The 72,089-nt window shown below is 40.0% G+C and overlaps 1 long non-coding RNA gene across 1 annotated transcript; it reads right to left on the bottom strand.

Moving 5' to 3' along the window:
* Positions 1-19,332: 19,332 nt before the first annotated feature.
* Positions 19,333-55,967, bottom strand: LOC129146956 (uncharacterized). The gene is made up of 3 exons (XR_008554372.1): positions 55,704-55,967; positions 47,722-47,832; positions 19,333-19,537 (listed from the first exon to the last, which is right to left on the bottom strand). It is a non-coding gene; the product is annotated as an uncharacterized LOC129146956 (long non-coding RNA).
* Positions 55,968-72,089: the final 16,122 nt, after the last annotated feature.

The raw sequence follows: 72,089 nt of genomic DNA, 5'->3' as shown, positions 1-72,089 counted from the left end.
TATATAAAAACAAAACAAAGGAACTGATAGAACTAAGTCAAAACAAAGTCTAGAAATGACCACAGAATTGAGGCCACTAGTGGGAGAAAAAAAGGGGTGGAACAAAGTGGGGAGGGGGTCCAATAGTAAATGATAGAAGGATGGGAGGGTGCTCTGGGGTGTGTGGGGAGTGGTGGTGCACATGTGAGGAGGTGTGAACCTATTCCTCTGAATCATAGTGACTTAAACCAAAGTTATCTCAAAACATAAATAAAATGCAATAATAAACTATTACATATTAATTAACACAAATGGCACAATTTTGTGATAATAACTATTTTTCAAATACAATTTTACAGAGAATGTCAGTGTTTTACAGATCTTTTAATTGTCTGACTTAATGGAAAACAGCTGGATTCTCACAACTGGCTCTGCATTTCTCCTTCTGTGATATATTGAACTATCTGAAGAAGATCCAGCCTCATGTGGATATGAAACTGGAAAAGGAAGTAATATTTTCATAGCTTCTTTCAGATAATTACAATGTGTCCTATAATTGCTGGAAAACTCCAGTGTATCCTCATGAGAAATGGAGAGTAAAGCAACAAATAATGTCTTAGTTTAATTATTAAAATAGTTTTAGCTTCACAAACTTCCTAAAAGAATCTTGGGGTTATTAAGAAGTCCCTTACTAGACCTTGAGAATCTCTCTCTATATATTTTGTCACTCAACAGGATATTTTAAACATTATTAAAATAATAAAATGTTATTAAACTGATTAAACCATCTTCATATTATTTGGGCATTTAGGTCAATTCCTGTCTTATATTAGCAAAAAGAATATTGGAACAAATATCCTTTATCCAAAATTCTGCTTGTGAATGTCACACTATATTCTCTTAAAGCAGATCACCAAAAGATGATTGCATTTTATGATATTGATGTTTTTATGTCAATGAAATTTGACCAATTTTTACTCATCAAATAAGATATAAACCTGATATTAAGTCCTCAGTAGCACTGAATATATTGCAAATAATATTTACTTTGCTGTTTAGAAATGTTTTTAATTCTTTGCACGCCAATGAAGTTGACTATATTTATGCTTATTAGTCACCAGTCAGTATTCTGCATGTGTGAATATTATATTAGTGGATCTTCTGACATTGCTGTTGAATATCCATCCCATCATTGTGAAAGGTGTTTATATATCTGATCAAATATTGCAGCCATTTACCTTAATAATATAATATTAAAATTATTAGTTTGCTAAGTTGGCTGGACAAAATCGTACACATTGAGTGACGTAGAACAGCAGAAATGTATTGTCTTGCAGTTTTCAAGTCCAGGAGTCTGAAACCAATGGGTGGGCAGGACTGACTTAATCATGTGGAGAAAGACAATATAATTTGTCTTTCCATATACTCCCGTATCAAAATTTCTCACCTCTATAATTGTGTGTTACACTTGCAATATTAAGATCAATCAAAATTCAAATTTGATTCTAGTCACAGAACCAGTGAGTAGTCAATCCATCCAGAGACACAGAATAGGAAGTTTATAACAACAACATTCCAATGTCCACAAGAAGCTCAGCTGTCCACTGCTAGAGTGACGCATAAATGCCTTCTGCTATTTGCAATTTATTGGGGTAAAGGGCAATTAAAACAGGTGTATCAAGACGGCTGAATCTGAGCACAAAATGCTGAGGAGAAAAGTATACAATATGAAGTGCAGACTCATGTCACTCAAGAGTATATTGTTCAAGAATACAACTGATGTATCCAATCTGTAAAAAGGAGTAAATAATGAATGAATTTGGGAGTATGGTTTTCTGGATGGCAGGAGAAAGGGGCATAAGTCAGGGCAGAAAGGCCCAGGAATACCAGGTGAGTTCACAATGTCCTATTTCATAAGCAGGCTGGTGAGTACATCTGTTGTTGCAATGTTTCTTTCATGTATTCTTAGTATTTAATAAAGCCTTATCTTAAGTGGCAGATCTGACATTTAGACCCTGTTTCTGTTAGAAAAGGGGAGGAAGATAAAGGGTGACTAGGGGTTTGAGCACCCCAAGTGGCATTGCTCACTGCCCACCTTCCATATGCTTCAGCTCTGAATGCGGACATTCAGAAGTTCCTTGAGAAACTTAAAGTCATTCAAGAGACGATATTTACCTAAAGAAATTGCCAAAGACTTGAGGCAAACTGCTGCTCTTTTATATGTCTCGGGGTTTTGATAACAACACTGTTTTAAAGATAAAGCAGTGTAATCTGCCTGTGATTCATTTCTCACCAGTTTGGAAGTGCGTTTCTAGAGGGTCTTGAGAATTTTAACCTAATGAAAACCTTCCCATCAAACTCCAGCTCTTATATCATATTTGTACCAATATCATATTGTACCAAGTCCTACACGTTAACCCACAGGGCCGGCCATACTCTGGCTCCAAGTCCCCAGCCTTCTCTCCCAGCTCCACCGGAAGCCCATCCTCCCACTCCAGCCCAGGCCATTGCTCCTGCTCGCAGGCCTCCTGATGTGGCAGGCTGGGTCATTCTGCGGGGTCTTTGCATGTGCTCCTCTGTCTGGAAGGAGGACACCACTGGATTAGTTTAACACCACCTAGTTTCTCCACAACCAGTGCAGAAAACCTTTCCTTACCCTTTACCTGGGGAAGATGCCCTGCCCCTGTACCCCCAACAGTTGACTCTTTCAACAACACACTTTTACCCCAATGTTAAGAAATTACTTTTCTGTATCCCTCATAATTCTATGAACTCCCTGAGGTTATGAATCTCATGGGTTTGTATGAGGGATGATATTGGTAACTAATAAAACCAAAGAGGCCAGGAGGCAGTATTTGCAAATTAAAAAACACGAGTGTGGGCCTCCCTGGTGGCGCAGCGGTTGAGCGCTGGGTTGCGAAGCTGCCCGCAGCCTCTGCAGCACCGGTTCGATCCCCGGCTGCTCCCCGGCCACTGGAGGAGGGTCCCACATGGCGCGCAGACCTCTCCTGCCGCCCGCTGCTCCCCTCAGCAGTGTACCTCAGTCCTTCTGCCTGCTCTGCTCCCCACTCTGGCTCTGGAGAATTCTCTCGCCCTCCCGCGCTTCTGACTGTACCCAGTGCTTGTATAAATAAATAAATTAATTAAAAAATGTTTAAATAAAAATAAATAAATAAATACAAAATAAAAAACACGAGCGATTCATCCGCACATTACTGGGATTAGAGAGTGTAATCCGCATCTTGGAGGAAGGAAGAGTTGAACTGGTCTTTGAAAGATGGACTTGCATCAGCAGAAGGGGAATCCACATTCCCAACGAGGAATCTCAGAAAGAAAAGCGTATAGAGGGAAGAATTTGCAAGTTATCTCGGCCACAGTGAAAGTACAAGACCGGTCGAGTAGGGAGTTGCTGGCATCAAGGGATAACTTTGAAAAGTAACATTAGGCTGAAGTAGGACAATTGCAGGGACTTGATCCTGTGTGCAGTGGTCAGGACAATGAAGGGAATGACATCACCAGAGTGAGCTGATGAAGCTTTTGAGCCAATTACTGCATAAATGGGAGTAAAATGATTCAAAATTGAAACTGGAAACTAAGCTTGTCTTTCTGGCCCTGATTACAAATACACAATGAATCCTTAACAGTACCTGCCTTGGTCTCCCTCGAGAAGGATGTCTAACAAATTGGAGGCAATAGGAGAGACTGACTCATTCCAATTACTCTTTTGAAAATAAAAAGGTAAAGGAAGCAAACTCGCTTAAATGCTCTGGGGCGCAGTCAGGTGCCTGTCAGACTGCAATAATTGAATGTCAAGCTTTAGTGAGCCGAGAGGGAGGAACTTCCAGGTAAGAAATAGACCTCAGCAAGGTAAAATGCTTTTTCCTCTTAACAGTGGTAGAAATAGACTGTGTGATGATGGGATTTATGTGCTGCAGGGGAAAAAATCATCTCCAGGAAGGGGCTTTTTCCAGGACCACCTGGAGAACATGGAGCCCCCTCTCCGTAGTTCCCTGCCTTCCTGGGGCCCTGGGCAGATGTATTTCCCAGTTGACTCTCAGCACAGTGCTGAGTTGACCATCTTGGGGCTTGGAACCTCCTTGAATGCAGGACGACTTGTCAATACGCATGTGTTGATGCCTCTTGCGGTCATCTGCCCCCAAGCCTTAAATCCACACTTGTTCTAGAACTTGGGAGTCTCCAGGTGGCCATAAAATGGTGGAAGTAGACATGGTACCAACAACTAAACATTTTCTTTTTTCCCCAATAAACACAAGTTCAAAATATTCATCTATTTATTTTTAATGAAGTACCATTCTTTATACCTCTGTGAATTTTTTGACACTACAGGATTTCTCCCTTCAGGTGTGGTCACCATAGCTCCCCCCCAACCAAAGCACCAATAGCCCATTGTGCTCTCTGCTCCGCTGTTCTCGCCCCTCCTTCTCTGCTCCCTTCTTACCCCCTCCCTATTTTCTTCTCCCCTCCTGGTTGCCTCAGATCTGTGGTCAGCTTTCAAGGGTTGGTTTTAAAGTTTGTCTTTGCTTGACCCTTTGTTTGGTATCTCTGTGTCCCACATATAAGTGAGACCATCCAGTATTTCTCTTTCTCTTTCTGGCTCACTTCTCTCAGCATAGTCCCTTCCAGCTCCATCCGTGTTGTAAATGGCACAAGAAGACTAAAGATGTACCTACTACATGGCCAAGCAATTCCACTCCCAGGTATCTACCCAAAGAATGCAAAAACAATAATTCAAAAGTAAACATTTTCAATAGATCATAAGAGCCAGTGGATTTGGACTTTTGGTGCAAAATAGAACTAAGGTTCTGCTTCCCTTTAGAAGAAGATATGGGGCCTCCCCAGTGGCGCAGCGGTTGAGCGCTGTGTTGTGAAGCTGCCTGCAGCCTCTGCAGCGCCAGTTCGATCCCCAGCCACTGGGTGGGGGTCCCACATGGCGCACAGACCTCTCCTGCCGCCCGCTGCTCCCCTCAGCAGTGTACTTCGTCAATCTGCCTGCTCTGCTCTCCGCTCTGACTGGTGAATTCTCTCACCCTCCCGTGCTTCTGACTGTACCCAGTGCTTGTATAAATAAATAAATGAATCTTTAAAAAAAAAAAGAAGAAGAAGAAGGTCTGAAGCATGGAGCATGGGGAGACTCTCCACTGCCCACACCTGCTGCCCTTCTGTAAGCTCTTTGCTCTACCAGGACCCACTCAGTAGCTGCGCTGACCTGTTATATCTTGCTTATCTTGGAAAAAAATATGACAGCATCCTTTGCTCAGGGAGGAAGTGTAGGGAAGTTGCGTTTATTGAGAAAATGCATGGTCAGACATTATGGCTGGTGCTTTATGTATCTATTATCAGACCCTCCCGACTGGGTTTCAAGGAAATAGGCACCATGAAAGAATTGCAGATAGGATGAGAGAGTTGATACTCCCTACCTCTGAGGTGTTGACATGATTGAATAGCACCTGGAACAACCAGAATCTCTGGGCCAGATACATCAAGCCACAAAGAGCACTGACACAAGTAGACCCAGTTGCACGTTGTTACAGCATTTATTCCTCACGGCGACCATACGGTAAATGCTACTTGCACCATTTCACACATGGCGGACTCAGAAGCATGAAGCAGTAACTAGTAAACTGGCCAACGTCAGATCGCACGGTGAGTGAGCCACTGGGGTGCAGTCTGTTTGATCTGCCTGAAACCAAGGGCTGCACTTTTCCTCCACACCCCCCTCTTTAGTTTACTAGACCCTCAGAGGGAGCCTCAGGCCCATGAGGCTCAGGATCTCCTTCCTTTCTATTCGCAAACTCACAGAGGAGAAGGGCTCTGATTTGGAAGCTGAAGTAATAAAGGAATGGGAAGATTATCCTAGACAGTCTCAAGTTCTGGAACATGCAGGGCTTTCTGGCTGAGCAGACTGTCAGATCAACGTGATAGTGGGAAGAGGTCGCGTTCGTCAATTGGTCCAAAGCCCGTATGCCCTGAACAGCAGGTTAAGGAAACTGAACAGCAAGGCAGAGTGCAGGGAACTGCAGTTTATCTTTCCTTTAATTTCCTTTTCAAATATCTCTCACTGCTGGAATAACTCAAATACAATTATGTCTTCCCTGTCTCTGGGTGCATGTGTCGTCATTTTAAAATGAGGAAAATCAAGCCACATGAGCTCTGTGTGTCCTCCTGATGGACAGCAGGACCCTACTCTCTCCAAAGCATCTTAGGAGTTACGCTCTCTTACAGATTAGCCAGTCTGCTTCCTCAGCAGCAGGACCAGGCCCATGCTGTGGCCACTGCTTGCTCCAGGGCCTCTGCTCACTACTTCCGGAGCTCACTGCCTTTGACGCCTCTCATCCTGGTACCGAGGTCCTGGCCAGACTTGCCTCTGAGCTGCTGATTCTTGCCCTTGAAAGTTTTCAAGTCCCTCTGCCACCTGCCTCTAGGCAACCTCCCTCCCCCATGTCTTCCCACTGCACGCCTCTGCCTATCACTTTCTTGGCTATTCCAACCTCTGGCTGATGATTCTAGGTAACTGCTTTACTGACTTGCTTTGTCCGTGTCATGAATGCAGACACTGTTGACTATTAGGGCAACAGTCTACTCCAGACTCTTACCGCCCAGAGAGGGTCCTCAACAGTATATGTCATTTCAAACAGTCAGGGTGTTTCAGCCACCCCCACTCGCTGTAGTCCTCTTGCCTCCGATCTTCAGGCCATGTTACTAGCCTGGCTCATGATAGCAGATTGCTTCTACCCTCAGGGTGGTTCTCTCCATAAGGAGCTACATTCTCTCTTGCCAGTTCACTCCACTAGATTATTCCTACCCAGTTTCCTAGATGTGCTTGAAGACACATTGGTACCCTCATCATGGCACTAGTAGAGGATTTTCTCAGGAGGCTCTCCTGCATCCTGGTTAACCACGGATGACAGGAAAGCAAGGTCACATATTCACTTAAATTTCTTCCTTATTTCAAAGACATGGCATGTCATGTTTATGGTTGAGATTTTAGAAAATGTAATAAATAAGAAGGAAATGAATATCACAGCTAATTTTACTACCCAGAGGTAAATCCCCATAACAGTTGCTGAATGTTGTTTATTTTTATTATTATTATTATAACTTATTATTATGACTGCTTTGTGCCTGGCGTCATGCTAAGCACTGGCAATCAAAACAAAACCATGATGCATACCCGAAACCTACATAATGTTGCTATTTATATGTTGCAATGCTATTTCAATAAAAAATTTAAATTACAATAAACTATGACTACTTAAACACACAGGCAAGAGCCCTATCTGCCCATATGCTGTTTGATAACCTGATTGCTCCTGCTTGCTCCTAGTTCATAGTCTATTTCTTTTATTCTGTATGAAAGATGACAATTTGCTGACATTTTCTCTTGGATTCAGACATTTGCCTTTCTTAGAATTTTCTGGACGTCTGTCTTTCTCCTGCATTGCAGCATTTTCTCCCATGTTTCCTTTTTCTACACTATTTGTTCTCAGCCAGTGATTCAGCTGTCATCCTCAGTCTCTGTCAACAGCCAGGGGAAACGGACCGCCCTCAGCTCTCATCTGCCCACTTGCACGCCTTTTGGGTCCTTCATAGTGACACTCGGTGGGTGAAACCCCTATCCTGCAATGCTCGGCTTTTATTGGTGTCTGCTTATGATAGTATATTCTGTAGAGCTGACAGCCTACTACCCCCAGTAACAGGTGCACTGCCCTCGTAGCTATTAGATGAGGGGGTGGGACTTGAGGGGCTCTCATTCTCAGCCTCCACTGTTGGCAGTGAGACTTCACTGTAATAGAGGGGTTTTCCTTGAGAAGCTTACATAAGGAAAAAGCTGCAAGGAGTCTCTTTCTAGCTGTGTTCTAAGAGTCATCCCCAAGCAGATTAGGAATGGCACCTGCTCCCTTAGAATGCAGCACCCAGGGCAGACGAGCAAGGGTTCAGCTCTTGGATTGGCTCAAACACTGGGAGGTCTTTGAATCTGGGGATAAATAATGGGGGAAGGGCAAGTGTCTCACTCTTTAGGCTGTCTCTAAAGAGATTGCTCAGTAGGTTTTTTTTTTTTTAAAAGATTTATTTATACAAGAGCTGGGGTACAGGCCAGATGTGCAGGGGTGGGTGAGAGGATTCACCAGAAACAGAGTGGGGAACAGAACAGGCAGACTGGTGAAATACACTGCTGAGGGGAGCGGCGGGCGCAGCAGGAGAGGTCTGTTGCGCCATGTGGGATTCTCGCCAGCTGGCCAGGATCAAATCCACACTGCAGAGGCTGCGGACAACTTCACAGAGCGGCGTTCAACCGCCTGTGCCACCTGGGAGGCCCTCGGGTAGGTTTTTCTTTTCTCAACCCATAAGAGTAAATAAAAATTTCTCTCCTTTCTGACAGTAGGCAGTCAGTTCATCCCAACAGTCTCCAAGGTTATTTTCAATTTTCTTTTTCTTTGTTTTCATCCATATTTTAATTGGAGATTGAGAGAGTTTCCCCTCTGGCTTCCCACAGGCATGAGAGTTGTTTTATTGAACACTTCATGCCTGATCATTTTTTCACTGTTTCTTTTATGTTATCACTGTGATTTTAATCCTATGAGGTAGCTATTATTATCTCTATCTTACAGATAAAGAATCCAAGACTGAGAGGTTAATAATGAATTTGCCCAAAGGACACTGAACTTGTAAGATGCATAACGTAGATTCAAACCCAGGTCTCTCTCCACCAAAGCCCTTGGTATTTCCCCAGTCTCTTAACATCTTTAAGGTTAATTATCATGTTGAGCTATTTTGGAACACCCCAAATGAATTAGGACTGCGCTCCTGCAAACTTTCTGTTGATGCCTGGCATCGTGGAATTACAGGTAAAGGATGAGAATTGTCTGGTGCCTTAACACTATTTTCCTCCCTTCTTCCTCTGTCCTTTCCTTCTTCCTTCTGTCATTTCTTTCCTCTTACTCTCCCACCTCCCTTCATCACTTTTAATTCAGTTTCTCATAGTACAAGTCCATGAGCCCATATTACCCACTTTCTACAGACATAAAGTCCCCAGCACAGTGGAGCTGACAAGAAACAAGTGAGTTCAAAAGCATTGAAGCAAAAGTGGTTTTTCCACCATCCGATAATGGAATGTTGAAGTATTCACAACCAGGAGCAATTATTTGATGTGTTGGCAGCAACAGGGAGCCAGGTACTCTCCAAGAGGCTGCAGAGCAGCTGCAAAGCATTCACAAACCATGGCTGAGCTCTCTGGTGAGGCTCTACAGCACCATTGAGAGGCTGTGTCCCCCCACTCAGGATGGACTATTAGTCAACTGTGTCTCTTGGGCACATGGAGTTGACTCTCCCTAGCATTGGCCCTGTCAGTGGTTTGGGGGTTGTGGGGTTACTCAGACTCCACAGTCCTTCCTTCCAGATTGAACAATTGGGATTGCTGGAGCCCATAGATAAATCACAAACATAAAAGCTATCCATTTCCTTTTCATGAACTCAACAATATCATGCTTTTTATTATTATCATGCTTACAGATTTTAAAATATATAAACATCCATGTCTATTTTGGATTAAAATCTGGCTACAAATTAAATATTTTAGGTCCAATGATAAAACCTCTCCCTAACAAAGTAAGTTGATATGTAAATAATTTCACTTCCCCAAATAAGACTTAAAATGTATTCCTAGTCTCAAAATGTACACAGTTATAGCAAAACCAGCTACTTACAAGTCACCCCAATCCTTCATAGATAGATACATAGCTTGCTCTTATTCACAATGCTGTGTGCACAAATACCTGTGCAGAAACAGTCTAATAAGGAATATTCCAAAAGTTTAGGTCAAGTCCACTATTACAGGATGAGTCCACATTACTGGTTTTGGTTGAGAAGACTGAGGTCTGTCTCCACGTAAATTCACAGTGACAACTCACAAGAGTCCCCTTAGCGAGTCTGTCACTTATCTCTCCTATAAGGAAATCAGATTGTCAGACCTAGTAGCTAACAACAGTATCTGTCAGAAGTCTGAAGCTACTGCCCTCAAATATGCCTTCCAGTAAAACAAACACACTCAGTGCTAGTGGTCACTGAAAAGACAAGAAAAGCTTTGGGTAGTTTCTCAGGAAAAAGGACCACATCTCACGGATAAGCTTCAAACCAGTCTTGAAGCTTTGCACATAAAGGTCACCAACAGCCTAGAGAAATGCTCTTCAAATTAAAAAGCTCAGTGTTTGTTTTTTTTAGTTTATTCAAAGTTATACATCTATCACCACTACCTAATTTTAGAATATTTTCATCATCTCAAAAAGAACTCATTTTCTTTACATAACAATTTCTCATCCTTGCTAACCCTCGGGCAACCAATAATCTACTTTCTGTCTCTATGAATTTCCCATTCAGGACAGCTGCATATAAACAGAATTATCCAAAATGTGCTCTTTCAGATCTGGCTTCTTCACTCAATATAATGTTCTCCAGACTCAGCCATGTGTTATCATGTATCAGGCCTTTATTTTTCGTTGCTATATAGTATTCCATTTTATTTATGTACCACATTTATTAATCCATTTATAATTGGGTGGTTATTTGGGTTGTTCCCTCATTTTGACTATTATAAATGATATTGTTTTGAAAATCTATAACCAGGTTTTTTGTGGGCATCTTTCCCATTCTCTTGGGCATACATTTATGGGTAGAATTACTGGGTCACGTCATCATTCCATGTTTAATGTTTTGAGGAATCACCTAACTTTTTTCCAGAGAATAATTTTCCATTCCCACCAGCAATGAATAGGGGTTATAATTTCTTCACATCCTAATCAACACTTGTTATTGTCCTTTGACTAAAGCTAAACTAGAACAGAACCATTGTGGTTTTGATGTGCAATTACATGATGACAAATTAATAATCAAAATAATAATGTTGGACATGTTTTCATGTGCACTATCCTCTGCGTGCCTTCTTTGGAGAAATTTCTATACACACTCTTTGTTTATTTTTGAATTGGCTTATTTGTATGTTTACTGTTAATTTGTAAGAGTTCTTATTTTCTGCATGCAAGTCTCTTGTCAAATATGTGACTACAATCATCCCCACCTATTCTGTTATCTTTTCATTGCTCTGCATCCTTCAAGGACAATAGCACTTATCACCTCCATTTTTCTTTTGTCTCCTATGCACTTATTGTGCTATCTGCAACACTATTGCCTAATGAAAGGCCACAAGGGCTTACTGCTGTGTTTTTTTCCCCTAGAAAATACATTGTTTTGCCTCTTAAATTTAGGCCTGTGATCCATTTTGATTTAATCTTTGTGTATGGTGGAAGGTAGAAGTAAATTTCATTGTTTTTGATGGATCCAAACCTTTTTGGAAAGCTAGTTGTCATACATAACTTGTGCAATAAGTTACTTGTGCAACAAGTATAAATTCTTTATACTATTGGGGATGATACAGAACTATTAATTTTATATTTTTAAAGCCTATTCATTTATTTTTTTAATTTTTTTTATTGAACTAATATTGAATTCCAAAACTGTGTATGTATGATTTTGAAGCTATAGTTTCACTTCTCTTCAGATGTACATTACTATATACTACTGAATAGTATTCCACTGTGTATATATACCACATCTTCCTTATCCATTCATCTGTAGTTGGACTCTTAGGCTGTTTCGTAACTCCAATATTATAAACAGCACTGCCAGGAACACCGGAATGCATCCACAGCACCCCCACCATTGTCCACGGGGCCCTCTCTACCTGATGGTCCCCACCCCCACCACTAGCTTTAATTCTGCAGCCATTTCTAGGACTTGTTTTCATTTAGTTTTCTGCATTTGTTTTGTTTCTTTATATCCCACATAGGAGTGAAAACATCCACCCTGTGCCTTTCTCCTTCTGACTTATTTCACTTAGCATAATCCCCTCCATTTTCATTCATGTTGTTACAAATGGTAAAATTTCATCTTCTTTTTTTTAAACTGAGTAGTATAGCATTATGTATATATACCACATCTTTTTTTATCTATTCATGTGCAGTCAGACACTTAGGTCGTTTCTATAACTTCATTATCCTAAATAGTAACACAATGAGCAGAGGAATGTATATATTCCTTGGAATTAGTACAACATGGAACTTTGGATTTGGAAATTATATATACATCGATATATTTTCCATACCAAGTAAGTAATGGAAAACACCATTCTAAAAAAGATAATTTCATTTCTCATAGAGAAATAAGGAGAAATGAAACCAAAAGAAGAAAGATAAATAAGAAATAGAAGCTGGGAATTAATAAGGTTGAAAGCAGAGACTTAACAGAGAAAATATGAAAATCACTTACAAAACAAAAAATTCTGGATCTTTAAAAAGACCAGGAAGGAGACAAAGATCTGTCAAAATTGATTTAGGAGAATAAGGGAATAATAAATGACACTACAAATAAAAAGGAAGTGGGTAAAGCTATAAAATTTGAGATTAAAAATTATAGAGGAATAAGTTACAAAATGACTAATATTCTTGAATACTAAGTTTAGTGGTGTCTTAAGAAGAGACAGGCAATACAGAGTTACAAATAAACACTTAACAAATTAAGATAATTAGAAAATATCTCTCACTCAAAAATAATGAGACCCACATTATTTATAAGGAAAAGTTATTGAGTCTTCAAGAAATAATCTCTGCTTATGTACCTTCCCCCAACACTGACACTGAATAAATGTTTTATATGTTTGCTATCAACACCTCACAAGGGACAAGAAAAGGGGAAAATTATTGACACATTTGCTAGGATATAAATGTAAAATCCATATGTGTTCACAGAAATACCAAATGTACTATACATAAATGCAACGATGATCCCATCCTGGAATGTCTTTTAAAAAATACATTTTTCTCAATTTATATGGAAAGTTTATTTAATAATAACTTCTATTTTAAAATGTTGTCTTTTGTACAAAATTGAAGGCTATTCATCACCAGAAAAAGGGCCTGCTGCAAAAATGCATAGAAAAAATATAGAAGTAATAAAACTTTTGAGGCATTTTCACTGCAACTGTCCACCCAGTTTGATAGGTCACAGGCCACTGATTGTGTCAGAGAAAGAAATGAGCATAAAGACAGGGGAAAAGCGATGTAAATGCTGATGCTCAGTGTTTGCCAAGTAGTATTTTCTACAGAGAAATTTCAAGATTCTACAAAGTACTATACTTAATAAGAAACTCCAGCTAGTTTTCTGGCTAAAAGGTTACTACTGGTAAAAATCATTAGCATTTTTTGCATTAGCAGCAACCAATGTTAATACAGACGTAGTATTTTAAAGCTTTCCTGCTTTCCTTCTTCCTTCCTTCTCTTCTTCCTCCCTCCTACACCCACCCTCCTTCCTCATCTTTTATGATTTCTTGTCTTTTTGTGCCATTTTGTTTAGTCTCTCCTCATAAATTCCCTGCAGTGGGCCCTGGCTGCGTGCTGTCTGAGAGATGAGTGTGGCCCTGGGGGTCGGGAGAGGGATGCTGGCAGCTGCCTGGAAGAGAGAGGCAGGAGCCTGGTCCTCTCTGGTCGCAAGGCCACATGCAGCTCCTCCAGGGCCGCGTGGCCTGCTGCCACCATTCTCTGCAGTGCATGCTGTGTGGCCTGGACATGAAGGAAACACGAGTTCAGCAAAGGCCCATGCAATTTTCCTGAGACCATCGGCTGCGTAACTCGGACACTATTCCCGCTGAGGGGGCACAGATAAAGGCTGGGAACACATTTCCTAGGTGTTTAATTTATTCCCAATAACCACACTGCAGAATTCTTGGGCAAAATCAATTTCCTTTCTGTTTACAGCAAAACTCATGTTCTCTATTCAGTGTCTTAAAATCACTGGAGCAGAAATTTCATATCGATCTCATTTTGTTTAGAGAAACCAAACTGCATAAAATCACTTCTGCCCTGGCGACATATATTCTTGGGTATCTTCTGTGAAGTAAGTCTGTAGATGAAAGATATATTCCAGCAGTGCCTAACATAGCTAAGAGCAAAGTTCAGGCCAAGGACAGCTACTCTCCTAAGGTGAACACGCCATTCAATCAAGTATTTACCTGAAAACATGTAGACCTCATAGGTATTCTTTTAGCTTGCAATCTTACTTTAGAAACTGTTTGACTAAAGTAAATACAATTGTGGTTGAAAACATAATCTATTATTGGCTTGATAGCATTGAAGCAATACTGAAATAGATGTACATATAAGTGGAACTCACTTGAACCCTACCCAGTTGGGATATTTGCTCTGAGTTTTACATCTAGGCATCATTAGCCAATTATTGGCAGTGGAGAAATAATAGGGAGGATCTGGGATTCGAACCTAGATGTTCATATTTTGCGTATCGAGGGCAATGCCAGTCTTGTCCATTGTGAGAAATTAAATCACTTAACCTCACCTACTCTCAGGATGTCTCCAGAGCGGTCGATGAAGACTGAGAGAAACCACTTCAGAGATCATGCAGAGAAGTGATAGAAGCCATTTCGGACACAGGCTAAGCCCTAGACAGAGCTGTCTATAGACAATGGGGGATTCCAGAGTCTGAATTTGCTTTTCAACTCCAGCTATCAAATCCCTGCTTTGGGGAAGAGTTGGCAAGGAAAACGAAGACCCTGGTATAAATGAGAGCAGGAGTCAGGTTATCAAGGAAACACTTGAAATTAAGACTGGGGTCACTCACCACATCAAGTCCCAATGGGGCTTGACTAAAGTAGCTTCTCAGTCACCAGCTCTAAGATCAAGGTCAAGGACAGAGTGGGTGTTAGGGACTTCGTGCTTATGTATTCGATTGAGAGTCTGACACTGATAAATTATTCTGGTCAAAAATGGTGTGGGGGATTGGGGAATGCTTGGGGAGCGAAAGCCTATGTATGGAAGCTTAAGTAGAATCTGCTCAATTAGGAGCCTGTTACGGTCGTCAGGGCTGGAGCTGCTTACGAGGACTTGAGGTCATGAACCACCTAGTGTTAAACTCACCAGCCTGTTTTTCACAATTTATAAGAAATTCTCATATGATTTCCTTGCTGACCTTCACAGTGAGAAGCCAACAGGTAGATTCTGCTGTGAGGAAGACAATGCATTTGTGAAGAGATGAGGATGTTGGTTGTTTCAGTTCTGTCTTACCCACCCACTGAGAAGCAGGGGGAGTTTCCTGCCTGAGGGAGAAACATGAGAGAGAGGTGCATGGCTCTTGAGGTGGCGTGACTGGTTGAGGTTCTTTTCCAAATCTTAAAAGGCTAAGCCTACATCCTGCTAGGTGATTTCTTGATAACAAATATTTATCGGAGGAAACAGAAATGAAATGTCAGGAGCTGCAGTCTTCAGTTATTTCTATTTCATGGATGAGTACTTTTCTATTTTATCACCTAGTAGAGAGTGCAATTTGCCTTCTCATTTCATCACTTTTTTTTTTAAAAGAATTTTACCACTAAGCCTTTAAGTCTTCGTAACAGGGTCAAAGAGACACTTCCGTATTTCCCTGCCCTGCGTATGGCCCAAAGCCCAGGTAATCTCACCTGTGGGCCCTGGACAAATGATAATTTAGAAGGGCATGTGAAAGCCATGGACAGCTCATCCTCCTGTAACTGATTCTTCTCTTCTTTACATACAAGTGGGCTCTGAGTTTTGATATTTGGAAAGCTTAAAGGTCCCCCTGGAGAAATTTATGGTGCGGACCTCAGAGGAGGGGGGGAATAACAAGCTGTGATTGAACACTGTGGTGGACATTTCTTTAATGAGGTCATATGTTTGGCTGGATGCATGTCCCCTTAGAAGGGAGCTTCTTGAGGATTCTTTCCCTTCGCCTTCATTTCCTTCAGTGTCTCATCCAAATATGTATTATTCAGTAGGTAATAAGGAATGTAATTCCCTCTCGATATTTTCGTTCAGAAATGGAGCTGTTGAAATTTTACTGAGCCTGGGCTTTTCCAGCCAAAGCCTATGAGTACTGATGGAGCATGGGGCATGTTCCAGGTATTGAACAGAACGGACAAAAATCCTACCCTCAGGAAGCTTACATTCACCCACTGGGAACTCCTTCAGAGCAGGACTATTCCTTATCTCATTTGAAACTTAACTGTCCAAGATACTGGGGACATATTAACCTTTGGCAATGATAACCAGTGAAGATTTTTTTTTTTTTTGGCAATGATAACCAGTGAAGTGTGTTGCATCTGATAACCTGACATGCCTTTTCAGTCAAATAAAACTAGAGCTTGAATACATTTCAAACAACATGGTGGAGGTTATGGGTACTTCGACAGTGGGTATGGTGTGATAACATTCATCTGAAGATGTGTAAACCTGTTCCCCTAAACCATATGCAGTGTGGTAAACCAATGCTACCTCAATATAAACAAACGTATCATAGTGTGCCCCTGAGCTCCCTACAAAGAAAAGGAAATCTCTAAAGGTTAAGAAAGAAATGAACAAGACAAGAGAAAACACTAAGCTGAAGCAGAGCAGGATGCTGAGTGTATGTTACACACTAATAAGGGGTACGGAGATATTGCCATGGGGATAGGTGTCCTACAACTTCAGTCCAAGCCTCCCCCTGCCGGAAGAACCCTCGTGTGAAGTCACATTCCTCCTGAACTAAAGGAGCACAGATCAATGTCTCGCCCTACATGTTGAGGAATCCCCTGTGTGTCTCCTGAGAGAGATTGGACCTAAACTTGCTTCCCTTTTAAATAGAACCAGGTCATTTCTTTAACTTGCCAGTTTCACCCAATTGAATTTATTGCAATTGACATATTTGGACATATTTCAAGATCTTGCTGTCATCACTGGTGTCTTGCTGCTTCTAAATCTCATTTGTCTCCTCTTCTGCATTTTGCATAGTTTTTATGTGGTTATCCTAAAGCCCCCAATTTACAATTTATATAAATTCTATTACAATTTTATTCCCATGATCTAGTTAAAAATTATAAAGTAATGAGATTGCCTAAGAAACAAAATCAGACCCCAAGATTGATGGGAATTTGACAATTCACAAAGATTGCACTGCTGATTATTTTGTCATGGTTCAACTTTTCAACGAATGGTGCTTGCACAATTAATTATTTGAATAAACAAAAGAAAACTGAAATTGTATTCTTATTGCACCAAATGTACAAATCCAATCCAGGTAAGAAAGAGATTCAAATGTGCAAAGAACAACTTGAAATTTCAGAAAGGAATACAGACTATATCATCTGAGGGTTGTTTACAAAATGGAACCCGACTAAAATAACAGTTAAAAAGCAACAGCATAAAATACTAAAATACTCAGAACCCATGATTAGGTCTCTCTTTCCAAATGACAAGCCCCATTTTTACAGCAGCTCTTTTTTCATTTGAGCAAAATCATGGACATTTTCCTTTAGAATTGTGGATTAAAGGCTTTCAACTTTGAAAAAATAAATTTCACTTCTATGAACCCCCTTTATTATTAATATTAAAAGTGAATTAACCCATCTTATAATTTTCTTATAATTTTATTATTAGGACAAAAAAAATCAATACTGAGTTCAGAAAGTCTCAGAAATAAGTAGCTTTCCCCAGCTGAGCAGGGAAGGTTGTTGCAGTAGAGCTGACTTTCAAGTCAGTTCCTATTTAATTGCAAATTAACTAATAGAGATGGTATTTTCTAAACAAAATTATAATGTTTATAGTAGCTTATTAAGCCATAAACCTCCAAGAGTCGATCTTTAACTCCCAGCAAGGAGGGCTTTATATGAAAGATGCTGTTTTCTGACCATGCAGAAAATATCCCAATTGTGCATCTCCTGGATTTGCCCAAAGTGGAAAAAAAGTCACACATCTTGCTCAAAGTTCAATTTCTTCACCATTATTTTTCCCTCAAATACTCTAAGGGTAGTGTTTTTGCAAATCATATCATTAAACATGAGATAAACAAGCTCAATACAATCATCAAATCTTTGATGACTCCAAATTTGTCCACTAGTTTTCGCTTTAGATCCTTAACCAGCTACTTGTTTCTTTTCAACAAACTAAAATTTACTCTTCAGGTTGTTTTAGAAAGACCCTTCCAATCTGCCTACTTCCTTTTCATCTAAAATAGGTGTGGCCACTTCTACAGCACTAGCCATGAGATTTTTCCTTTTATGTCCAGTTTATTACTAAGCTAATTCTGAAACTTATCTTAGAGATAACGTCAAGATACATACTTTTTTAAAAAAATGTGGTCAGTCTGGTTGTGCAGTTAATGTTTTAACATCAGCTTCATATTTTTCCTTTGAACTCTCATCTCAGTTATCACTACAATTTCATCTAATTATTGTTCATTTTTCTTGCACAAATGATAGCAGCTTTCCATATCACCTGAAGTTCCAAAATCATAAGGCCCCCATTTTTAATAGTAGTAAGATTTCTACCATATTGACTAAATGCTTGCTACTGCTGGAGACCCCTATCTCTCTCAAACACTGATGATAGACTATCTTGAGGGGGAAACAAAAGAAGACAGGGAAAGGAAGAAGAGGGAAAAAAGAAGAAAGAATGGGAGGTAGGAAGGAAGGAGGGAAGGCAAGAAAATACTTTCCTTTTTTGAAATATTATTATTTCTAAAATTCACTCATTCAATAGCTAATATTTAGAGAGCCCCCTTCAAGATGAAAGAAACGATCTGAGCAAGTCATGTAAGAGACACTCTAAGGAATTGCTGAGCTAATAGGACCTTTAATTAAGAAGTCATTAGACTCTTGGTACAATTTGCCCCTTTCACATATGACTGATCTGTCCATGTGGTGTTGAGATGTCACACCCAGACATGGGCAGCCCGGCCTAATCTGTTGACATGCGCCCAAAGAATCAAGAGAGACTCCTTATTCAGACACATGCACATGAGAAGCATCTTCTGGGAGCTGAGGAAATAGCCAGCTGTCAACTGTGACCATCTCATACAGAGTCTGAAAATTCACTGTCAACACTTGCAACAAAGTGTGAAGTAGAGAAAAGTCATAAAAATCATCTTGTGAAAAGTTAACTCTGTCTTTGGGCAGAGATGGGGACAGTAACTGTAACACCTCATCCCCACCCAGCTGCCTCTCAACCAGCCAGTTCTCAGTTGGCAGTTTTATGCTCACAAAATCCGTATCCAATTAGTGCTTCCCTCTATTCAGACAGAAGGAATTTGAGTCAGGCAGAAATGAACTATCCCAGTCAAGGTCAAATAGCTACTACACCTTGGAATGGGGATGCAACCCATGACATATTTGCTGCACTTTTCCACGACGATAAGAGCCATCATCCCTTCCTATCCCCTATCAGAGTGATTCTCAGTGATGTTGTTCTTAAATTGAGCCTCAAGGAGGCTTGAAGTACTTGCCTTTCTGAAGGTTCCACTGGAGGTAGGACTGAGGTCAAATGTCTCCAGGAGATACAATGAGACTGGAGGCCCTGGTGGAGGTTGGAAAACCCGAGTAGCTTGAAACCTTGAATGACCACATGTCACTCAGCCTCTTCTGGGGTATCTGTCCTTGGCAGAAAAGCTTCACCTTGGCCACTTGGTTTCCCAGTTTGTGGCTCGGTAGACAAACCTGGGTAGAAGGGAGAGTGTATAGAGATGAAGTTACACTGGGGGTGAAAACCCCAGGCTCTCACCAGTGGTATACATTCAGATTCCTGGAACTGGCACAGTGCTTGTCCTGGCACCTGCTGGCCTGTGTGTTCTGCTCAACCAAACTAATGGCAGGTAACCTGCCAGGGAACTCACACAGGCACTGCAGAAAAGGAGACAGAAAACTGTCAACATGTTTGGTGAAAGAGATCTTCACCATGACACAAAAACTTTGGCACCATGGCCCAGTTTTGACAAACATGAAATAATAGGAATAGCCATAGGGAAGGAGTTGGAAGCCACCCAGAGGCAGTGTGAAGATGGCTGATTAGAAGGTTATCCTAAGTAGAATAGGTAAGGGAGTGGGCAGGTGAGACAGGGGAGGTGTGTTAATGGCCAGAGTAACCTTTGTGGGCAGTGAGGTTAATGTCTTGAAGCCCCTGGGAGGTTGGACAGAGCCTGAGGAACAAAATGTTTTCACTCAGCTACTCCGATTTGGCACTGGCTGCAGGTATCTCTAGGGGTCAATAGCTGGCATTTTCCATTTGTCCCACTAAGAGGCCAACACAATTCAGGGAACAACGCACACCCTATAGCCAGGAATGCAAGGCTGGTCCTTATGGATGAGATACTGACATCTGCTTCAGAAGCTCAACACAAGTTTCTAGACTTGACTCTCTAACTAAAGGGTTGGGAGACCTTGACCATATCACATCCTCACGTCCAGACACAGCTTCCCTACCAACGACAAGGTAACCATATATGCCAGCCTCTCAGATCGGGGCTGCCAGGACCATGGAGTGAGATGAGGGAGGGAAACTCTCTGCACTTTAGAAAAACTCTATGAAAAGACTCTAGATCTTTTCTTCTTCAAAAGACCTAATGAAGTGAAAATTGAGATGAAATGAATAAAAGAACTAAAACAAGACACAAAGTGAAAAGTATACTGCAGATTGGCCAATAGGTGGCATTCAGACGGCTTCTGGACATTGGATATCTCAGAATGAACATATAACCAGGAAGGGATTACTGGTAAGCCAGTAAGAGGTTAAGAGGGAGGAAAAGAGAAACAGATGCAGGGGGGTGGGGTGTGGGGAGGGAGACACTGATGACCAATTCTCAGAAGAGAAGATTTCTTGGTGAAAGACCCTTTTTCCCTCCTGCTCATCTCTGGAAACCATTCTAGCTTCCTGGCTCCACGAATCTATTGTGCAAGCCTGATGCATCACAGAAATCGTTCTCACTTGGGTTCTGTCCCTACAGAGAAATCCCACAGTGACTGCCGTTTTGAAAATAGAGAATTTAAATCATCTTTCCAAAAGTGAGAATGGAAATAGTCCCCCAAACACCCAGAAACCTTCCACCAATGTTGAGACAAGGCTGACTGGAAAGATTACCAGAGAGAGAAAATGTGAGAGACGTGGTTCCCCTTCCAGTAAACGCTTCTCTGGGAAAGGCGCTTGTTAACTCCCACTGAAAAATAGGCCTGCTGTCCAAGTCAGAGTGAATTACAGGCGAAATGGTGCAAAACTTCACAGCCTGGAGAGAAAACCCCAGTTGCACTGAAGTGGAGCTGTGAAATGATTCCTATATTTCAGGGAGAATTATTTTATCTTTTTTGTTAAGTCACCGAAATAAACAATCACAGTTCTAAACTGTGAAAAACAGGAAGACACGCTAGGAAGATTTATAATACACGTTACAACTCCCGGTAGCTTCATTAAAATAGTAAACAGAAATGCATGTCTAGAACACCCCAAGTTAACAAAATGATTTCACACACATCTTCCAATTTGAATATTGTAACAGTGTCTGTGAGAGAAATTATTTTATATGGTGATGACAGCCTAACTGTCAAGTAATTTGAAGTGACTCCTCTATGGTCCCCAAAATGAAAACCAGTGATTCCAAACTCTCCAGTCCTCTTAATTCTAGTCGATGCTTTTAAACCCACCAAAGTAATTAATGTCTCAGAAGCCACCCAGGGTTTAACACAACCCCGAATAAGCTCCTTCTTTACCTGGATCCTGCATTTGGCTCTTGTAGGATATTCCCATTTTTGCAATATGTCAGAGAATATTTCTGACGAATGTAGGGATCTATCGTTTGATGATGTGGTCTCCCATTTAAGGATGTGGTTTAGGGATTCACAGAATGTGTTAGAATCCAGACTTGGACATTCGTTAGCTCTGAGCATCCACGATCTCTTGACCCTTTCTCCCTTGTAGTTCTGAAGAGTAGCAAGTGCCTTTGAGTGACGCTGTGTCTGCAGGCCTGGCAGTAGTGGGTACACCATAAATGGCAGCTCTTCCTCTGTAGAGAGGAAGAGCTAATGCTTGTGCACATACATTGTGTGCACACAGGGAGGTGAAAATAGAAAACGGAAGGGGAAGGAGAGCAGAAGCCTCTCTGGAAGCACAAGCTCACAGCTGAGTCGTGCCCAACCTCCACAAGGTGGTGGAAAGATGAGCTGGGCCTTCTCCCAACTTGGGTGGGCCCCTCTGACACCCTGCCCTCCTTATAAGAATGCTCACTTCATTTTTTTGTTTTTGTTTTTGGTAATCTTTCAGGACTGTCAGCTCTCTGGACCCAACAACTTTCCCTTTTCTCTACTGCCCACAGCTGGAAGAGAGCTGAGGACAGAGGACAGAGGTTTTGGCTGCTCAGTACCCACCTCCTTCTCAGCACCCACCCAATATACTTTCAGGAAATCACCTCTCCCTTAGCTCCTGTGTGGTCTCAGCGGGAGGTAAATCCAGCGCCAGGCTGAGGGGTCACACGCTTCTTCTGGCCCTTCACCGAGGCAGGCCTGGGGCCTGAACTCAACCAGTGAAACTCTCGCTTGGAAGTGTGGGTTTTGAGCTTATGCCAGAAATCCAAAACAAATAGCAGAAGGTATCGATCCCACGGGCAGCATCCTAGTCAGACTGTTGACTGCTCAACATCACTACTGGTGTTCTGTTTTGTCTCCTGCCCTCCAAACAGCCACTGGCTTCCAGCCCTGACAGAACCTTGGCATCCCCACTCTGACCTTCTAGAATATGCTCTTTGCTTACATGAGTCACATTTGGTTTCTAGTGTTTGAAACCAGCAACTCTAAAACAAGAGCATGTAAATATTGCTGGAATGACACTGAATTTATAAATATTACCTATCAGTTTATCAGAAAAGTGTGTGTGTGTATATATATATATATATATATTCCCCTAGCTTAAATTCTACAATAATTTATAGTGAGCTCTACACATAATTAATATAAAAGATAGGGAATGCTACGGCCATTTGGTAGTAGGGAGTGGATATCTTTTATATGATCTTTTATGATATCAAAGTGTCAATAAAACTGGAGGGTGTAATGTTGGGTCATACTCATGAAGGTATGTTTCTTTTAGATGTTAAGTTAGGAAAGCAAAGATACATGGTTTTGGTAACAGCTGGGTTACTACAGAACAGAGCCCAGAAGATATCAGAATTGTGTAGAATTATCATTTCCTCAGATGCATTTTCAAAAACTTTTCAATAATGCTTTTAATGATAATTTCACCATACTCTATTCAAAGTTGGAATTCCATATTTAACTCACATAGCAGAAATAAAATATTATCCATTTATTTATTTATTTTACTGGTATTTTTTTTTCTCTGACTTTTGACTCTGACTCCTAAATTCTAATCCAAACCAATGTGGGATTATGGTTAACGTCTCAAAAAAGAAAAACAGAATCATGGTTTTTGGTTCTCAGTACCTTTTGGGAAAAGCAGGATAAATTTACTGTTTGGAAAATAATCTTTTTAATATTTGTAAGGACTGTAGAATGTCAGAACCATCATACTTTGCCAAACAGTAAATAATTTTAAGAAAACTGCATATATTATTACTTTGGTCAAATATGAGGTCAATAATTCCAGCACAAAGTAATATTGCAATCTGGAAAATTAAAAAATATAGGACAACATTGGATGTAACAAATACAAGTAAATGCAACTTAAGGCAAGCACAAATCAGAGCAAAGGATCATCAAGATGTTAACCATGAAGCTGGAGCAGACTCTGCTGGAAATAATGTCAGGGGGATATTTTTTTGTCTTCAGTCACACCCAGGATGATATGCCTGGGTCTTACCAGGTAAGAACCAGGATGTCCTGGTTCCAAACTTTTCATGCTCCTCCAACTCCTCTTCTTGTACTTCTGTACCTACTTTTCCACTGTCTGGAATGTTACACAAAGAGCATATTTTCTGGGGCCTCCCTGGTGGTGCAAGGTGTTAAGCACAGAAGTGTGAAGCTATCTGTAGCCTCTGCAGCATGAGTTTGATTCCCAGCCAGATAGGGAGTGACCCACATGGTACAGCAGACCTCTTCTGTCTCGCCTATACCCCAGTTCTGGTATGTATAAATAAATCTTTTTTTTTTTTAAAGAGCATCGCTTCTGATAGTGAAGTCTCATAAACATCAGGAAAAACACTGTGAATCAGATTCTGTAATAGACTTGATTTACAAAGCAGCTCCTGGCACGACTGACAGTGACTCCACAAAGACACGGTGTGGCCGCAGGGAAGAGCCCTGACCTGGGTGGGGTTCCAGAAAATGGCTCTGGGAAGAGATCGTGTCTGTGCTGAGTTTGGAAGTGCAAAGGTAGGTAAAAAAGGAGTGACTGCAGCACTCCCGGCAGCAGGAACAGCTTGAGAAACGCACAAAGTGTGAAGACACATGCTGTGTGCAGGAAATGAAGCGGCTGGGCACTTCACAATGTGACATGGAGGGCTGACAGTGGTGAGGCCGCAAGCTGGAGGGGCAGGCTGTTCCCAGGGCACGGAACATAGTCTGATATTAACAAGTTGGGGAGCAATTGAGGCTTTTATGTGGAACAGAAAACTGATAGTTTCGTATTTGCATTTTAGATCACTGAAATGAAAAGATTAGTTAGAAGGTCTGATTACAAAGTGCAGCAGAAAATGAGGGGTAAGGATGATATGGGGGGGTCATTTCTAGATATTGGAGAAATACCCTTGCAGGAAATGCTGTTGGTGATCTGTACAGAAATGGCACATACATGGGAATATATGAACACATATTCACAGATTTTCATGTGGTCAGAATTGTGAGCTAAGGCTGGAACTCCCAAAATTGAGCGATGGCTGGAGGGAGTAATGGCTAACAAGGAGAGTGGGAAAATGGGCTACAAATGCAGGCACACCAACAGAGAGCAAGAATACAGATCCAGAGGGAAGAAAGTTTCAAAAAGAATGAAGTGGCAAATAATGGAAAATCCAACCAGACTAAAAGCTAAAACAAAAAAATTGTTCATGTAGATTTAGTTACAGAAAAACAGTGGATGTCAGAAAAATGGTTGTTGCAGGAATGTGGGGGACTAGAAGACAGATGCCTCTGATGAGTGAACTAAATGGGGAATACAAAAGGGTAAAACATTAACTTGAAAAAAAAAATAAAATGTCAAACTGTGATCTTATGGGAATTTAAAAAGTCAAAAAAGAATAGAGAAACAGATTTGAGAAAAGTGACAATAATAGAAATTAGGCAAATACAATCTAACAAGTGAATATTCAGAGTCCCTAAAAATGAAAAACAAGTCAGTGGAATAAATACTAAACATACTATAATTGAAGAAAAACTTTCCTGAAATAACAGTTGTTTTGACATTGCATTTTTTTTTATTTTTCAAAATTTTTTGATTTATTTATTCATACAAGAGTTGGGGTATAGGCCAGAGGTATGGGGGAGAGTAAGAGGATTCACCAGAGACAGAATGGGGAGCAGAATAGGCAGACTGGTAAGGTAAAAAGGAGGGAAATCCTCTCTTGATACAAACTCTCAGCTGAATAGGAATAGAAAAAATCATTCTCAATTTTTAAAGGCTACCTACAAAAACTTACACCTAAAAATCACCCTTTATAATGATGAACCAAATGAGTTCAATTAAAGAATGTAAATAAAACAAGAATTCTGCTCTCACTTCTACTTAACAATATACTTGAGACCTTATCCAATGTAATAAGACAATTAAAAAATGAATTCAGATTGGAAAGGAATAGCTAACATTCACTTTTGTCCCAATATTTAACATGAGAATTGGAGTATACCATGAACCTAAAAATATCAACTAAGAAGAACAATCACCAAGACCTCATCTGCTAAATTTACCAGATTTTATAGAGATATATCCTTTTGGCATACAGATAATATGGGCAATATCAAATTGTAGTATTTAGAATGTATACTTACATGACATAACTATAAACAAATAAGCTAAAGTAGCTATTGTTAAATTTACAATGGTGATTAATTTTGAAAGGAGAGAGGAGAGATTGGGTTGAAACAATAGAGGGACTTCTATGGAAGTACTACTTCTTATTTTGGATGATAAGAACAATATATTTGATTTATAATAGCTTACTAAAATATACATTTGTTTGTGTGATTTTTTTGTTACTGGGTTTTCTTTTATAATGAAAATGTGAAAAAGAGTGAAGTCAAATAAAAACTGCATTATTGAGGAATGATCTTTTAAAATGTAACAGAAACATTAGTTCAGTTATAGTTGCCAAATAAGGTATAGCTATTATTTAACTAAAAATGATCATATCTATTTTCTCTAAATGAAATTATGTAATATTTTAAGCAAATTTGTTCAAAATTCATTTGACAAATTTTGGTTATCTGATAAGCAGATAGAATGTTGAGTGTAAAGATAAAAAGATTAGTAAATATGGTACTGGTAAATTGAGGCAAGCTTGCAAACAATTCATATGTTTGATATGTTTAAATCCATATTTTTCTAATGTAGACAAAAAATCACCATAAGTAAAATCTGTCAGATGACTGGGGAAAAAAATCCCTGGAAAAACTCTTTGCAAATTGATTTTCTTAACATATGATGAGCTATTTCAAATCAGTAAGAGGCCAATAGAAAAGTGGACGAAGATAACTTACTTAGATAACTTATGACTCTAACAATATAAATGGTGAATGAATATAATAAATATGCTTGTCCTTGCTCATGAAAACATGCAAATTAAAACAATACAGCATGCTAAGTAAAACACGACAGTGCATATTAAAATGGTATGTGAGCACAACTATCAAGATTCTCAAAAATTTTCCACTGATGAAATAACATTTGAAGGATGTATTAAAAAATAAATAGGACCTTATCTGGCAGATTGGTTAGATAAATTCTACATGGACATGGTTTGAAATATCATCGGGAATTTGGAAAAGGCAAAAATGTACAAGTAGTTGGTGAAATAAAGCTAAAGTAATGGTGACACAATATGCAAACTAACGAGTTTGGGAGCTACCTTCATAGGAAGGTATCTGCATAAGGAATTTCCAAAAGATTTGAGAATTACAATTAGATAACCATTATCATAAGACTAACATAAGTAAGAAAAAGGACTGGACAGCCACTTAGAAAATGCTTATACTCAGGTGAGACATAAAGGAGGATACACTGGAGAGTGGCAGGGAAGACACAGAAAAAGATATTTCTGTGGCCCAGGGTTTAGCAATAGATTTGCTATGAATTGAAAAGAATGACCACACTTTTAGTTAGAGTAAGACAGTTGAAAGTTGAGTTTTGAGTTTCCATATTAGTGATGAAAATTGAAAGACATAGTATGTTTGGGTGCAAATATTGTAATACTATACCAGTACTAACATGGGAGACTGCTTAAAATCCTGTGGAGACAATGAATATGCCTTTATAAAAAGAATATATGAAAATATATCATCTCTTAGAAAATAAGAAAAAATGTCTCATTGTGTTTAAATTTTAGTAGCACATGTAGAATAGAAATAATTAAAACACTGTAACTTTCATTTGTTAACAAAAGAATGATCTGGTGAATTCAGCAGGTCACTGATTTCTACAGTAAATATTTCCAAATAATGTCACATGGTTTGAGCACCCTGACTACTGAGGGATAAATGCTGTAAGACAGCATGATATCAGAGACTAGGAGTCCTCATACTTTTAAATTAAAAGAATCAGAACATAGATCCATTCACCATTTATTCAAAACCTCCTTCCATGTAAATTCTTCTCTGATTTCCTTTCATTAAACTACTATAATTCTCATAGTCCTTCATGTACTGAATCTACATTAATATTTGTCATAGTCTATCTTTTATTCCAATTACTTCTTCTTTAAGAAGGCAATTATAGTAACCTAATAGTGATAAACAGTACCTAAAACAGTGCCTGAAAGTTCTTATCATGTGCTTAATACTATTCTGGGTCATTTACAAATATCTTAACTTACTTAATAGTCCTAAGACCCTACAAGAAAGGTACTGATTCTACAAAATTAATTTTATAGATGAGGAAGTTAAGGTATAGCAAAGTTGAGTATCCTGCCCAAAATTACACAGAGAAATACCATTTTAAATAGGATGGATACAGAGTATATGTGTTTTATCACTATTTTATCTAAGATTTACATTATCTAGGATTTCCTACAATGCATGGGAGAATGCCCATGCATAGGATAAAGAAATAGATATTAATAGATAATTAATAACTGAACCATCAACAATGCTAGAAATTGTGGAGTCCATCCTATCCTGTTGGAAAGAATATGAGTCTTCAAGTTCTAGATTTCTAGCTTTGGTTCCCTTCCTGGCTTCCTGTGACTACAGAGAGGAGGCTCAACAGGAGCCAGGGACAGTGCGAGGTCTTCCAATAACATGGGGCCTACTCACTGGATCACCAGAGGTGCCAGCATCAGCATCTGCATTAGGAACTTCATCCAGAAGCAAATTCTTATAGAGAAAAAGAAGGCTATTAAAATTGCAGAAGTAGAAATTTCTGTCACATCTAAAACCTTTTCCAAGTTGGCTAATTAAATTATACCTTCCAACAGAGAATACAAACACAATTTCAGGTTCTAATCTCTCAGTAATCAAGTGTTCTATTATTAATGTCCTCTTCCTTTTTCTGGGCCTAATTGCTCATTGTACTACATGTGGCATTGATTAACAGTGGGAAGAGTGTGTTCTGTTTTGTTGGCTTGTGAGAAAACTGGCTATAAAAGGCACTGAATCAGAAAGCAAGTTCCATCCAGCTGTGATGTGGTGAGTGGGGGATCTGTGTCTGAAGAAGCAAAGCTAGACAGCTCGTTTAGTCAAAATAAAAGCATAAAGTTTCATATTTCCTTGTAAAAAACTAACCATTCTTGATCAAACATAACCAAAAATCATCTAAGAGCTGTTAAGAGCAATGATTAGCACAGAATTTTTGCAGTTAATAACACACTTCTGAGGCAGATCTATAAACATCTGTGAGTTAAGCATTTTTATACAGATTTTACATATGAAATGTCTGGTACTTAACAAGTTTATGTAACTCGAATCAGGTCACATAACTAGAGTGATAGTGATAGTACTGAAACACAGACATCTGTGAGGAAGGAGGGGAAATTAGTCTCTGGCCTTCTGGGTTCTTCTGGCTGGTTGAATATCAAATTAACATCAGAAAGATTCAGTGGAAGAAAACATCACATTTAATTTCATATGTACAGGGTATCTACATAGACACATAGATTCCAAACATAATGAGGTAAAATGGGGTATCTATCCTGAGCTAAGGAACGGGACAGGGCCTGGAGTTTCAAGAAGACAGGATGGGATTCATAAGACGATTCACACGATGAATGAAAAAGATGATTCACATGATGAAAAGCAGAGGCCCTATCATCAGCCGTGTGCCCTGCCACTGGATAAGCTTTTTTTGTCCTAGATTTATTTTATTTATACAAGAACTGGGGTACAGGGCAGAGCGCAGGAGGGTGAGAGAATTTACCAGAGACAGAGCGGGGAACAGAACAGGCAGACTGACGAAGTACACTGCTGAGGGGAGCAGCGGGAGAGACAGGAGAGGTCTGCTGCGCCATGTGGGTGTCTCCTTGGAGGGCCAGGATCAAACTCGTGATGAAGAGGCTGCAGACAGCTTCATAGTGCTACGCTCAAACCACTACACCATGGGGGAGGCCCATGGATAGGTTCTTAGTACAGAAAGGTAATTCTGGGTTAGAGTCCCAATTTGTATTCTTTTAGTTAGTTAAGGGACTGGTAAAATTTCTTGTTAGCCTAAAGGGCCTTAATTGAGTTTTGCTCAAATTAACCAGTATGCTAACGTGGACATCTTGGGGAGACCTGTTCTGACCATCTTGGGGAGACTTGTCCCTCATAGTGCAATTTCAAATCTTGTGCTCCTTCCATTCCATTACATGCGCTCCCATCAATAATGAGTCAATTCAGTGTGATTCATGAAACATTCATTTAGAAAATGCCATGTTCCATAAATCAGGCTATGTACTATGAGAGAATTTAAAAAAAAAAAATCACATTTGCAGTAGCAGACAGCTCTAGCAATTCTGAAGAAAAAAGGAAGAAAATGTACTCAGAAGGAAATATCTCTAAAGAGAAGGTAATATTTCCACTGGCCTTTGAACAACAAAACACATCTTGATTATCAGAAAAGGGGGGAGGGATGGAAAAAACATCCAAAAAACAGAGAAGGTAAGAAAGGTGTTGTGTTGTGGGAAATATAAGATAACACAGTTTATAAAATTGTAAAGTTCACAAGAAAATAATTAAAATGCAATTTAGGCCCACGTGAAGAAATTTGCTTCATTGTATAAACACAGAACTTTAGAAATGTCAACAACACAAGTGTTTTCAAAATGATGCCCCCCCACCCCAGGTAAGAAGCATTCGATGAAGCACAACCGTCAGCTACTATGGCTTGTAAGTGGAGGTGTGATGGTAAGCTTGGATGGAGCCCCTCTAACAGGAAGGTGCATTCCCAGCATAGGAGTCTCACAGCAAACACAAACGCACTTTGCTTCCACTACCTGGGCCATTGCTTCTCATGTTCAGGAGAACTTTCTTTCAAGGTCTGTGCCAAGTTACACTCCATGGTTCCTCAAACTCCAAGGTCCTACTGTTTATTTTCATAATTTGGGTCAGCTTTTAGGGAGGAGAAGATGATGAACCCACTTTCTGATGGCAGAATAATGGCCGAGAGCCTGCTGAGTTGCACTGGAGGAAGAAAGCCATAAGGCAGATCTATGTGTGTGCAAGGAAACAGGCTCTCCTAAGGACCCATGAAGGAGCATTAAGCTTGCATATGGACTGCTGAACAATAGGCTTCTAGTCACCTGTGCTCCTCTCTCCAGTGATATACCTGGTCCACTGAAGAGTACTTTCCAACTTATTGATTTGGGGTAAGCTAAACACCATCAGATGCTCAGCAGGAAAAGACAATTAGTATATTGAAACTCTGGCTTGTGATAAATCCCATTTGAGCGAAACTCGTATGAGATGAGGGACTGAAATAACTTTATCAAAGCCAAGTATTTCCTTGTCTGAAGGTAAAGACAGAACATACCATCTCTGAGGGAGCCTACTTGGGGGGGTGGTGATGGAGAATGCTGAGAGGGCCTAAGCTTTCGCTGTGAAGACCCCTGCAGAAACACCAGAGGGTTGACTTGAGTTGACTGTCTATATCTTAATTGGTCGCTTCAACAGAAATGGCCAAATTGCAGCAAGAACACTCAGACCTGCCCAACAATAATAGTAAATAAGGAGAATTTACTCATAAAGCAGAATGGCAGTGGTGGTTAGGGGAGCAGGTTGCCAGTTAAGATGCAGAACACTTGATTAAATCTTAAATTCATATAAACAGTATTATTTTTTAGGATAAGCAGACCCCACATTTGCAAAGGACTTACTTATCCTAAAAATTATTCATTGTTTACCTGAAATTCAAATTTAACAGGGAATCAGTATTTCCTTTGGGAAAACTGGCCACCGTAGTTGAGGAAAAACTCCTATTCAAGAAAGCTGGAGACTCTCATAACAGCTGGAGATGGGTTTACATGTTGTCTTCTTAACCAGAAGCTTATATAGCTTAGGAGTCAGATGTCCTGGCTTTGGACCTCTGTATTCCCCAATATACACTTCTAACCTTGGGCAAGTTAGCTTCTCTGGACTTCAGCTTCTCGTCTATAACATGGAGACTTACTAACTGTGCTGTGTCATGGTGCTGCTGTGAAGATGAAATGGACAAATATGCTATTCTCTGGCTAGTGCTTGGAACCTAGGAGGTACTCAGTAAATATTTATTAAAAAATTAGTCACTTATTATAATTTTAGTAGTTCAGCACTCCTAGGACTATGAATTGTCGTGCTGGTTGGTAATGAAGAGCAATACATAAGAGGACTCCAGTACTGGAATGCTTTAGTGCTCTTGTACAAGGTACTGACCCATGCCCAGTTACTTCAACCTACCAGTACAACTACTTATGATAACATATGAGGCCATGACACCATGAACAGATGTTGCACATACATTGAAAAGAAGTGGGGGCTCTATGAAGGCAGCATCCACTTATAGTGCAGGAACACTCTCCTCTATATAAGATCATGGAAATTGTCAACAAGTCAACAAGGCTGAGAGGAAATGGTATGAAGCTAAGAAAAGGGTAGATCAAGAACATGTTTTAATGATGCCATTCATCCACCAACTTTTCAGGGAATCTTAAGTATTGAGATTCTTCTTTTTCTGTCTTTTAGTGAAATGTGTGCAGATGAATCAGTGACTATCTCAGCTCATGAGACAACTGAATTTTCCTTTCTCAGCCCCAGTGAGGTGAGGACCTCAGTCTTTCCTGTGTCTTCAGACCTGCTCCCACTGCAGTCATTCCTAAAGCCTGGCTCTGTAACAGGGCACAGCCCCCCAGTCTCCTTAACATTATGTCTAAAGGCAAACACACATGGCTTTGGTTTAAGAATTTTAAATTTATGCTCTGGGTGGTACTGAACAACAGAACCCTGGCAAGGCACCTCTGTGTAAAGAGCTGAGAACTGAGCTGGCAGTTGCACCTCTGGGTCTGCCCCCAACCCATGACATGCTTTGGAACTGCCTAGGTAACCAATTGGGTCTCAATTCTGTACCTGTGAAAGGAGCACTGCCTACCACGTAGAACTGTGCTGAACATTTAATGGAATGATGCTAATGAGAAAGAATAGCGCAAACCATTCAAACACCAAAAAGTTATTTTAATTGTTATTAATTCTCTCATCCTGTGAGAGACTGGAAGCTTTGTGACAGACATTACCATATGCTTTCACACACTAGATGTGGGGTACTTATTCACTGCAAGAACATTCAAATTATTCTCTGAAAATCAAGAGTGAACTGTGTTATACCTGAATCAAATACTTTTATTTCTATGTCCTAACTGCATCAAAACATCCCCTTTAAGAATGCTTCTTTCTCTAAATGAATCTTTCTTGATCTTATACTGAGGCCTAAGCACCAAAAAGTGGTTGTGTAGTATAAGATCATAAGAACAAGATCTCCTGGTACAATTTCCATTAAATCTATTAAGATTATGTTTTAATTTCCTGTGGCCAAGGTGGCATCCCCAAATATTCTTTTTATCAGAACTCTACAGAACATTAGAAATACAAACATTGCTTTATCAAATTTTTTTAACTAAAGGCAAAGTTTAACTCTACCTCAAAGATTGGTTCACAAAGGTTGGCAAAACTTTTTCTTTCTTCCCCCTACAATGCTAGCTTATTTAACACCCACCTCCTCTCTGTTCTCACTACAACCCAGGACCTGCATACTACCTCTGCTCCTCTCTTGGAGTCTCCTCAACTGACAGTAGTCATCAGCTGTATTCAAGTTTTCCTGTTTCTGCAAAAATACAGTTTGCATAGCTCTTCCCCTGCTTATGAAATGGGAAGAGACTATAGTATTTTTTTCCTTTGTCAATTTTCCTTCTCTTCAATAGTCTTATTTGTCTCTTTCTCTTCTATGTCCTGAAATGTTCTCTCTGATACTTTTCTATACTGTAGCCATATTAAGTAATGAAGAGAAAGAATAAAGGAAGGAAGGGAGGGAGAGAAGGTGGGTATGAGGGAAGGAGAGAAAGATGGAAGGAGGGACGTAGAGGAGGGAAGGAAGGAGGGAGGAGGAGGGAGGGAGAAAGGGGGCAGGGATGACATGGGAACATTGGATCATGAAGCAGAAATCAAACCAGTATTGGAGCAGTGGAGGACTGAGTCAAAGAAGGTCCAACTGAAGTTCATAGGCAAATTCCCGACACAAAGTCACAAATTTAAAAGTTCCCAGAAACCAACTCCTTATAAGTCATTGTGAGGGAAAAGGAGATTAAAGAGTCCAGGGTTTTTAGAAGAGACCTTGTTCTCCATTTTCTATAATAATTGTTTTTGCACACTGAATATTTTTAAATGTCTTTCCCTTAAGAGACTCAAACATGCAAAGGGAAAATAAGCAGGCATGCACACACACACACACTATCAGGAAATAAGCATACCTATTTCACTGTTATAGGAAAAGAGTTCCTCAGATTGAGGTGTGCTCCAAAAAAATCAAAACATCAACCATCAATAACAAAAATGTCACCAACAATAACAAAAATGTCTCCCCTATTTTCAAAGTGTACATCTCTAGCATAGTCCTGGTCTCTACCCACATCCATCTTTTTCCTAGTTTATTTTCTGAGGTTTGAGAACTAAGTTCTCATTGAAGTATATTGACTGTTGAGTTGTTTGTGGGGTGGCAGGGATGAGGAGGGGGTGGGATTCTTGACAAAAAGACTCAGAGATTTCTCTTCAATGATAAAGTCTCATTTTGATTTTTAATGAAATGATTCTTCTAGCTAATGGCAGTGAGCACATTCCTGCTTCTCATGGAGTTACTGAAGATGGGATTTTGGAGAATCTTAAAATTTTCTTCTCTCCTTTCCTGGGACAAGAGCCCACTGGTCACCATTGGTAAATTTTATACATTACAACTCATGACTTCAGTTAATGTTTTATAAGATTCAGTATTTAATAAAGCCCAAGAAAAGCTCCATTCTTCTAATCAAACTAATTTCTATCTTCATTACTAAGTCATGATCTCTTTGTAAACATCACAGTGCTATCTGATGTTCCCAGCCTTTGGAGCATAGTTGGAGAAGTAGAGGGCTAATTGTATCAAATGCATAATAATGATATATTTTTCTACTTGAACTGCAACATTTCTTCATGCTCAGTTTTTAATTGTTTTTCAGGAAGAAACACATTTGGCACATTCTTAATGAACCTTGACTTACTGACATTGCAGAGGGAGGAGGGAGGAGCACCAAGTGACAAGATGTCATGCGGAATGTCACCAGGTACTGACAGATCTCCAAGATTGAATAGTATTGCTCACTAGAAATACTCTCAGAGAATAAGACCACGGTGGCAGGCTAATTTCACTTCTGATGTCCTCAGTTGACTTGATGGTAGCAAATGGGCTGAAATTGGAATAGAAGTGTCACGGGGTGCAGTGGGATAGAGTTTCTAGCTTAGCTTTATAGGCTTTGATTAAGATACTCTTTAGGGCCTCCCCTGGTGGCGCAGCAGTTGAGTGCTGGGTTGTGAGGCTGCCCGCAGCCTCTGCAGCACCAGTTCGATCCCTGGCCACTGGCGAGGGTCCCACAAAAAAAAAAAGATATTCTTTAGTGTCATAGATATGCATAGCCATTATTCTGTGTGCTACAATTAGTTTTGTGCCATCCTATATTGATACAGGGGGAACTGCAATGTGTAAATGGCTACCCGTGCAGTTAACAATGAAATTGTGCCTTTCTATTTATAACATTCACTATTCTTGAAATTATTCTTCATGGAAGCACTTCCCAGAGATTGACTAGCAAAAGAAGTTGCCTCTAAAGGGTGCAAACTGGCTGTCAGAATTCATTGTCTGCTTGTGGAACAGCATGAAAGAGCTTCAGTGGGCTGGAGCACACCTGTGCTGCTTTCTAAAGTAGGAACAACTATTCCTGCTTTGTTCAGAGACAAACAAACCTCCTTAAAATAGGATATCAAAAATCAGACAGCAAATTGGATGAACAGTACTAGGCATTTTTGTTTATTTTTATTGAGTTTCTTACTTCCCGGAAGAAGCTAAATTCTAGATGGAGGCCTTTTTATGGATGTGAGCATTGTTTGTTTGCTTGTTTTTATGAACGTTCAGCCAGGATATCAGGGGAGATGCTTTCAAAAACCTGAGCTGACTACCTCACAAGAAGAGTTCAGACCAGTCACTACAACTCACACAAATGATCACCTCCTCGCCAGGAAGGACCCTCTTCCTTGGGTGCCACCACACTCCTGCAACAGTGTTCTGGAGTTCTGGAGTTGCTTTATCAACGTCCCCTACCTTTCTTACTCATCTGTGGTGAGGCAAAGGTAAAAATCTATCTATCGGTTGTATTTAAAATCTGCTATTTTGGAGCCCACATAGGGAGCAGATAAGAGGGTTCCTTGCTTTTCTGGGTCATTCCACACAATGTTACGCTTCTCAAAAACCTAATGTGACTCATTTCGATGTGCAATGAGACCCAAAAATTCTCAGGAGGTTTACACCATTACTGACAAATGAAGTTAAATCCAGAAGTATGGGCAAAAGAGAATTGAATTTAGATAAAAAAGAATGAAATGGAGAAAGGACTTTCTGAGGCATGGTTCCAATTCTGAGATTAATACATGGTGTGATCAAAAGCACAGTCTCACCATTGATTCGGAATAGTTTGTTTACAAGAGTTATTCAGTTTTTGAGATTTACTGTTGTGAGTTTCTTGGGTCAAGTCAATAACATTAGTTTGTCTTCAATGACAAGATCTGATAAACAGGATGCTCTCAATCAGTATTTATCAAAGGAATGGAGGAATTATTGGAATTTCATTAAGTACTGATTTTTATTAACACTATTGACTTCTTTGTTAGCAGCCTAGGAGTCTAATGGCTTAAAATATAGATCCAGCTTAGAGAATTGTTAAAAGTGCTTGCTCTTCATTAGTTTTTTCAGGGCCTATGGATACCAGTGATAGTTAATCTTATATATCAACTAGACAAAACAATGGTCCTAGTTGTTGTTAGGAAAGTATTTTTTAGATGATATTAACCTTTAAATAAGTGAGACTTTTGATTTCTTTAATATGGGTAGACATCATCCCATCAGCTGAAGGTCTTTAAAGAAAAACATTGAGCAAAAAGGAAAAACATTGGGAGATTCTGTCTCTAGATTGTCTTCAGACTAGAGCTGTTAAATCAACTCTTGCCTTTGTCTTCAGCCTGCTGACCTGACCTGCAAGTCACATAGGCCGATTTCTTAAAATCTCTCTCTCCAGGTCACAGATGCCAATGACATGTGTCTATCTGTTTACGTGTTTATTATCTGGGTACTTCCATTAAATTGCAAATCTCCTAAGAGGAGAGAATGTGGTTTATTTCTACCATTGCCCCATTCCATATGTTTAGAAGGATGCCTAGTACTTAGGGATGTAATAAATATTTTCAAAAGATTGAAGTAATGAAAGATAGTCAACTACAGTAACCCTTAAGGCAAGAATTTAATGTTTCCTCTCTCTCTCTCTCTCTCTCTGTGTGTGTGACACACACACACACACACACACACACACACACATACATACAATCTTTGTCATTATTAATCTCCAGATAGCATATAATACCTGTCTCTTTAGCCTTAGACTGGTCATATAAAAAGTCCTAAATGACATATTTTAGGAAAAAAATGATAAGTGAGATATATTATTTTCATTTTTGTTGAACAATACATATATTTTTAAATTCCTTAGGACCCTCCCAATTCTCTTTAGCAAGGTCTAAGCAATGTTGCATTGGCAGCAACACATACTATAATCTCCCTGCCGCTAAACGTCCAACTGAATTTCCCATCCCTGCCTTGCTGGATAATTATTGCAAGAAAATAATTATCTCATGTTTAGACTTACCAGCAGTTAGGGGGTCAGGGCCTATTTCAGATGGCAGCCTGGCCAGAGCTGGAGAAATTGCAGGGTTTGTATACTCCAGTTGGAGGTCTGGGGCCAGGAGCTGCAGGTGTGAACCCCTCTCACCCACAGTTGCCATCTCGCGACTCACTTTCCCCCCATTCCCTGGAAGCTGAGGCTGTGCTCCCAACATCTGCATGGTGGATGCAGACATGGAGACCATCAGGGAGGCCCCTTTTAAGTTTGACTCCCTTGCAACTGAGTCTTTAATGACCCATATTGATCAAGGATTCCTGTTGTAACCTTTTCTTCTTTAGGTTTTTAAAAATCAGGAGGTTGACATTTGCATTTTAGCCTTTGGAAAGCTTGCAAACAGGGCGGTGAACTCACACGGTCTGGAAATGGGTGTACAGATTTGATTAAATACAAGATGGAGCCATTCAACCTGAGGTCCAAGGATGACCTTTGGGAGGAGACCTGGGATTTTCAGGCTTTGAAGACAACGTGGTGTCACAAAGAGATGGGCTCCGTCCTAAACCAGCACAGACACAATGATCTATTCTGGCTATTAATATATGTTTGTTTCCATAGATACCACATGAAAGTGACTAATTATACAAATATCTTTTCCAAATGTATTCAATTTCCATCTCTGGTTTGGTAAACCACCTAACATTGTATTCAATTTCCTTGTCATTTCTCTTTTAACAATATGCAAATGCTTTATTAAGCCTTTAATAGAGATGACATAAATAGAAATAGCACTTTACCGTATAATGGAGCGATGCATACTTTTCTATCTTGTTATGAGTGATTTTGAACATATGGACTCAAGATCTCCTTATTCTAACAATTATATGTCTCAAATGCTAGTTTTGTTCTAGTAACAAGCATATATCCATATTTATATAAGTTTAGATATTAACTTGCAGAAGTATCCATTGTCCATCATGTTTAAATAAGAACCATTTCTTAAAAAAAAAAAAAAAGAATTATATCCCCACTCTTGTACCAGTGATGCTTTATGAAACCAGAAATACGTGCACTTCTAGTAATTTACACTTGTGCTTTTATCTTTCTTTACTTAATATGCTGGAGTGTGAAACAACTTCACAAATAAACCCCAACCTTTCCCCAGCTGCAGAGACCCCTAAAATCAACTCATTTCTCCTAATTTCCTAGAGCTGAAATAGCTGGGGGTGTAACGCTGATTCTTTCTAGATTCTGCTTTGAAGAATGAGTTGCAACAGCCACAGCCATTGCAAATGTTTCAAAATTTCCAAGTGGAGAAGGCTCCAGGGTAAGGAGCAAGCCAGACTATATTTGAGTTCACTTGGGGGTGAGTGTGGATGCTCTGTTATTTCAATGCGTTGTTACAATGCATAACAATAGTCCCCTGCATGCCAGGAAGACATTTTCCAGTACAAAATGCCCCTCACATAAGGGAGGGAGTAAGGAGGGGCGGAAGAGAAAGGGAAATAAGGAGTCAGGTCCTTGGTGACAAAAAGTAGGTTGTGAGGCCCCACAAAGAAAGATTTTTCTGGAACAAAGTGTCCTGTTTTTCTGCAATTAAGGCTAAGATTATTTTGACTCTGGAAGTACAAAACACATTTGATTAAGGAAGTCTCCACAGCGGGCTGGGCCCAGGAAGCCGGGCAGTCAATGGGCTCTTAGAAATTGAGCTGCTCTTTTCTCCTTTTTGTTTTTCTTTTTTACATTTGCTTCACTGGAAGTTATTTAATATATATATGTGTGTATATATATCATTGTTCATTTCTGTACCTCTCCTTGCAGAAGGAAGCAGGGCCTCCCACGGGCTGTAGAGGGCCAGGCATGCCTAAGGGTGTCCCACTGCCCTGAGATCTCACCTGTCTGAGGCTGTCCAGGTGGCCTCCTGCCAGACTCTCATTGCATGGGTCCATTTTGGGGGCTTGAGGAAACCCCCGGCTTAGACAGAAAGCAGGGCTAGTCACAACCGTCCTGTGCCTCACTGGCTTTCGCCCTGGGTCTGCGTCTGCACACAGACTACTGGGGACTCCTGGCACTCTCCAACCTGCTGCTGCTGTAGCCAAGACGCAGCCCTGGGTCCTTGGTCCTCTGGTCAGCAGATTGACATGCGGGTCCCATCGCTGGTGTTTGTGCCACAGGCCACGATGGGGTCAGCAGAGGTCGGGCATGTGCTTGGTCTTTGTAAGTCTCAAAGACAACATAAGAAGGAAATACAAGATGGAGATGGATGGGGAGAACGTTAGGGTGTGCGCGTGTGAGAGGCAACAGCGCTATTTACGCCCAGAGGCTCTGACTGGTTCAGTGTTTGATCCTCAGCACTTAGCAGTATCTGCATTGAGTCCAGTGCCCAGTAAATATTTGTTGATTGACTTAATGACTGATATCATTCACTATATTATTTCAGCTGATTTTGGACATTTTAGTAAAAAATAAAGATCCATGAAACATAGACGTACTCTATTTGATACTCACTGGAATTTGATACTTTTATATTTGATGCTTGATGGGAATTACAGATATTATCAGATTGTTAAATGTTAAGAAATTTCTCAAGAACACTCCAGAAAACCTAAATGGTTTATAAAGTCTGGTCCTCCCTTTGGTAGGATTCTTGGAAATGAAATCATGCATCCCAGTGAACTGCTCTATAAATGACAACCCTACTGTCTAGATAAATTCCAGGTTAGACTGTAGGAAGATGTTAATAGGCTTGTTATGTTGGGCTTCTCCGGAACAGATGGAAGGGTTGCTTCAGTGCTATATTTTCCAATTTCTCATCAAACATCCTCTTATTTTTATACTGGGTTCTAAATTATTATTGTATGCTTGATTTCCATTTTCATAGAAGACTAACAAAAGACCTAAACAAAGGTTAAGTGAACTGTAATTTTATTTTTTGTATTTCTTTTTATGTTTCTTCTCCCTTCAAATTCTAAGGGTCAAAATAACTGAACTTTAATGGGGTTTGCTGCTAAGTAGCTATTTGATATAAAACAGGTCTCAACTTTCTAATTTCCTTACCTGGTAACAAAAGCATCTAATCCAAAACTGAGTCAAAGTGTGTGTGTGTGTGTGTGTGTGTGTGTGTGTGTGTGTGTGTGTGTGTTAGGGGGAAGGATGTCCTGAGCAAACCCCATATAGGATTTGTGGACTCCACCCCCACTCCATCAAGACACTGGTACATATAAATACCATGATCACCAAAGGGAGGGTTGCGAGGAGCTGAGGGTGGAGTTAAGCAGCCATGTTTTTCTGTTTGGGTATATAACCTGCTATGTGAGCTGGGTCACCCTCTTTGCCCTATGGTGTTTGGCTTTTCACCACCTCTCAGTGGGTCATTGGGATTCCAGGTCAGCGGAACGGGTAGGACACATTTATGAATTTATCTCCTTCTTTTCTCCCTGAGTTATTCATTTCCTCATTTCCCCTTCCTTTGTAAAGAAACCTTTTATTAACCTTTTGTGTGTGCCTGCAGTTTAGCATTAGTAAGTCTCCTTTAAGCATGTGGGTGAGGACCCACCCACAGTCAGGCAACCCGTTTCATATCGGTGTTGCTCTGTAACACGTGGAGTGAGTAATTTATATACTAACCCTGTGCGTTTTGTTTTGCTAATGGACCCTTGGACGTTTCCCCACAGATATAACCTGATCAGACCTACAATCTACAGGCAGCTACTCATCTTTAGTCAAGTTAACTGGGGTAAGGGTATCAGGCTCATGAAATGAGGAAGCTACTTCTTTGCTCACTTCTGCCACAAGAGAGAAAGTTTATGAGCAAGGCCTCCACGTCACTTGAAGAATTTTTGAGGCCTGCCTACAGCATGGTTGCAAATCAGTTTCACAGAGAAACATTAAGTCAAGGAATAGAAGCTACGAATCTCATGGTCAAGGACCATTTCAGTATCAAGTCTGCACTCCAATTTCACATGGATCTAATCAACAGAAGGTCTTTAGTAAGTGATTCACAAATGTATGGAAAGGCTGGATGAAGAAATGTATCATGGAATCAGTGGCTTTTATAAGAGGAAGTAAGCAGTGTATTCGTAGGAGGAAACTGTCTTTAAGAGAAAATAGATCTACTGAGAATGGAGTCTTAATGTAGAATCCTGTAAATATTTTTCAGTTCACGTATTCATTCAACAAACAGTTATTGAGTGCCCTTTATGTTCTCAGGTCACTTTCTCAAAATTACTGCAAAGAAAACGTTTTTACTTTCTCTTCATCTAGAAAGATGTTTCCAAGATGGGATTATGGATCTGAGCACAGCTTTTTGAACACAGTCACGAATCCGGGCATTTGGTCCAGGCAGAGCCAGGAGAATGGGGAATGATTTTTACAGAGCTTGCTGCAAACACCCACTCGTTCTTCCACAAGCAACTAATCTTAGGTCTCAGGAATGCAATATCCCAGTGAGTAGAGGATGAAACTGACTAGAAGGTGAAATGCTGCCAACAAAGGAAACTCACTTTTCAAGGATGGCTCACTGGGTCAGCTCAGGTCAGACTGGTGTTACTGTTGTTGGGTATGGATGGCCTTTGTAGCAAAGGAGGCAGACGAGAGAGCAAGCTGTTAGCTCTTAATATAAAGCTTGGGCTGTTTCCTTTTTTTTTTTTTTTTTCAATTTTTAATTAATTAATTAATAAATTTATTTGTTTGTTTGTTTGTTTATACAAGCACTGGGAACAGTCAGAAGCGCAGGAGGATGAGAGAATTCACCAGAGCCAGAGCAGGGAACAGAACAGGCAGAAGAACCGAAGTACACTGCTTAGGGGAGCAGCGGGGGAGTCAGGAGAGATCTGTGCGCCATGTGGGACACTTGCCTGTGACTGGGGATCGAACCCCAGCGCTCAGTCGCTGTGCCACCAGGGGAGGCCCTTGGGCTGTTTACTTTTAAGTAAAAAGGGAAATTAGTATGATCACTCTCACATTTGCCTTTTGTAATAATGTGCAAAAAAAATTTAACTAGATTGTGTTTCGATAATTCATCAAGCATTTCCAATTTCATGACTATATTCTTGGCCCTAGGCAATGGCCCAAAGGAAATCAGCACAGGTCCCTGACTTTAAAGGGTTTATATTTCTACTGAGGAAACAGTTTGTAAGAAGTGATCAATGGATTAAAAGAATCCAAAACAGAAAAAAACAAAAATAACATCAGTATTAAAATGCAGTGAATGTACAGGTCAGGTAGCCAAGTAGCCTGAGTTCAAGTCCTAGTTCCACTACTTAATAACTGAGTAGCTCTAGACAGTTCATTTAGCCCTTGTACAATTTGCTCAATTGAGATATGTGGCTAAGAAAAATAAGACAATTTAAAAGTGGACATGTGCAGTAGTCAGAAACAGTGACAAGAAAGTGGTAAGGTATACATGTTGACTATTATTAAGGGCAATTGAGATGTAGAGTGACAGTCTTTAGTTGATTACTTTTTCTAATCAAATATTCTTGTGTCCTCTGCAGAACTTCTAGTGGGCTGCTCCTTGAAGGCACACAGAATTCCCTATTCTTTTTAGATCTCTCTGACTTCTTTGAACAACCCACCTGACAAAGTTGGGCTCAGTAAGAACACTCCTTTTTTTTTTTTTTAAAGATTTATTTTTATTTATTTACTTATTTATGCAAGCACTGGGTACAGTCAGAAGCGCGGGAGGGTGAGAGAATTCACCAGAGCCAGAGCAGGGAGCAGGCCAGGCAGAAGGACCGAAGTACACTGCTGAGGGAAGCAGCAGGTGGCAGGAGAGGTCTGCGCGCCATGTGGGACCCTCCTCCGGTGGTTGGGGAGCAGCCCGGGATCGAACCGGCACTGCAGAGGCTGTGGGCAGCTTCATAAGCCAGCACTCAACCGCTGCGCCACCGGGGAGGCCCAGAACACTCCTTTTTGATGGACTCAAAGTTGATTGACTTGTAATATTTATTTGTGATTAGCAACTAAGAGACCTTCACTGTATCTGCAAAATTCCTCATGAGACTGGTGTTCCATCATAGTCACGGGTCCCTGTCCATACTCAAAGGAACAGGATTTGTTGGGATAGAAAACTTGAAGTCCACCTGAAAAATTCTGCCTACATCAGTTTGGGAAGATCTATAAATAAGTTGAAGATCTAATCCAGGTCTCATCTTCATTTTCATGAATACCTTTGACAGTTTTGTTTTTTCACTTAACCATGCAAATTATCATAGTCCTGCTGTATGGGCTAAATTAAGCCTAGTTCTCACTCCTGTTAACTACAGTCTTAACACAAAGTCCTGCTCTGAGACTCAGAGACTTGCTTTTTAGTTTCATCTCTGCCACAGATTGGGATGTTATGGTTTACAGAGAAAACACTACATCTTGTTCGGTTTTTATTTCCTGTCTATACTGAACATATTATCACCAGTTTTCTTTCCAACTCTTGAGTTCTTTGGTACAATGATTCCTATGCCCTGAGGTCTAACTACTGGATGATATGTCTATACTGAAAATTATAATTAATGGGTGAGTGTAATGGGAGACAATGGTCGCCAAAGAAAAGAAAGGGTAAAGGTTGAGTATGTTGGTATTAACTCTCTTCATTGCCCACAGGAGAGAGGTGTTGCCAGGGAGTTCAGAGCCTGGTTCTTCCCCATAGCGAGCTGCAGTGAGCCTCTCAGGAAATCATGGGGAATGTGTACAGCCAGGCCACATACCTGCCTCTCCAAGCCTGAGGCTGAAGCAACCCTTTTCCTGCCGGCATCTGAACTGAGAGTGTCAACGTTAGCACTGCCATTTTCATGGTTAAGTAGCTTTATGGTATAATCTAAAAAATTGCAGCACTTATACTGCAGGGTTCGATAAATCAAATTTAGAGATAAATTAGATATCACTAGATCCTATATGTATTAACCTCAATCTTCAGTTTTCAAATATCAGTAAAAATTTAATCGGCCCACACATCTCTATTACTGGAACATTTCCCATAGAAAGAGCAGCAAAATATAAGGCCAGAATCTCCTATCAAAGCTTAATCTTTCTGGTAGATGTGCAATTCATAGACCTTCCTTTGAGTGTGGCCAAGATTCAGCGGAGACAAAAAGCAGGAGCTAGTCCCAGGAAGGGTGGATGTTCACTGGCGACAGTGGTAACCAGGAACATGGCAGACCAGGTCTGTGATGGTCTTCATAGACCAAGAGCTCTGGAGGGGCCAACTTGACTCAGAAGCTACCTTAAACTTTATGAGCATTGGAACTGACAACCAACCAGTTTTCACTCCTAAGGACACATTTGCATATGCAAACAATGGCTAAAGGAAAATCATTAAGTCAAGTGCTGATCTAGACAAATGAGAGAGAGAAAACTTTCCTGAAAATAGTCTAAACAGGGTTAATGACTTATAACTACAAACCATTTGGTTTTGCTATCCTGGGGTACCTATCGCCCATGGCCTGCTCATCAGCCTTGCCTATGCTAATTGCTCACTAGGGATGCCAAGATTTTTTAATTTAAAAAATATATACATTGAGGATCAGTCTAATTCATCAAGCACCGCTTTAGGTACTTGGCAAGTATTTTATAGTCCTCATAACCACTCATTATAGACTGGACTGTGCACCCTAAAAATTCATATGTTGAAGCCCTTATCTCCAATGTGACGATATCTAGGGAACAGGGCCTTTAAGGAGGGAATTGATGTTAAATGATGTTTAAGGGTGGGGCCCTAATCCAATAGGACTGATGTTACAATAAGAAGAGGAGGAGGCACCCAGGAGCCCTGACACACAGAGGAAACACCATGTGGGAACAGTGAGAAGGTAACTCTGTAAGCCAGAAAGAGAGGTCTCCACCAAACCAATGCTCTGGAAACCTTAATCTGGGCTTCAAGAATCCAGAACCAGGGGAAAGTTCATTTCTGTTGTTTAAATCACCCAATCTGTGGAACTCTGTCATGGTAGCCCCAGCAGATTAATAAGAAATCTCTGCAGCAGGTGACATTTATTCTTTACAGAATAAACAGGGGCTTAGAAAAGGTGAAGTTAGTAGTTTGTCATATGACAACTTGTGGCCCATTGCTACTTATGGAAATAGGGCAAGCGTACATGCCTTTATTTTTCCTTTTGATATAGGGAAATTGTTGAGCTACATATTTCCCTTACCTTAAGATTTAGAGTCTGGAACATAGAACTCCTGCTTCGACAAGAAATAGAACACTCCTAGTTGAGCTTTGTGATCAAATGCAGCTATACTTAATTTAAAATCATAACTTTTGGTTGTATAAGTAAAATATCAACACCATGCCTAAGTAATATGTATATTGACTGCTTTTTCTTTGAAATTAACAAATTGATACATGCCTAATCAAAGATTCTTCTAAAGGAGTCATTGTATGTCATTCATAATCAAGATATGATACAAGAAAATAAATGAGTAGTCTGCTAATCTTATACCTTTGAATACATGCATAAGGCCCTAAAAGGATGCAACTAACATACTCAAGGCCACACAGCCTTTTGGAGTACAGCAGTGCCACAGGACAGCTTTCCTCATTCCTCAGCCTCAGAGCTTTGGAGGGCCATAAATTCTCATTCCCTGTGGGACAGAATTGTGCTCAAATGTGTAACTAACTGACCTTTGAACATATCTTTTCCAAGCAATTCTTTTCAATATGCTGTATTTGACAAAAATAAACAGTATAAAGACATACACATTTTTTTCCTAAGCAGTACCTAATATACTGAAAAATCTGTAGATAGTAATTATGTAGAATATATATATATATATATATATATATATATATTACCATGGACTGTGTGTCACACTCTAAGATGACTCCAATTTAGCAAAAGCTGAAATAAAAATGTGTAACTATGAAACTATTATTAATAACACTGAAATTCTGGGTCTATAAATAATTACTACAATTCTAATGGGACTAAAATGTAGTGACCCAAAGATGTTTAACAATCAGTTCTTTCCAATGGAAAAATCTCTAATAGAAGACATAAAATAAGAGAATGAAAAATCAACAAAAAGTGCTAATGGCCATAAACTATGTGAAATTCCAAGGTGTTGGAAACATAACAGGAGGATAACATCCACATTGATTTGCTTATTCACAGCCAGACTGTCTCATCTTCCACACAGCTTTTCATCTGACTGATTTAAACATTTTTAATTCTTCAAGTAATATCTCCTCAGTTGGAGCAACACAACAAAAATAATTGAGAACAACTTTTCATTATTGCATTAATGATCTTAATTGCCACAACTCTGTGAGGTATGTCCTATTAATGTCTCCCATTTTAAAAAGGTATTAAGCAGGTTGTGAAATTTCATAAATCAGAAAACAATTTATTTCATCCACCCATTTGCAAATATTGAGTTCCTACTACAGAAGGCACAGAGCTATACCCAGGGAGGGAAAGGTGGAGACCAGGACAGACAAATGAATGGAGGTTAACTTCCAGAAGGTAGAATAAAAGTAAACATGGTCATTCCAGATAGTCAAAGGTACAGTGAGGAAATCAAATCAAGACAAAATCTATGATGATAAAAAATAAAACAATGATATATAAGAAGACTGAGAAGTCTCCTTTAAATTGCATCAGTGAAACCTGTTGAAGAAGCAATATTTGAACTGAGCTGAATGATCTGAGAGAGCTAGACTATACAGGAAATCAGACAGAGAAAACAAGAAGTACAAAGCCAGAAGGTAAAATTGGACTTGCCATATTGTGGGCAAAAAGAAGGCAGGATGCCTGAGGTTTAGTGAGTAGAAAGGGAAGAAAGACAGTAAATGAGTTCAGAAAGCATCAGGGTCTTTTTGCCGTGGAGTAGCATTTGGATTATTTTCTTGGTGTCAGTAAGTAATTGAAACCATACTGAATTGAACAGAATGCACCATAAAGGATCAATTTAGCGAGCAAATACCAAAATCAGGGAGATTAGTGAGGAGTGTATTTCCTGTAGTCCATAAGAGAGATGTTGTTAGGTTCGGAAGGATAAAAATAAGTGTTTGATTCATAGCAAATTGGTGAATGGTGGAACCATTTTCTGGGGCTGGTCAACATTACTTATGATTCTGGGTCAGTGGTAATTTGCAGGTTGTCCTAGTCAATTAGTTAGAGATATATTCTTTAGAGAAGACCAGTATACTCACTGTGACACCTTTTTCACCCCCCAGCACTGCAGTATTAGGTAATTATGCTTTCTGAGAGAGCCATCTTCTCTGTGACCTCTTTCTGCCTTAGGAAAGAGAAACTAACTCTTGGAATTATACAGAAGCAATTTCACTCACATTGGTTCTAGTTTTGCATTTCTATAGGACATGGTTTGTTTGTTTGTGTGGCACAGGGCATTCCTTACCTCAGGTCCTGGTGAAGAGCTTGGCATACAAATTAGCAGGAGCAATTAACATTGACTCAGCATGTCTTTTAGCCTTTTAGTCAAGCCCTTGCCTTCTGAATCCCTGCTGACCTGGGGTTGGAAAAGCATAACGGTGAGCCCCCGCTGTCCAACTCAGACAAAACTTTGCTGAACAGTCTTATAATGTTTGTCACACCATATCACCCTGACCCTCTCCCGTCCTGACCCAGAGGAGACAGTAAATGAGGACAGCAAAGTGGTTTGAGCCCTTCCTGGCCAAGTCTTCACTCACAGTGCTCGCAGCATATGAGGCTCCAATCACCATTCCTGTCCCTGGAAATCCCCAAATGCTCACCCATTTCTTAGAATAATCTAAAACATTGATAAGTCAATTTTCAAAACTTTCATTGTAAGAACATGCATACACATAAAACAATTAAATGTATTGCTTAACGACTTATGATAGGTGTAAATGTCCAATATCCACATCCCAGGTCATAAAGTTACCATAATTCATTTTTTATAATAATCACTTCTTCACAGCTTTATCATCCAAAAGTATGGTCTTGTATTTTGTCTTTGTAATCTATTTTAATCTGAAGGCTTCCCTCATGCCTTTCATTTCCTTATAGTATATGTGGGGGGAAAAAAAAACAAAACAACTAGGTCATTTGGCTGGTAGAGTTTCACACAGTCTAGAATTTGCTGATTGCATACTCATGGTGCTGCTCAAAATCTTCCTCTGTCTTCTACAAATCTTGCAAATTAACAGCTGGATCCAGAAATTTGATAAGCCTCATGTTCAATTCCTTTGGCAAGACCAGAGGTAGTGTGCTGCTTTTTTTATCACCAGGAATATCATGTCTGCTTGTCGCTTTCTTCCTGATGTCAGCAAAAGATGATGTTGATGCTTATACCCATTTATTAGGGGCTGCACGATGTTGGTATTCTGATTCTTGTATTTCCTTTTCATTGTCAGCAGGTAGAATACATATTTGATTCTTCACTCAACTTTTAGAAAGAGATGGGGTGCAGGATATTGTTATATAGTCCACCATCTCTCTTCTTTTCAGGATAGAAAGAAACAGCAGTCTTCTTTCTGAGACATACCTCCCTTTTCCCTCTCTTATTTCTAGACTGCTCAACTCCAAATCCCCCCATAGCAATTTCCCCTTGGCCAGGTAACAGGTGCCTGGGTGACTCTATTTTAAATTTTCATGGCAGCCAAACCTGAACAGCTTCTTCAGACAGTACTATGAATTCTGCCACTGAAGCAGACACAACACTTCTCAGCATCAACTGCTGTCCTCAGCATTTAAACAAGGAGTTGTGGGCTCCTTAGAGGTAATAGTCCTAGGTCCTTCAAAGCCCCATTGTTTCTCTCTGCTTCTGTCAACAAAAATGCTAATGTGATTCAGTTCTGTAGCTATGAGTTGCTTGTCCTCATATACTTGTATTTTGGGATTTATAGGGATACTGGTCATTTAGTTTTGTTGTACATGTTGTCCACAAGTATTGTTTTGCTATGCAATTTTTCTGTTGGTTTTCCCATGGGTATTCAGAGAAAGTTAAAAAATGTCTTTGTTGCATGTCATTTTCTAAGAACTCCCTAACACTAGTCTAATTTTTAAATCCTAAACATACATTGTTCCTGAAGTTCTGGAAGTGTTGAATCAACACAAACCAGATCAGTAATCCTGATCATCCATATGTCTCAAAAATTAGGACTACAGTCTCTAAAAAATTCTCCAAAGCTAACAACCAATTATAACTAATAATAACCCACTGTATTTATGATGCAGTACCATCAAAGGTGGAAAAAATTAACTTATTAATGCATGTATTTATTTATTCATCCATCAAGTGTACTTGACTATTAAGTACAGATATTAAGCTGTCAATTAGGGTAATAAGAAGACATGGCCCAGCATTTCCACTGTAACATAATCAGGGCAGCCAGCACAGATGTCTTAAGTACACACCAGGTATCATTTTTTATTCCTTTAAGTGCTATTCTAGATTAATACTGAATGAGGAAAACCTATGACCACTTCCTTCACACCAAGACTTGGGAACATCACCAGGCTTCTTTAATCTTTATCTTCAAATTATGCACAGCAGTTTTGCCTACCTACAATGTCTTTATAATATTTAAATGAAGCAACAGTTCAGAAGGTTTTTGGAAAAAAATGCTAAATGCCCTCCATATGCAAGATTAAATAATTTATTAATTTAGTAAGAGTTTAGTATCCACTGTGTGATAGGAACTTATTCTCGTCTAACTAAGCTTGCATTTTTTGTTGGAAAAAGAGGGTATTAAACAATCACAATGTATTTTCTAAGAGGTCTAGGTTATTGAGAGAAACCAAAGTGAGTGCTTCTTGGACTGCGTTGGTATGAATGGTTATTCCAGGGACATTGTTTTTATTCCAAGACCTTAGTGAAAAAGAGGAACCAGTCATGCAAAGAAAAGGATGTAGTGTTGCAGGTAGAGGGATAGCTGGTTTGATGGTCATAGTCAAGAATGGAATTGATGTGGCCATGGAAAAGAAAGCAAGTGAGTATGGTTGGAGTTGTGAGAGAGAGTGGGATACAGGCAGATGAGTTTGGAGAGAAGAAGCTGTGAATGCTTCATATTACAGATAAAGAAGCTAGATTTCTTGTTCAGAGAGATTGATTCAAACCATAGAAATTATTTCAATCATCCAGGTGAGAAGTGGTAAAGTGGTGATGGCTTAGATTAGGGTCATGGCAGTGGAAATGAAAAAAGGCAAATGTGTTTTATGTAAAGTCAAGAGGACTTGATGTTCCATTGCTTCTGAGGGATTATGCAAAGTGAGTAATCAAGAATAATGCCAAGGTTTGGGCTTAAGAAATTGGAAGGATGGTATAAGCATTTACTGAGATAGGAAAGAACAGAATGGATGGGAGAGCTGTTTTAGAATAGGTAGGAGTAGCATTTGGGAAAGACTCAAAAGTTCTATTTAGATAATGTTAATTTTTAGATGCATATTTGACATTTAAATGGATATGTCAAGGAGGCCTCATATATATGATGATTCTGGGCCTATGCTTCAAGGGAGAGATCAGAGCTGGGGAAATGAGTACTAGATGACAGATATATAGACACTATTTAATGTTATGTGAATTGAAGAGGTCACTCAGGGAGAGAGTGTTAGAGAAGAAGCCTCTAAATTACAATGGAGAAAAGAGAGGAAATAATGGAATACTGAGAAAGAGGGGTCAGGAAGGTAAGGGAGAATCCAAAAAATATCGTGTCCTACAAGTCAAGGGAATCATGGATTTCAATAAGAGTGGAATGATCAATGCTGAATGTTGCTGAGAGTGGAGAAGGTAAGAGTAGGGAAGTGATGATAGAATTTGACAACATCAAGTTCTTATCTTTAGAGATAAGAGCAAATCTTTAGAGATAAGAGCAAAATGCTCTAATGATAGAGCAGAATTAGCATGTATCTTCAGAACTTCTTGGGAATAAGGCACCAATGAACTTCTTCCAACATCCAAAAGAAAGGTAAATTTTGCTTGGGTATAATATTATCTTCTAGGTAACTATAGAGGACAGAGTATATCAACAGTATGGACACTTTATAGCAGCAGAATCCAACAGGCAAACGTAACAACTTAAATTTGAATTTAATTAAAATTGAATATTATTAAAATTCTCTCAACAAATTTTGAGTACTCAATAGCCAGCTATGGTTAGTGGCTACCATATTAGACAGCACAGAGATAGGATATTTCCATCATCAGAGTGTTCCATTGCAGAGTGCCTCCCTGGAAACATCTCACTTCAATAATCTCAACTTCTAAAGGAAAAATTGTGGCTTCAGTTTAATCAAGGATTGAGGGAAAAGGGAATCTGACCTCTCCATCTTCTCTGTCTACCCACAGTATTGAGACTGACCATAGGTCCTGGATGACTTCCATGACTGAGGAAGATGAGAAAGAAATGTCACAGTGAGACAGAACAGCAGTCATGACGTGCTTTTAGCCACAATTCTAATGAAAATGACATCAAGAAACACATTTGACCAGGAGAATGTGCCAAGAGACTGAGATAGCTGCTGTAGACCACACTACTAGCCCCAAGTCCCAACAAGAGTCTCAAGAGGGATGGAGAGGTCAGATTCCCTTTTCCCTCAATCCTCGATTAAACTGAAGCCACTATTTTTCTTTTAGAAGTTAATTACATTATGTTGAAAAGTCACTCATCATCTAACCACACTACCCACTCCACTCCCGAAGAGTTCCCTCCTTTCCTGTTGTCATACAAATCAAATATTTTGTCAGACGTGAAGCCCCCACAATGCCTCCTGCCACTGTGTTCCCACAGCACTTACACAAGGCATGCAAAGTGCTATATCAACCCTGATTTTACCTACCAACTAGAAGTGTAATTCAGATAAGGGATTTAACTTCCCAAATTTCAGTGTCCTTCTCTGAAACTGGAACACTGATACTTCCTCTGAAGAACTTCTGAGTTTTAGATGAGATAATCTGCGCATGTCTTCATCACCATGCCTGTAAGTTCTGCAGACTCCAGAGCTCAATCCTTCTGATGTATTCCCCCCTAATGGGAGGAACTGCTGTCAGCCAAGACTAAATCTCCAGAACTCTTGTTTTACAAGATCCCTTTGAAGCTTTTAATCTGCCATGCAGTGAACATAGCATTAGAGGAAAGCATTAATTATAATTCAGAGAATCACAAACATACATGAGTTAGAGGTTAGACTCTCCTCTAAAGCACGAATGTGTAAAAAAAAAAAAAAATGTGATCCATCGGGTTATTCAACTCAACTGGTACTGAGGTATATATTTGCTGTTTTTCTAACTTATCTTTGACCCAACAACTTGGAGTTCATTTCTAAAGAATGATCCCCTAATGTAATGTCTCAAAATTTTACCTAATGATGCCCAATAGAAATTTTCCACTGATGAAGTGTTCCATATTCTCTCTGTCCCATAAATTGCTGAGTTACCTGCAACTTGAACACTTAACACTTATAAAATGTTGTTAGTGCAACTGAGAAAGTAAATTTTTAATTTTAATTACTTGAAATTGAATAGCATGTGGCTAGTGGTAACAGTATTGCTATTCAGAGTCTTAGCATCTTAAGATAGAAAGGACTTCAGGCATCTTTGAGTCCCACTTCTTCATTTAACAAACGTAGAACAAGAAAAGAACCAGTATTTTCAGAAAAGTTTTTACATGCCAGAACCAATGCCAAAGACTTTCATGTGGTTTGCTTTTAAGATTCCTAATGGCCTTTAGGAAGTAGGCAATCACCAACATTTCACATTTAAGAAAACTCTCAGAGACATGTATGATTATTCTTATTTTCATTAGCCTTTGCCAGTGAAGATAGGCAGATGTGGGTGTAGCCAATATGTGTAATTCTCTGGATTTCAACAGCCTGCAGGAGTCAGTTCCTGCCACATAGCATTTACAAAGAATTGGGGAAAGGAAAATCTAATGTCAACATCACAGCAGACAGTGAAGATTCCTTTCAATCACCTTCATCTCCTGTCTTTTCTAACTTTCAGCACCAGGAAGTTTGTTTTTCCATCTCACCCAATTTTCTGGCAGTCATGCCTTCCCTAATTATGTAACACAAATTTTAGTGCTAGCCTAAGCAGATACAGCCAGGTGGTAGGATTGCTTCAGAAATATGCCCATGATGCCTCAATTCCCATTAGTCAATCCCATGAGTTGCACCATAACTCCCAAAGCAAGGAAAAATGAATGCTGACAATTCTACTCGACAAGTTAGAAAGCTCCTCTCCACTTATTCTTGTGTTGACTCAACAGTTCAAACATAAATGACTGCTTTGTGCAATTTACTATTGTCTATCTCTTCACTCTTCTTTCTACTATCTATCCCATATCCATTTTCCCATTAAATTCATTTTCTCATGAGTTTAATTATTAAAAGCAATTTTAATGATATCACTTTCTCCATCCTCATTATCCTAGCATTTCAGACATTTTAAGTCTATTTTGGCACATTTTCTTCCACTTGTGATCATGCTCTGTCCCATGGAGAGGGCCCTTCCTAGTTGAGTCTCGCTGTGCATGTGAATAACTGGATCTATAGAGGAATGCAACTACGAACTCACAGTGAGTTGAAGGGACAAATTCCTTATTATACTCAGTCTATTTGGGTTGTGATGTAACGATCAAGCTATTTTTAAGTAACTAACTTCCAAACAAGTTGGCATTAAACTAACCCAGAGATTGAGATGACTATCTCATCAGCTTTCACCCTTTCTTCCACCAAATGAGGTTAACGCATGTCAAAGAGAATAGCAAGAAGTCTTCTGAAGGTGTTCATGTCTCCCAACTGAGTCAACTATCCTCATTTTGATCACAATAAGGTTTACTCATGTTTATGCCTCAGAAGCCGACTAGATTCTCAATCCACCTCCATTCTTCATGTGGGGGAAAGTAGATTAAAAATTTTCATAAGAATGGGATGTATGTGTGTAAAGCTATTAGTAGAAATCACGTATTTAGAAATTAACATTTTGTTAAATTCAGAATCCTCCGTATCCATTCTACATATATTAGTAAATTACTTATTCTAAGCCAGGCAGAAGGTTAGGCAATAGGAAAGAATGCTAAGCCAAACCATATTGAGTTGCTGCCTTCTTGAAATGTGAGGTCACAGAAGGGATCTTAGGTTCTAAATATTTGCCTTCTGCTCCAGGTTACCTCTTCTATATTGTGGTCTGGAAGTTTTCATCCTAAATTTCTTATATACTTTTCCAGCAATATCTTCTCAGGGGATGCCAATAGTACAAAATAGAGGGATACTGGAGGCAGGAGGGACAAAAGCACCTATTTCCCTTTTGTGCTGCTACTTGCTTGCTTTATAGTTTATGTGTATCTATTCTGTCTATCACCTATCCAACTGGTTACCTCAATATACGTACAGACATGTATGCCCACACATACATACATACATACATACATACATACATACATACATAATTACTATATATGGTTAGATTTTCACTAGATGGTGGATACTGTGATTGTTAACATTGTTGACATTTAATTTCAGAAATTGGTTAAGTCATCATTTGAATATCATCATTACAATGAGGATGTCTACATTTCCACAGAGGAAATATAAAATTGTTATATATGGAAATATAGATAATTTTGGAACTATATAGGTGAATTGCTATCTCATGTCATTTTTCAAAAGTATTTTTTATTGAATTTACTTGTTGACTTCTAGGAAATACTTCTAATTCAGAAAGTCAAATTAGCCTCTTCATTAAGTTGCAGATTTCTTCTGTCTTTTAAGAATTTAAGTTTTAATGTAATGGCCATATAAAGCTATCAATATCATGATTTATAATAGTGAAAAAGAAGAACATGTCCACAATATGTGATTACTTATGGCAGAAGTTCAATGTACTTCTATGAAGTCAATAAACTTCATTTCTTCAAGAATATAATTAAGACCACATAACAATTCTTGCCATATCATTCCAAGTGAAAGAACACATTATAAATATATAAGTGTAGGTGGAGAGGCAAATACAATTTATTTGATTTAAGATGCCAAAACTATAAGATATAACATCAAATTATTAAGAGCTATCAGCCAAGTTGTGGAGAAAGTACACATTTATAGCAAAAAGCATCATACTTTTTGTATCTGTATATGAACACATTTTCAATATATACTAGATATTACCTAATATATCTAGTAGAAATATCTTTATAAAAGTTGAAAAGAAAAAAAAAAGATAATGAGCCTCTATATGTTAGGACTTTCATCTGTGTACCATATCAAGCTGATCCAAAATTTGTTGAGAATATGTTTCTTCATCATTATCTCTATCTCTCACAGCATGTGTCTGACACCTAATAGATATATTAGTCACGACTTTCCTGGTTGAAAGTGACAGAATTCCAATGCATACAAGATTTTGAAAGTGACACTTACCCTCCTGTAATTAGTTTAAATGGAAAGGAAGGAAGGATACCAGAGCAGCTCGCAGAATCTAAATGTGTGCAAGAGACTCAAGGCCAGAAGATCTGCCTGCCCCCACTCTCTATCACTCACTCACACACACACACACATACACACACACACATACACACCTATAGCCTGTATGCTCACACATACATGCACACATACCCCTGTACACACACTTCCCTGTCTAATCTTTTCTGCTTCTCTTGAGGTTGTATTTGACCACTCAGATGACCTAGGATGGTGTTCTCCTATCAAGATTCTTAATCACATGTGCAAAGTTCTTTTTCCTGTATGAGATTCCATATTCATTGTTTCCAGGGAGTTAGATATGAGAATCCTTTGGGGAGAGGTATTATTTTATCTACCACACTTTGCAAATTCTGGACTGAAAAGTCAGAGAGCAGTTAGTTTTCTGACTTTCTCTGCTTTGAGCACAGGCCCAACCTGAGGATCATGCAGGACACCTGGAACAAAGGTGAGTCACACACCATGTTTATTGCGTGGGGGACAGGATCAGTTTCAAAGGGAAGGCACCTATCATGTTTGTTGGTAGAGACAACTGTAGTTAATACAACTGCTATGGAAGTGTCCAGAAAACATTTGTAAAATTGAATTGAGTGTAAGTCTAATACCCAATAATTCAAATCTTGGGATTTAATGAAAAAGAAGAAACTTATCCTGCTTCTTCCTTCCAACTTTGGAGCAGAGAGTGAGTGATATTGTAACATGGCCTCTTGTCAAGAAGATGAAGCCAAGGAATGGGAAGAGTCTCTTAAAGTCAGGAAAGGGCACAATCTCCCCTAGATTGCCTAAAAAGACACAATCTTGGTGAATCACGACTTTAGCAAAGCAAGATTCATTTTGAACTTCTGTTCTCTTGAATGATACGATAATAAACTTGTGTTGTTTCTAATCATTAAATTTGTTGTAATTGTTACAGGTGCAATAGGAAACTAATAAACCTTCTCAGTGTAGACATCCACTTTCAATTTTCTCACAACATATCCAAAACCAAAGTCACTTACCCTTGAGCTAGGGTCATCTGACCTCCTTGACCCTGAAGGTTGCTGGGTAGTCCTGCAATATTTTGGTGGTAGAATTAAGTGAGACAGCCTTGACTCCACAGCAGGGGAGAAACTGGTGACTGGAAAAGAAAAAAAAAAAAAAACATTGAGAACTTGGGCAACTTGTTTAGATTAATACATAATTTTTTAGTTAAAAATGTATACATGATTCAGAATTTCATGATTTCATGAATTTCAGAATTTCATGTATACATGATTCTGAATCACATGATTCAGAATTTCAAAAAATACAAAAGTGGAAATAGCCACCCTTATCCACCATCCATCTGCATCTCTTTCTTGGGTCACCCACTATTATCAAAGGGAGAGATGATAGTTGGGGTTTAGGGGAGTTTTATACAGCAGGGTCGGGGAAGCCTGTCTAATAACATAGGGTCTGAGCAGAGGGCAGAGTGAAGGGCGTGTTGGTGTATATAGATATTTGGGGGCGACAGCATTATTTCTAACAGAAGCATCACATAGTGACCTTTTGGAATAACATAGTGAAAAACAGCAAGCCAGGTCAGTATTACATTCTAAGCAATTTAAAAAATGTAATGTATTGTAGAAAAATTACATTTTCTTGGATGGGATATTATTCATCCAGAATATTCTACATAGTCTTTGGAAAACAAAAAACAGAACACAACTGATTCTTTATTAAGTTTTTACTAGTGGTGAGGCTATTGAACTTCCAGAATTCTGGAATCATTTGCAACACTGTTGAAGACATACAGAAGAGGCTGGAACATCCCACCCGACCCCTGATGTTCTACAGAACAGAGCCCACCTCTTCTCTCTGTTTAGGCTGCGGGGATTTTCAGATACTCAGTGATAGAGTTTGCAAGATGCAAGGATAGATGAGACACTGTTTTCTTGTGGCCACAATGAAAGCACCACTGCCAATCTACCACCTCTCTACACCTTCAAGACTCTTTAACACACAAGAGAACCCACCCATCTTCCAAAATAGCTAGTAAGTCTGCGCAATTTCCACCCAAGACCAGCATTTTTCCAGTCTAGCAAAGATGATGAGCATAATGGTTAGTTTTATGCATCAACTTGACTAGACTAAGAGATGTCCACATAATTGGTAAAACATGTCTGTGAGTGTCTGTGAGGTCATTTCTGGAAGAAATTGTAGTTTGAATCAGTAGACTGAGTGAAAAGCCCACCCTCACCAATGCATGTGAGAATCTTCCAATCTGCTCAGGGCAGGAGAAGAAAATAACAAGGAAGGAAAAGTTTGTTAGCTGGGACATCCATCTTCTCCTGCCTTGAACATCAGTGCTTTTGGAATTGGCCTGGGGCTTATATCATGAGTCCCCCTAGTCTCAGGCCCTCAGATTTGGACTGAGTTACACCATCAGCTTTCCAGATTCTCCCAGCTCACAGGAGGCAGAGAGCTGGACTTTTGGGTCTCTGTAATTATGTGAGTCAATTCCTATAATAAACCTCCTCCCATACAGCCAGTGGGCACTGTCTCTCTGGAGAAGCTTGACGACTGCAATGAAGTTGTATTATACAATGAGCTAGCCTTAATTCTACTGTTCAGGAGTTACCTCCAGTCTATCTTGCATGAACTGTTGGACAAAGGGACCTCCAGATGGAAGACCAAGACAGCTTCAGGATCCCCATGAAGGAAAGAAAAGGAGGACTTTGCCCAACATGTTAGAATGAAAGTTTTAATACCGCAACACATACTCAGAGTCAAAGGAAGTATTTCAGGAGTGAAAAGACAGTTCATTCACAGTAAACAGACACAGCAGCTCTGGGGATGGGAAAGCACTCAGTGCTGAGACACCAAGTATAAACACCTCCTGGAGAGAACACTCAAGACTACCATGGACATGACAGGAAAGGTGTGACCGTGTTGGGGAGACAGAGACATTGCAGCTGCTTTGAGAAGCAAGTGACAGTCTTTGCAACTGGAAATAGGGGAAGACAGGAACAGAGAGTTAGGAAGGAGGTCGGAAGTTGGAGCTGCAGGAAACTAATGTTTTCTTTTCACAACCACTGCTGACAGGATGAAAAGTGGTCCCATGACTGTCGTTACATCTGAGGTCAGGACAGCAGAGAATTTGCAACACCATATGGGCAAAATGTCCAGGGTATTTGACCTTTTTGGATCCCAAAGGATCTGTACAGGGACCAGAACCAACACAGCTTCTCTCTGCTGTTGGTGAAAGGATAACAGATCTAATAGTGTCTCACAATTGTTGTCCCGATTTTTTCAGATGCTTCTCCATGAGGAAGCTGGACATGCATTAACAATGTTCTTTTACATGCGGCCCCTTTCCACAGTACATTTGGGTGGCCCTGCTATCTTGTTAGGGCTTAAGAGCACCTAGCTCTCACTGAAAAAAGATTCCTGTAAGATCTAAGAGAATTCTCACCAAGGCAAGGCAGAATCTGTCTGCCTCTGTGCCTGGAAGACATTTCTCACTGGGCTCTAATACAGAGCAGTGAGAAGGGCCAAATGAAGGAAGACTCATCCACTCACTTATGAGATTAGAACTTGTTATTCACACCAATTCCCTGCCATAAATTGCTTTCCAGAGTCTGAGATTTTAAAATCAAATCAGGTCTCTGAAATCCATTTTAAGTTCATAGTCTTAACAGCTGACTTGAATTGCTTTCTGATCTGGAAATGGAAATCTTGAAGACTTAGAGTTGCTCTATATTTCCTGCCTGGAAATATCACATGAATTAAAATTTCCACACCTCTCCATTTGACAAAGTACCTGAGAAGGCCTCTCTACACAGGGTCGGCATCTGTCTTCCCTTGCATTTTCAAGATTTGTCTTTGCATTTCAAGAAGGTTAATTCATGGACACAAAGAACAGAGGAATCTTCTGAAAAAAAAAAAAATTCCTCATTCCATTGGGTCTCAACCAGTATGAAGACTAAACCAGGTGGAAGGAACAAGAGAAGCTCTAAAATGGCCAAATGGCTACTGTCACCTTAAACATGGCCTTGAGGGGCTGGGGGGACTAGATATCCATAGGCGCCCCACACTCTCACAAAAAGGTCCACATGGGGTGTGCATCGAAATGCCATGAGTTGACCGTGGTCACATCTCTCTAGACCTCTCTCGTCACCTGTACTTAGATGAAGGTGGCTCTGAGCATTCTCAAGGGGATAAAGCATAAAATATTTAGGCAAGACTTGCTAATATGAAAGAAATACTAAGTAATTGATTATCATTTTATTTGTTGTTATATGGACTCCCAAGAAATGCCTGCTAAGTTTGGAGTCATACCAAGGTCTTGACTTCAGTGAATATTTGTCTTCCATGCCTGCCATCCTGATCCTGTTCTGCATGTTTTCCCATTTTGCCTGTAATATTTCTAGCAAATGTTGGCAATGTTGACATTGTTTCCACTTTTTTGTTACAAGAAATAATGTTGAGATAATTGCATATAGGATTAAATGCTGTCTTACTCCTTGAACACCTGTCTCTCTTTCTCTTTATCTTTCTCTCTCTTTTTCTCACTCTCTCATTTGGGGATCCTTATGAGCTACATTTCTTCCTTATGAGCTACAACCTCTGCTGTATGTGCCTGTCCAGTGATCCCCTCCAAGATTCTTCCACACTGAGTGAATCGAGCCCTTCGGAGCACTCAGTTCTGATTTCTGGTACTGGGTTTTTCTCACCATATTATAACGACTTGTGTATGTGTTGACTCCCAATGAGACTCTGGGGTCCTTGAGAACAGAGCTGTCTTCTGATTTATATTTTGCCTTGAGCCCTTAAAGACTATGCACTCTCTGTGCTCTGTCACTCTTTTATTCAAAGACCACTTCTCAGAATTCCAACTTTGTCTTTTAAGAATTTATTTACTGGATGGTTTCCCTCACTCACAGAATATAAATAACCAAAGAGAACAAACTAGCAAAACACTACAAAATAACCTTTAGACTCTGTGAAAAAATATACTGTTTACCAGAGGGGATGGGGGCATGGAGGTGATGGGAGCGAAAACAATTGGCACTGGCGTTTAGGTGGCAGGCAGGAGAAGCATGGAACACATGGAAGAATTAAACTGTATTAAAGGGCAGGGTGAGGTGCACCCCAGAGCCCCCAAAACTTCCTGCTCTAAACAGGTTCTGCCATATACCACTTCAAGACAAAACATACTCTAGGGCATTAGGCATTTAACGGAAAGGAACTTTAATACAATTAGTGTGCAACAAAGAATATAGTTTCCAAATCAAGCACCCGAAGTTACCCATCCCCACATGGGTCAATGCCCAGCCAAATAGGGTTGGCCTAAAACAGGGCCACTGAGGCCCCAACTCCTGCCACAAGTCTAAAGCACCTTCTGGTGGGAACCCACAGAAAGAAAGGGTCAAAGATAGCCAGACAGGTTTGGAAGGAAAAGAGCAAAACAAAATCAAGATAAAAGCTGCCATTGCTAACCTCCCCACGGGTCTCTCACCCACGTCTGTTTCAAGCAGCCCAGGACCAAGAAGCAAGTACAGCCTCTTCATGTACCTCTGCTCCAGGTGCCTCCTCGGGGTGTCCTTCTTGCTCTCCATCCTTCTTGCTTCCTCCTCCCTGCTCAGCTCCACCATCCCTTGGGTGGGGCAGGGAACCTGGAACCTCCCCTTTCCCTGGGCCACCTCGTACAGTTCTACCCCCAAAGTTATGTAAAAGACTGACAAATCAATACAATTTGAGAAAAAATAATTCAGTTAATGACTGATTAAGGCCCAGCTATCACCCAAGTGTGATACCAAGCAATCAATAAGCTGGGTTCCCCAGGACTATTCTCTAGGTCCCCAGCACTCCCTAGTTTTCGCACAGCCATACCAGTTTGACTTTGGCTTTATCTCAGTTCTGATCCAAGGATTTGACTCCCTCTCACACTCCACTTCATCAGGGTACATGAGATGTTCACTTTCCTGGACCATGACCTGCTCTCTATATTCAGTGCCAAGCTTATGCTTATGCTCCCTGTCATCCTGCCTCCCACATTCTGCCCTGGCTTCCCATAGATTAGAACATTCTAGAGTACAGCATCAATTCAGTGGCATGCCGGGAGGAGAAGGAGCTTAAGAGGATGTTGGAAAGTCATGGGCACAGGATTGCAGCCCCTAGGGAAGGGCATCAGATGTAACCGTCTGATATGTCAGATCTTTTCCTGCTCTGCCACAGGTGTGGATAATCAAAAGCTCTCCAGGTAATAGACCAGTGACAATTTTAGAAGTGCAGAGTTGGGGGGGGGGTACCAGAGAGTGCAAGCCAGGATGTCCTAAAAGTTTTATCTAAAATAGGACATGGAAAAATCATCAGAGAACTCAGTCCCGGAGTGAAGTGTGGTGGCATCAACTGTATGGGCAAGATCGTGAGAGGTTCTCACTCAGGTCCTCTGCAATGACCTCTACCCCCCGAACTACGTAGCAGACTTCAGTGTCCTGGAGGATAAGAAATTCCAGGCACAAGAGACATGGGGGTGCTTCCAGGTGTATCCAGGGGTTATTACCACCCGGCAACAATGAAGAATCACTAGGACCTTCGCCAATAGAAAACCACCACTGCGAATTTCAAAACTTCCTAGGTTTGGGCATTAAGGCCTACTCATACCCGCACTATTTGACTTCTCCCTGGTTCCCACATACCTGGCAGGTAACTGTGCTTTTTCAGTGTGACATTCCTTTACTTGTTTATCTGTCCTTTATGTAAAAAAATACTGCTTGTCAGACAAAGTGAAGGAGAGGAGGATACAGTCTGTTGATTTCCTGAGAGAAAAATAGGGGGAAAAGATTTCAAGTGTTCTCTGTGCTGTCACTGGCAGTTTTGGATTCCTCATTGCATCTATTCACACAGAAAAAACAGAAATAACCAACAGGAAGATGCCTGACTTCACTGTTCTGTGATGATCTAGTCGATTTCCTGGTGTGGCATTTGCTTAAAAATTAAAATTTAAGCAAGTGAATAACCTCATGTGATTAACATTGCTCATGAAAAATGGTTGCATTGGTTAGAGTTTTCTAGAAAAACAGAACCGAGAGGAGATTCTTCCTCTGAGAAAACTTGTCATGAGCTCAAAGAACATAGCTTCATCCTGAAGAACTCGTACGATGTCCCTTCTACAGGATTAGCACAAACCATCATCGTAGATCAAAGCAATAGATCAATAGATCAAAGGAAAAATAGTGCTATCATTTCTATTCCACTGAACAGAAAATTATTTCCTGGACTCCATACATGACCCCCCCCCCCACCACCACCACCACACACACACCCCTAGAATCACTTTGATCTTGCAAAGAACAAATCGGGTCTGTTTGCTGCTGCTTAAAACCCCACAATAGGCACTCACCACTTGGAGTATAATCCAAACTCTGTTCCTGAACGTGGTTTCTGGGTCTCTCTGTCCCCCACCCACCTTTCAGGCACCCCAGTCCTTGCTCCCCTTTTGCTTATACACTTTTGTTACAACACTCTTCTGTTTCCACCAGTTTTTACCTCAATGATTGGTTTACTTGTTTATTGTCTGTAAATCCCCACTCGAATGAAAATTCCACAAGCATATTTCCTTCTAATTCCCTACTGCGCCCCATGTACTTAGACTAATTACGGACACTTTGGAAGGCTAATTGAATGTGTGTTTGCTGCCTTTCTGCCATTTCCTGGCTTGTGGTGGAAGGGTAGATAAAAGACCTATTTACTTTCCTCTCAACTCTACCATAAGAAGACAGCAGCTCATCACGACAACAAATTGAAATTGACATCAACCTTGCTGTGGGGACACAGGGTCGGGACAGAAGGGTCAGTGTTGCTGCTGACTCAGGCCAAAGGCGCCCTGAGGAAGGTGCGCCCAGAGCCGCAATAGGTTCAATTTTATTTTCTTTTAGGAAGCCACCAGTTGTGATTTTTACCTGACATCTCTAGACTTGTAAATATTCCTAATTAACTCCATGTTTTCAAACTAGGCATGAGGACCAAGCATAGCTCATTCTCAGTTGGATTCTCGTCATTTTGCAGTCTTGACAGCAGTAGGATCTTGTAGACCAGGGGGACAAAACCTTCAAGAAACTTAACTGAGTTTGGAGTCATGACTGATGGGGATGAGAACAATGGAATCCAGGACTCCAAGAGGCCTCTCCAGTTCAGAGTTTTGCCTCAGAGCAGGGCCTGATGGAGTGTGTTGGGGTTTGGAGTCCACTGTCTGAAGCCATAACCTTTACAGGCAAACTTCCAAAGGACAGAGACATTTTGTCTCCCTGCAGGACGGTGGTTTCTGTGGTTCATGAAAGCAAAAATCAGAGAAATCAGAGGGTAAAAATAGCCAGAGGCATTCGAGGGTGGAGGCAGTGCAGCCTGCACAGAAAGTAAAGTTCTTCCCCAAAGAACCTGAATCCCAGGGGCCCTGGAAACTCCTCTAATTTGGTCTCAGACAGGCCTTCGGCTCCCACAGTCTGTGACCAGAACAGTGATGAGAAATGTGCCTGAAGAAAAGTTAGAATCATATTCATAAAAATCCCTCAGTATGTCTCTCCCCCTCCATTCACATCACCTAGAAAGGTATAATTGCTTCAATTCAGTTTCATTCAATTTAAAGAAGCAACATCCACTGGTCCCTTCCTACAGGCTACACAAAGCATTTGCTGCTATAAAAACCACCAAGTCCAGTGCTATAGGGCTTTTGCCCTGTTCTTCCACATCACTGTGGTCCACTCCCTCTTCTTCAGAGCCACTTTGGAAGAAAGTCTGAGGTAACCAGAATGTCTCCGTATCTGCCAACTCCTTTATCACGTCCTCTCCATCTTCTGTCACCCTGACTGCAAACTTCTGGAGGGGAAGCGCTGAGTTTCAAACTTCCTTTTTTATTTCAAGGACCTAAAACAGATTAGCCCCACAGGATTTCCTCAACTAACCCATGTTGAACCCTAAAACCCTAAAACTGTGGTGTCAGTCAAGGCCACCGACTTTGCCCAGGAAAGCGAACAGATGGACAAGTGGTTGAGCTTCATTTTCTGTCATTGTTACATCTGAGGGAGGAGAAGAAACTCCTCCAAGAGAAGATATATTTTTCAGTGTGGCTGGCTGCTGTTGTTGTGATTTCTCTTTTATTCCTTTTAGCGAAGAGTCCGACAAAAGTTGCACCTCCCCAGGTGTAACCCCACAGAAAATGGCAGTAGATTCCACAGTTTGGGACTTTTGAGGAGTTGTGGCTTTTCTTCAGGCTCTGAGATTCAAGGGTGTTCCACCCTCTTCCAGCCTTGAACACTAATGATGAATTCCACCACGACAGGCAACCAGTCTGCTTTCTAATGTATAGAGATCAAGTTTCTCATGAAGTGAAAAATGGCACAAGGTAATTTAGAACTGGTAAGAATCACCGCTCTGTTCAGAACACACAGAGAGAGGAAACAGCAATGAAAAGGTGCCCTTGAACTCAGTGTGGGTCCCTCTCATGCCGGGTGTGAGCCAGCAAAAAATCTGTGAACTATCAACGCTCTTAATTAATGCACTTAACACTCTATTAGGTGAATTAATCTGTTCAATCCCATTGGCACCACAGGGCAAGAGAAATTAATGATTCAGCATCATAGAAACTGACACATCTGGAAGTCAGTCTTATCTGGACCCTTTGGCAGAGAAAACAATGGGTCTTCCCAGGGAATCAGCCTCTAACAAGTCCTATGTTGGCTCAATGTCCCTTTTCTTGGTACCTTTGTGGAATAAGTGGGACCTTGTAGAATAGACCTAGAATCAAAGTGAAGGAAGTTTTGTAACTTTTCAAGTTTCAACAGAAAAGAAGGGGCCAGAAATCCTGGATAACTTCAGTAAAAGTGAGTTTTATTTTTGTCACTGCAAGTAAAGAAGATGGTCTGTGCTGCCTCACTGGGCAACTTCATACAATATCCCAACTGATTCTTCCCTACAACCCTTTGACATAGCTCTACTATCTACCTTTTGGATAAGATAGAGCTCTGAGAAGTTAAATAAATAGCTGACACTCACTACTAAGTAACAATCTTGTGAACTGAAATATTCAGGGGACATTAGTTGGAAGTTCAACTGGTAAGAGACTGGACACCCAGGATAAGCCATCATCTGTGGAAACAAGTGTTCTCAAAATGGAATGTGGGTAGGCACAGTGATTAGGGTTTCTGATAAAGGTTGGCACAAAGGAAGGACCTCTAAAAATGTTTGCTCATCATTGAAGTTCTACTTCCATGTTTATTATGAAATTATTTATATCCCTAGGTCTTCTCCCAAATGTAGTTTTAGATATCTAACTTCTTATACAGAGTGGCCCGGAAGTATGTTTCTCTTAGTCCTTTGCTTACAGGTCACAGAATCCACCAAACATCCAGTTTTCAACCTCATTCTTTCTGGGAAGATAACTTTCTGGGTTGGCCTGGTCTTAATGGTAGGAATGGGGCTATGAAGGAATGTGGGGAGTTAAATTACAAAAGTAATTATCTCAGAGAAGGGTTTCTTCCTTTTGACCTGAACTTGACCTCAAGTCTAGCCAATGAGGAGATTTCAGGTTCCTGACACTTATTCAGTACACGGGAGGACAACAACTCAAGAAACTGTACAACTTCTACTTTACCCTCCTCTCCAAGATCCCTGTTACTCTTCCCATATGGTTGCCTACCTCTAGGATGACCCGTTTATCCCAGTTTTCCCAGTCACCCCTTCATTCCTGAACAAACTCGTTTATTTCATGTCTCTTTTTCTCCCAGGGGCCATTACCCACCTTATTACACACCCATTCCTCTTGTCCCGTTTCCAGGGAGATAGCATCTAGCATCTAAGTGCCATGGTGTAACACTTGCATTCAACTTTACTCCATAGCCTGGACTCTAACCATTGGCAGCTCTCATCTTGGCTACCTGGTAATTTGATATCTAGTCAATGTGACATCATTGAAGTAGCACCCCAAACTGTGGTCACTGTTGATACCTCAGCTAACCTATGTAGCATACCAAACCGTCCCCCATGAATGCCCTTTCTCTATAACCCTCAACAACTAGGCTTTATCATTTTATGTGGACTCCAACCCTTATGGTCAAATGGAATGCTTTAATAGCTTTTAACCACTTGAATATTGTACTCAATGTTAGTCCTGGACCTTTAAGAAACTTGAATAGAGAAGAAAATGTTAATACAAACAATGGTTCTCTGTTTATGCTTCCAGTTGGTACGACATGTGCTGGTAGGGTCATGCTCATTTCCTCTCAATTCGTGGTGCTGAGACTAAAATTCTCTACCCCAGGCATGTCTGATTCATGCTATCTCTTGCCTGCGAGGGCAACCTCCTGGGTCTCTGCAATCATGGCATATTTTGGCCCAAACCATTTATACTGAGAAATATTGAGGACATTTGACTTACAGTTATTACTGGGTTAGTCATCTGGGAGAAAGTAACTGCCTTTTTTAAAGGGGAATAAGAATGTCCCACCGCACATCTATCTCCATCCTCATCAGCACGACTGGTCTAACAACTTTCATTTGATACATACACACACTGTGTGTGCTCGAAAAGGCGCCATGGGGACTAGAGAGTAGAACATAAGAGAGTCTCTACCTTTGTGGAACAGGAATTTGTGGAAAGAGGCAAAGAGAACGCTACTGTGTACAATATCTGCTACCCTTGTTCAGCTTCTTAGGAAGGATAAAGGAAGAGCAAATGAGTTAATAGTTCACTGGAGGATGTGATAAGATCATGATGATTCTTAAGCAATATTTTGCCACATTATTATGTTTTGCCACCTGGGTATCTTGTTACAGTGCAGGTTAATCATGATACTGATGCAGGTGAGGCTGATGGCTGGAATCTAAGTAGCAGACTTTGATAATATTTATGCTTTTAGAGTTTCACCATAAGAAGATAGATGACAAAGAAGCAGGAAATCACTAAAGCATGATACAGTCTTCAGAAGAAAGAGGAATGTTTGGTCTCCAGAGATAGATTGAGGTTGGAAGGAAATCAGAATCCAATCAGGATGCTCTGTGGCCAAATCACCCTGGACTGAATCCAGAACATGATTCAGAGCACTTGTGTGGGCCACACCCAATCACATTTGAAGGTAAAAGAGCGCTCTGCTAAACCGGTGGAAGGAAAATTGAGTAAAGAAACACCAAAAACAAAGTATCAGAACCAGTCCTGGAGTAAATTCAAGTACAGTTTTGGGAGCTCTGCCTTTAAATGACCACTTTCATTTAATACACGTGTGCGCACACACACGCACATGAGTGTGCTATAGAAAACATATTGGGCACTGTAGAATAGAATGCAAGATGGTCTAGAGAGTAGATTAACAAAATGTCTAGGTGATTCCCATGAAGTGGTAAAAAGATAACATTCATGATTATAGAGGAGGTTACTGTAACAGTCCAGGTTTGTACTCACCACAGCTATGTTAGGCACCTGCAGAGCAGAGGACACTCAAGAGACAGTTTGAACAAAATCAAGAAACAATTAAAACATCACATGCTCACTGAACTATTTCTGGTGTTCTACCAGCAAGATTTCCTTTAAAATCCCACAGCATCTTAATTGAGAGTCTCCATGCCTGGATGAATATATGTGAAGAGAAAATGGAAATAAATACATTCTTATCTGTATCAGTTTCCCACTTTTCCTGATTAACCCATATTCCTATCTTCCCCAGATATACTGGCAGTGGGATCAACACTGTAGATTACTTGTCTGGTGTCTGAATAGACCTTCTCCTCCTCTTTTCATTTTATTAACAGCTATTTGAATGCCTGCCTTAAACTCTACCTCTGGAAGCTCTGCCATCCTGTAGTCCCTCTGACAATGATTTCAGTCCCCATTCAAAGGTCTTCACTCATTTGAAGATATTATTAAAATATCTCCCAGCATTCACTGTTCCAAGATTGATGTGCCACTTGGGAGCCAGCGGCTTCATTTCTAGCTCCCCTGAGACTACTCAAAAGTGAATCATAGAGCTAATGTAGGAGTCTAGGTTACCCACGTAGACCATGCTGTAGAGCTCAGGGTAGTTTCAACAGAGCTTGTATGACCATGAGGACATAGGCACATGGCAGCAAATTCCACCTGCTATACCTGCTGACCCTGGAGGTGGCTTGGTAAGTTGACCATTGATGCAATTATTTCAGGGCCCCTTGACTCTCTTACATTAGGAGGGATCCATGAGTCTTCATGTGAGGTTTGAGAAGACTCTAGATTCTATACAAAGCTGCCAGTATTTTTAGGAAAGCAGATAATTCATGCCATTTTGGGAATGGGAATGGTAGACCATGCCTGTTGTGAGTGGCAATATCTCAGCCCTGGATCAAATAAAGGGAATAAAGAAAAACTTATAAATAGGGTTTTGGCTAGAAACAAAGGTAAGTTACAGTAGGCCCACACTGAAACAAGTCTCTAAGATGGTGTACTCGGACTTAGTTTGAGACACCTGAGCAAGGTAAGGATGGTATTTTGAACAGAGGATGTGTGCAAAGAAGAGATTGGTTGGGTTCTATCAAGTGGGGAAACTTACTGTGAGCAATTCTGTTTGTCGTGGGTGGCATGGGGCTCAGCCAGGCTCTGCTCCTTCCAGATGTAAGATGATCATTTTTGAGATCAGATTCTGGCTTATGTGCTTTTAGGGTTGAGGACAAATGTCTTAGGTGACTCAGCCCAGATCTGTGAATGATAGCCAGTCTGCTCCACCGCATCTATCAAAAACTACCTTACAAATTGTGAGATCAGCCTAACAACCTTTGGGACCCACATTTTTCTAAGGGGAAATCTAATTCACAGCCTCCTATGGAGATTTTGGACTTTATGGATCATTCCTGTCCAATTTGATGCAACTTCCTTCAAACAGGCTTCCTCAACCATCCATTCATTTATCAGTCTTCCGGTCATTCTCTCTCAGTCTCCCAAATCACACAAACATGTGTCTTATCAGTGATTTCCCTCCCTGGATCATGATAAATTTGGAATACAGAATGAGCTCCAAAGATGAAGGGAGGTTTCTGGAGGAGACATTAAGAATTCCTTAAAGTCTTTCACCCCATTCTCTATTAATGAAGCTTGGGCGCCAATCAATCCAAGATTTTCATCCTATTCCCCCAATACAACATGCCCTTAAATCCCATCCTTCTCCTATAAATCCCTGTCTTCTCCTGTGTGTCTGAAAAGTGCTCACATTTATTATTCTGAGAATACTTGGTCACCAGCCTCCTGTCCAACTGGTGGCTTCCTGCTCTGCACTTAGGCTATCTGAGAAAAATGCTTTAATAGCCTTGCTACGATGCTACAAGGCATTTTAATGACATTCACAAAGCAACATCTCTCATTAGATTGTCTTGCACACTTAAAATAATAATATTATTATTATTTTGCTTATCCGCCCATCAGTTGATGGTCTTTTGAGTTGTTTTCACTTTGGACTATTATGAATAACTCTGCTATACACACATATGCCCAGGTTTTTGTTTGCTTTCAATTTCCTTGGCTATATACCTAGGAATAAAATTGCTGAGTCACAGGGTAATGCAATGTTTACATTTCTGAGGAACTGCCAGTTTTCCACTGAAGCTGTAAAATTTTATATCTCCACCAGAAATATATGAGAATTCTAATTCCTACAAATCTGCACCAATACATTATTATTGTTATTTCTACTGTTCACATTCTAGTGCGTAAATCTCTTCAGTTTCTTAACATTTCCCTCATGACTGATGATTCATGCATCTTCTCATAGGTTTATTTGTCATTTGTTTATCTTTTCTGTGAACATTTCTATTTAGCCCCTCACTCCAATTTTTAATTGGGTTATTTACTTTCTTCATGTCGAACTCTAATCCTTTGTATGTGTTAGCTATAAACCCCTTTGCAAATACCATCTTGCATTCTGTGAGTTTTCTTTTCAGTTGTTTATAGTGTGTCCTTTCCTTTGGGGGAAACACTCAAATGCTGTGAGTTTTTTAGTTGCCTTTTATGAGGTTGAGAAAGTTCTATTGTGCTGTTAGTACATTAAGTGTGTTTATCATTGAAAGGTGATCATTTTTATAAAATGCTTTTTTGGTATCTATTGAGCTACTTGGATCATTTTTTTTCTTTTATTATATTAATAAAGTGAATTATATTTAATTCTAATACTTTTTAAAGTAGTATAAGTTTTTAAAACTCTCTTTTGCTTACAACAACTCTTCCATTAAATTTTCAGAAGAAGAATATCCTATTCACTTGTGTCTTCCTAGTAATGGCTATAAGGCTTAAAACAAATGAAATTATCAGTGTATTTGGGGAGAAGGAAGAAAGTGCATTGCATTTTCTCCCAACTGATGGGAGTGTGCATTTTCTATATTAACATAGAAAAATAAAGGCATTCAAAACAGGACAATAATTTTTGAGTGTTGGAGATCAATTAAGATGCATTTTGCTGAGATGGACGTGCCTTCCAAGGGGGACTGTAGAAATCCTCAGTCATAGAAACAGAAAATGAAATTCCAGAAATGAGTTTCTCCTTCATCCTATATTTCACATCCAAAACTGGTTGGACAATGTGAGGACCACTTCTTTGATAAAAAACTTATAATTAAATATAAACAGGCATAGTTTTATTTTCCTTCATTTTCTGTGTTTAATTTATTTACTTAGGATATAATCCAAGAAGCAAGTTTACTAAGTAAACCTGGATATAGATTTCTATATGTCTTTTGAAATAAATCACTAATGTCCCCTACCATGGGCAGTGTAGAAATACGGTTCAGGTTTAGCACATCTTTAGTTATGTTAGACATTATAATTTTTAGTTCTTTTCCTCTGCCTTTTTCACCATAGCACATCTTTAAATACTAAAACATTTTATTATGGCTTGTTAATGGAATATGTGTACAAATAATAAGGCAGAATGCAAAAGGTGCTGAAAAGTAAACTCCAAATGATTGCTCTGGAGAATAGTTTGAGTCACCAGTTAGAAATTAAAAAAGAGGGCCTCCCTGGTGGCGCAGGCTGATAAGTGCCACACTGTGAAGCTGTCTGCAGCCTCTTCAGGACACGTTCGATCCCGGCCGGCCAGCCAGAATCCCACTTGGCGCAGCAGACCTCTCCTGTAGGGCCCACTGCTCCCCTCAGCAGTGTATTTCTGTCATCTGCCTGTTCTGTTCCCCACTCTGTCTCTGGTGAATCTTCTCACCCTCCCGCACATCTGGCCTGTACCCCGGTTCCTGTATAAAAATAAATAAATCTTAAAAAAAAAGCCTTTAAAAAAATAAAAATAAAAATAAAAAAAGAGAAACAGTAACCTTATAAAGAGAGCCTAATTTTTCAATTTTCTCCAC

The sequence above is a fragment of the Talpa occidentalis genome, unplaced genomic scaffold (assembly GCF_014898055.3).
Source record: "Talpa occidentalis isolate TD23 unplaced genomic scaffold, MPIMG_talOcc4v2.1 talOcc4.5, whole genome shotgun sequence".
Classification (NCBI taxonomy): domain Eukaryota; kingdom Metazoa; phylum Chordata; class Mammalia; order Eulipotyphla; family Talpidae; genus Talpa; species Talpa occidentalis.
Note: the sequence above shows the minus strand (reverse complement) of the source record. Positions and strands in the feature narration are given on the sequence as shown.